Source organism: Gasterosteus aculeatus, chromosome 12 (assembly GCF_964276395.1).
Source record: "Gasterosteus aculeatus chromosome 12, fGasAcu3.hap1.1, whole genome shotgun sequence".
NCBI lineage: Eukaryota > Metazoa > Chordata > Actinopteri > Perciformes > Gasterosteidae > Gasterosteus > Gasterosteus aculeatus.
Window position 1 is genome coordinate 23,082,605 of NC_135700.1, and position 56,597 is coordinate 23,139,201.

Here is a 56,597-nt window from a genome sequence, read left to right on the forward strand (position 1 = left end):
GTCGGCTCACTCCTCGGCGCTCCGCGGGGACAAAGTTCACAGCCCTGCGGCCATTTTCCTCTAATTAACATTCATACTCCGTCAAAAAGCCGCGCTTGTAACTTTGAGCTTTTATTGCATCGGGGGAAGCGTAGTCGGAGAGACACCCGAAGACGAGGCCTCCTTGTGTCATCCTCATCTTCCTCTGGCTCATTTGTGCTACTTTAGAAAGTGATTATTTAATAAATTAATGAGCAGTTGAATAATGAATCGACACGCAGGCTGTGTGGCAAGCCCTTTAATGTCGGTATGACAGCACAGTGGAAAACAGGATTAAAACCGCGTGCGCACACATTTGTGTTGGTTTCTGTGCGATGCCACTCACGCACACACACTCCCTCTCCCATAGACACACACACACACACACACACACTGGCATTATGTCCCCTTATGAGTGTGGAATAGAATCTTCTTGAAGGCCCTCCTGAAGTCTCGGTTGAAGATGGTGTATATGATGGGGTTCAGGCAGCTGTTGCAGTAGCCGATCCAGAAGAAGAGGTTGAAGAGCTTGCCGGGGATGGTGCAGCTGTCTCTGCAGAGCGCGTGGAGGCTGTAAGTGAAGAAGAACGGGAACCAGCAGAGGACGAAACCCCCCATCACCACTGCCAGGACAAACGTGAAGCGCTTCTCCCTCATCTGCGCCACTTTGTTCTTGGACAGGGTCGTCCGCCGGCTGCGGAGCGCCACCGGGGACGGGAGGAGGAGGTGGTGCGAGCAGCTCTCGGACGACGCCCACGAGATAGTGGCGCAGGCGGGTGGGAGGTGGGAGGGAGGCCTCAACCCGTTGGGCGCCCTCTCCCCCTCCCCCGTCGTCCTCAGGCTCCCGCCGGCCCTCCTGGTGAAGCGGAGCCCCGAGGACAGCGAGGCGGACGCTCTCGCCTCGGCCTCGCCGATGCGCTCCTCCAAGTCGATGCCGTCCAGCTCGTCCCTCCGGCTGCTGCTGCTCTCCACGTTGGAGGAGCTGCGTCGGTTGGCGGGCCGCGGGGTCTCCGGCTCGTACAGAGACGCGCCACCGAAGCCGGCCCCTTCCCTTTGGCAGGTTCCGCCGTTGCCCTCGAAGCAGGTCTCGGACTGCGATGGCTGGCGCTCCACCACGTTCTTCGCCACGAACACGGTGGAGGCCCGTTGCTTTGCCACGCGGTAGATCTTGCAGTACACGAGTATCATGATGACGCACGGCGCGAAGAAGGACACAAGGCAGGAGGAAAGGATGTACCACGTCTGGTTGTTGAGGAGACACTCCTGCCTCCGGCCGCCGGCATTCTCCGCCGTCCCCGGGTCCTCCTCCTTCTGCGTCATGAGGAGCGGCGGGGAGGAGATGACGATGGATATGAGCCACACCACGCCGATCATCGACTTGATTCGCTTGGGCGTCCGCTTGCGGTTGTAGCTGACGGCCTTGGTGACGGACCAGTAGCGGTCCAGGCTGATGGCGCACAGGTGGACGATGGAGGACGTGCAGAAGAGGACGTCCAGGGCCAGGTAGAAGGAGCACCAGATCGAGCCGAAGAACCAGTAGCCCATGACCTGCGAGGAGCAGAAACCAAACGTGTTAGATTAAGGCCCCAGTGCAGAGAAGCAGAAGACTCCCATGTGGACGGCGACGTGATGAGTTTGCCCCGTGCTTTCGAATCTGCACCCCTCAAAAAACGATGTGTCCAAAATCATCTTTTTCATAAATAAAAATCCCATCGCGTTCCTGCACATCGTGCTCTGCGGTGTGGAATGTGCAGATATCAGACTTCCTCCGCTGCGCTGCAACATTTGGACGAGGCTGATTTGATTCGCAGTTTATGGTTCTTGAGGCGTCATGAAGAGTTTAACAACATTGAGTGATTAACATAAAATGTATAAACATCATCATTCATCAAAACACACACAGTAACACAAACAAGATTTTTTTTATGAAGATCCGTTCATTTGGAATTTTAAATATTACATTACACGTCATTCAACTGACGCTTTTATCCAAAGCGACTTTTATACCGGTGGCTTGTCACATTTTGCCCGGGCAGCAATTAAGGGTTCGGTGTCTTGCTGAGGGACACTTGGACACGGGACATGGAGCAGCCGGGGCTCAAACCCGCCACCCTCTCCACCCCTGCGCCGCGTCGCCCCACCCAGATGTACGCATTGAGGCCAGACGGTACTGAAGACACTGTTTCTCTCTTTGATTTGCTGTAACGTGGGAATATGGAGGATTTCTCCGTCCGTTTTGGTTGGAGAGTCCATACAAGCAGACTGGAGGAAGTGGCCTTGGCTTGAACCTGTGAAGGATGATGTATTAAACAATTAATGAGGGGAAAGAAACCCACAACATGCTCGCTACCGGCTATGGACCCTTGCAGCGGTCTCCTTGGTGAAAGTCTAGTTGCCCCCCGTCGCCCCCGACCTTCTCCCCGCTCTTTAAACTACGTCACTTGACCCGGCTCAAGACTTTATACATATCAACTGAATATATTTAATAGAAATTGCAATGCTAACATTTTCATGTTAACATTCTCATAGTGGCGTTGCCCCCCTTTCTCCCTTTATTTAATACATTAATTTAGTTTTTATTTTAATTATTTGATTATTATGTAGTTGTAGATATTTCTGTAAATGCATTACTTAAATTAACAATTTATAATAATATATTCTATGAATATAAATATAAATAGATAAAATATTTATCATCCGTCATTTCTTTCTGTGGTTGCTGCAGTTATTACAGTTTCATTGTCTAGAATATTCGTATAATTGATTTGTAACCTTGACATGCTCGTGTGCTTCAGTCCGTCTGTCCACGCACCAGTAAATAGAAGTTGCGTAACTTAAAAACGTTCAGTCCTCGTGTTCCAGGTATTTGTTTGTTCAACAAACTGTTTTGTGAGACAAAAAGTCTGCAGAGGGAGAAAATGTATTAAATGATTACTGGCTATCAATGTCGTCCAGATGCGGCAGGTGGGCCGACAGACGGACACTGACCTGCTCACAGACGAGCCACCAGACGGACGGACAAATGTGATCAATTATTCAGGAAAATAATTAGGATTAATAATTATTAATCATCAACTGATGAACACACTGACAAACGGATAAAGATGTCCGACGGACGAGTCCCAGGCTGGACAACGCAGTGGTAGAGACCTGTCAATCACTGTGTAGCCCCTCCCTGATTTATGGTCTATTTGACTCTAAACTAACCATAATTCACAAAATGAACATCGCGCTGTGTTGAAGAAGACTTGAAACTAGAGACTGAGACCATAAACTCATGTTTGCAATGTTTACTGAGGGAGAAGTAGAGTTATTCTCTAATAGACTTCCACCAGAGGAGTCGACCCCTGCTGGTCACTGCAGAGAATGCAGCTTTAACACACAAGCTTTGGTATCGGTTATTTCTTTAATCCAAAAGCACAATTTTTACTTACTAACAACAAACACTTGCGTCCCTTCTGCATCTTTTTCACTTTTTGTTCATCGTACTGAAGCCCGCTGATATTCATGCACACTAGAGGTTGAATCCTCCTGATTTTGGTGGCGTCCAACTTTGCCTGTGGCACCTCCGGCAGGGTTATGTTTTTTCACTTGACTGATGAATCAGCTCAATATTATATCAAGCCGTCGAATAGTCATGAAATGCAATCTATTGGACTCATCATCAACGTAACGTTCAGAGACAAAGACCACAAGGCTGGTGTTCCAGTGGTCGGGGTCTGGGTGCCTTAGGCCGATAATCCAGATGGTTTTCCTTAACTTTACCAAGAGGCTTTGTTGCCTAATCCAGATGTTTATTTACTTATTTAAAGCTAAACCGTACCTTCATTCGTCAACGTAACGTAAGTCATCCTAACAGCAGACAATTTGGGTCCCTTTGTATCTTTCACGATATGCTGTTGGGCTTCGTTGGAGAGATGGATGGATTTAATTAAATTGTCCAATACTTTTTCTAAAATCGTGTTTTTCTTTGCAATGTTCACGGCAGAATGACCCTCTGTCTCCTGGTTTGGGCCAGCTGAACTCAAAGTTGTGCGCTCAGATATCATTTAAAGACGACAGATTCATGTAAATAATCAGCTGTATGATGGCGTCATCGAACCCAGCGTCTGCTCCCTCACCTCGTTGGCCAGCGAGAAGGGGATGACCAGCGTGGCCACCAGTATGTCCGCCGAAGCCAGAGACACCAGGAAGAGGTTTTGCGGCGGCCTCAGGGCTCGGCTGGTGAAAACCGCCACCACGACCAGCGCGTTCCCCACCACGGTGCCCAGGATGATGACCATGACCACCAGCACGATGAGCACCGACGCCGCCAGCGAGTGAGGAGGCAGAGGAGGAGATCTGGCCGAGGAAGAGGAGGTCTGGTTGACGCTCTCCAGAGAAGAGTTTGGTGGTGAGGTGGCCGGCGTGGTGGCCATTGCGGTGAATACATCCGATAAGTCCATCCTGCTTAAATGTCTGGCGTTATGATGTCCCCATTTTTTGGTGTGGACTCCAGTGCGATCAGTGCAGACGGGTTGTCTTCATGCCGGGCAGTAAGAAAATAACAGAAAGTACAAAAATGAAAAGAGGAACGGGAGAGAGAAAAAGGAAAGCAAAGCCAGGGAAGGAATCTGCCAAAAGAAAAGTCTCTTTGGATGAAGAAAAAAATATATCAAACATCCTTCGCTTCAAAATATCAGATTTTATCCCTCAAATAAACAAAAATGTACACGCAGATTCTGAAAATCCTCTCGACGTCAGAGCCGTGATCAGTATTCCTTCACCGTGGATGTAAATCCACCGCCTGGTGTAACGCGAGCAGGTTCTGCACGATCTAAGTTACTTACTGTAAAAAAAACAACTCGTACCTGTTCAAATGACCTTTTAAGAGCACGTCTGAGCCAAGATGCCGACCTGCTAAAGGAATAAGACCCGCCTCCTTATTCCCAATGACATGCGGGGAATTAACGGAGAGACGCAAAAGAAAAGCATTTACATGCACAAGTTGGCACGAGGACAGAAACCCTATTTGAAACGCACGGTTCCCTCATAGTGCTGCACGCCGACAGGCATCACCGTGCCAGAAAGAAAGGGTGGAAAAGTAGAGAAGAAACCGCCGAAAAGAAAACGACTGAATGGGAAGAAGAGGAGGAGGAGGAAGAGAACAGAAAACAAAAAGAAAAGAAACGAGACGTCCTCACTTTCACCCGCGTCGTTGCCGCGCCGAGTGACACTGCTGCTGATGATGTTCACTGACTCTCTGCTGCTGGAGGACAGAAGAGAGGAGGAGGAGGAGGAGGAGGAGGAGGAGGGAGGGGGAGGAGAGGGAGGGGAGGGGAGGGGGGTTAGAGAGAAGAGATGAAAGGGAAAGAGTAGGAGATGCATGAAGAGGAGAGAGGAATAAATTCTTGATGGAGAAGCAGATGAGGATTTGAGATAGTAAAAAAAAAAAAGGCCAGGAAAATGAGGAAGATGAGGGAGGAAGAGAAGGGGGGAGAGGTGGATGAAGGTATTAGAGAGGAGAGGAAGGCACTGCAGGAAAGAGGAGAGGAGGGAAGGAAGGAAGGATGGAAAAGAAAATGGAGAAAAAAAATGAGAAAGGGACAGAAAAAAAGTGAATTAATGAAATGAGAAATGAAGAAGAGGAGAGAAAAGGGAGAGAAAGAAGCAGGCGTAACTACAGGGGAGATCAGAAAGGGGGGAGGTGAAGATGGAGAAAAAGGGAGAATGAATCATGAGTAGATTGAGAAGGCAGAGTGAGGAGGAGGGAGGAGGAGGAGGATATACGAGGATACAGAGGAGGAGAGGGAACAAGGAAAGAGAGGACGGAAAAGAAAAAGAAGAAAATGTCCTTGGGGATGAAAAAAGGGAGGAAAGTAAGAAAAGAATCAGGACATGATGGGAGAGAAAGGACGGGTGAGGGACAAGAAAAGTACGGAAACTGGACGCAAGAAGAGAGACACACAAGGAAAGAGGAGGATCTGTAAGGAAACCAGTGTAGGGGAGAGGAAAGGAGATGAAATACTGGAGGGGAGGTTGAGAAAGAGAGGAGAGGAAACAATGATGGAGGAGACGGAGTCGAAGGTGCAACCGGTTATGAAGGAGAAGATCAACGCTCAGTCAAACATGAAAAGACAGAGTGGGAAAGAGGAAAGGAAAAAAGGACAAGAGAGAAAAGGAGAAAGGGAGGAGAGAAGGAAACAAAAATAGGGGACGAGAGGAGAGGATTCGATTAGAGAGCCAATGAAAGAGAGCTGCAAGAAGAGACAGAATGGACAGCGGGGACCATCAGTCAATTAACCTGAGATGAGACGGACTCAGAAACATTTATTCTTTCAACATGAAGCTCAGTGATTGTCTTGATTTAGCCGGCTGCCTTTGAGCAGCGGCGTGTCGGCAGACGACCCGGTTGAGCGCCTGCAGCGTGGCGCCGTACGTGGACACACGTGCATACACACACGTGCGCACGCGGTGACGCTCTCACACCTCCGTTAACAGCTCCGGAGGACGGAGTCCTCTTAAAATCACAGGCAACCAAAAGCCCCTGTCACGTGAATTGGGCCTGGGGAGGTAATCTTGGGATGCCGACGCAGCCAACGGTACCATGTGTATGTACATATACACGGCTTTGACCTGTCAATCACAGTAAGTACACTCTGCTTTACAGGCTGTTTGACGCTGAACGGACCGTAATTTCCAGAATTTGAAACTAGATCAAAAATAAATTGAGAATAAATCAAGTGAGAAGCAGTAATTTCCCCCTGGTGGTCACTGCAGGGAGTGCAGGTTTTAAGATAAGATGCTGGTTTAGCTGCAAACATTTGCCAACGGGAAGTCAGTGTGTTTGCATTAAATGCATTAGACGAAAGTAAGATTTTTTCTTAAACCATACTACCAATACATACCAGTTATTCATGGTTCTATTCTCGCACCAAAACTCTACTAATCCCTCAAAATAATAATAAAAAAAGTAATAGAAATAACGTATTCAATATTAATGAAGTAGACATTCTCGGTCTCCCACGAGGCTAAAAAGGAGATGCTGGGTATGAACACCCTCCGATGCATTTATTTGAAAGGATTTAGTTTGGACAAGGAATCCTACCTTTGCTAACTTTAGCTTGTGTGTGGGTGATGCCGGAGGCTGTGCTGCACCCGGCAGCTCTGTGGCGGCACAAACTGCACCGTATCTCTGCCGGGATGCGGCTAGTTGGGGTTAGAATACAAAACCTTCATTTTTGGGTTGATAATATAATTTTTTTGCTTTAAAAGGCTGTGCGGCTCGACGTGAGCTGTGAAGGATTTGGAAGAAAGTGTGTGAGGATTTACACGGGAGGAGAAAAAGGCCTTGCTCAAGGGCCCATGAGTCTCAGGTTTTGTGGGAAGAGAGAAAGACTGATCCACCCGCTCCCTCTCCCCCTAATTCATCTCCCCACTCAGACCCAGAGGGCCGAACAGCCTGCTTGGAAGTCTCTGCGAATAAGCCCCAAAGTAAACTTTCTGCCATTTGTGTTATTTAATTATTTATTTAAACAATATCCAATAGTTATCCAATAAACCGTCCGTCTAATTTTCTAACAACAACGTACCAACAGAGAACCACAGAGACCTTTATCAATAACACTCTGATACATGGAACATTATACAAGTGACTTGTAGCACATTCCTTACTAGTCGTTATGCTAATGTTTTCCTACTTTTCTTTAATGATAACTAGAATGTAAAAAGCTGCGTAACTCAGTCAGTAAATATTTTATTTATATTTGAAATAGTTTTGACCACAAATTATATATTAATTAAAAAATAAATACATAAACATTTATTATTAGGCCGTGATTCGCTACTGGAAAAATGGTGGATTGCTAATTTGCACCCGGCTTTAATGCTACACTGGGGACGGAGAATTAGCCGAAGAGCTGGGTCAAGCTAACATGCTAACTAGCCAAACGTCCGCTCTGGCGATGCATCCGTTCAGTGACATTTTGGGATGCCATTTCCCCAAACGCAGAAGGAACTGATTCTTGTAGGTTAAGACTCAAGTGGGGACCTGCGTGTCTAAAGAGTGAGGCCAAAGCTCCATGTGTTAAAGATGCATTCTCTCCGCTGACCAGCAGGGGGCGACTCCTTTGGTCCCATAGACGTCTATGAGGAAATGACTCTACTTCTCTGCAGTGACCAGCAGGGGGCGACTCCTCTGCTCCCATAGACGTCTATGAGGAAATGACTCTACTTCTCTGTAGTGACCAGCAGGGGGCGACTCCTCTGCTCCCATAGACGTCTATGAGGAAATGACTCTACTTCTCTGTAGTGACCAGCAGGGGGCGACTCCTCTGCTCCCATAGACGTCTATGAGGAAATGACTCTACTTCTCTGTAGTGACCAGCAGGGGGCGACTCCTCTGCTCCCATAGACGTCTATGAGAGAATGACTCTACTTCTCTCTTGATTTATTTCCTCAGTAAACATTGTAAACATGAGTTTATGATCTCAATCTCTTTTGTAAGGCCTTCTCCAACACAGCGTGATGTTCATTTAGTAAATGATGGTCCATTTTGAATCAAACAGTCAATAGAGCACGGGAAAATATTACTTACTTTTTTACAAAAAAAAATGAAAATGTTGACGCCCAAAAACACTGACCTGAAGGCTCCAAAACGGCAAAAAATCTCCACTTATATTCAATGCATGCATACAAAGAGATAAGCTGGAGAAACATTTTCCCTCAAAGGTTTCCCTTCAATCAGCATAGTAAGTGGCTTCACTCAACAGGTGCTCTGGCTGAGACCACCTGCTGAGACCACCCAGCAGCCCTTCAGATTGGATCCATCGCTGGACAACAACCACAGTCTGAGTCGGCACTAAACCTTTATGCAGCATGAACGATAAATTGTCTTCTAATTTAGCTTCTGGTCTCTGCAGTAGTTTGACCCTAAAAGTGAAAAACTGAATAATTTAAGTTATTTCTCCCATCTAACTTTTTTGGTATTCAGTGTAGAAAGGAACAGCACGGTACGACGGTATTATTGTACTAGAATAACCTGATAATATATGCAGAGTGAATTGTGGGAAAGTGTGTTGTGATGAATACAAATAAATGAAAAGAATAAATATGCAAAGGTCGGAGGGAAGTGATGGCAGATGATTCAGATTGAATAAACGGATTAAAAAGAAAGAAATAAGAAAAAACGTTACCATGTAGATAATGGAAAGCAGCCAAGTAAAAATGTGGAGGTATTCCTTTGTTCCAAAGTGAGAAAGCAAGTGGCCACGGTTTCAAGTGAAGAGACCGTGGTGATGCATTACGGCAGGGAGCCCGTGGCCGCGCCGCCAAAACACTTCTGATGGTTCCACAAAGCCCAAAATCGGTTTGACAGCTTGGGGGCATTTATTTAAAATGGAGCTCATAACCCAAAGGGAAGAAAAACACACACATGAAAAATACTTTATTCACTTAGAGGCCTGGAGAGTGAAGCGAGGGGTGACGTCCGAGGATCCTCCATGTCTTAAGCTGCATTTCCTCTGCTGTCCACCAGGGGGCGACTCCTCTGCTCCCATAGACGTCTATGAGAAAATGAATCTACTTCTCTCTTGATTTATTCCCCCAGTGAACATTGTAAACATGAGTTCATGGGTTTATGAGATTATGGTTCGTTAGAGGACAAAGCTGGGGATTCTTTAGGGCGGGGCTACAAGGTGATTGACAGGTCGCTGCCGATACCTGAAGAGGACCAACTGGGAGGCCACTGAATCGCGACTGCTTTTGCGTCTGATAAGAGATGTGAAAGTTGCATTCACAACTCCCGCCGCAACCTTCTAATACCAAACTTTCCAACATGCGCTTTAATATGCGCTTTGAATGAGAGGGGAGACGGAGGAGACGGGACTTGTTCGCTTCTAGGACCCTGAAGCGGGCTAAAAACATTGTAGCCGACCCCTCTCACCCCGACAATAAATATAATAAATGTTTCTCATTCCTGATCGACTGATCACCACTAATGGGAGCAAAGAGATACAAATTGATTTTGTTCTGAACCCAGATGTAGAAGCTAACGATGGAGAGACGAGAAACAATGAGGCGCGTTGTCGTGCAACAAAGGTCCCCTTGAACCGCGGACCGATATCAATATTCTTTAGGGTTTTATATGAAACACTATAAGATAAGAGGATACAACAGGATTTTAAACAGCTGTGATGAATTTATCCACTGGGACATTAAGGGGCGTTGGTGGAGACCAAACCGGAGCTAAAAGGATTCATTTAGATCCATGTGAATGATAACGGTGCTTCATTTACTATGATAATAAACTATAACCTTTAAAAAGCAACAATGGAAATGTCAGTGTTGTGTAACTAATTTAAATTTAAACTAAATATAGCAATAAATGTTTAATTTGTATTACGTTTTTATGTAAACTCTTAACATCAGCATCGGTTGAAACATGGGTCATTTTCATTTTAAAAGCCTTTTTCTTCTTTCAAAAGAAAACCAGGAGCCAAACCCAGCAGTTGAGTTTTCATTAACACGTAATTATGAGCATCGTGATGAGAACAAGCCAACGAACCAGAGCCCCGGGGCCCAAACGCCTCTGAAGTGACCTCACCACCGGCTGCTGACAAACAACGCAGCGATTAAAAGCTCATTCACGTCAAAACTCACCAGGCTGCATCACATCCTTTTCAGAAGAACTTCACAGACACAATTGGGAGCAAATGAAACTTGTTCTGTTTCCTCTGAAGGTGTTTGATTGCTTTTGGGAAAATACTTTGAAAGTGTTGACTGTGCGCAAGGAGCCCTGAGACGAAACAAAAGCAACACCCCTGATGCTCGGGTACAGAAGCAGCTACACCCGGGTTTTATTTTGTTTCTCTGGGTGTGTGTTTTGAACAGGTTGTCCTGTAAGTGGGGGGGGGGCAGGACTCCACTTAGTCCACGTCTCTCACCTCCTTCCACCGCTTACCACCGGCGGCTCATCGCATCTAATGAGCTGTGCTCTGTGGAGGCGATATGCAAAGAATAAAGACACGCAGATGAGGTCGGTCTCCCAGGTTTCTCTTTTTAATGCGACTTTAATGTGACTGTGCGATTGGATGAGGCCGAGAAATATTTTTGATTTCCCGTCGGGCTCTTTTCCCCTTCAGCACAACTTAATGTAGGTCCTTCGCAATAAGCGTCCGGCTACTTTTGGTGCTGACTCTTCTTCTGCCGTCGTAGAAATGCTTCACAATGAAAGGCCACCAAAGTTTTGTTTTAAATCGAGTGATTTTTAATTTGAAGCCGCAAAATCAGACGTTTCCTCATCCAACATCTGTCTCGTAGAAGGCACCAGATGTTATTGAGTTTATCTCAACCGTCTGCGCCACAGAGCAGAGCCCGCCGCCGTCCTCCTGTAGGACCAGCAGCTCTCCAACGGTCGGCTGCCCGTGGACCACAATGCACTGCTCCGTGTCGTCCGATATCACCACCTCCACCAGCCGATGCCCCGCGGCCAAGCCGTCCGCGTGGACGTACACGACGTGGCCGGTGCTGCCCGGGACCTCCTCGTCTCCTCCCGTCTCTGCCCTCGTTTCCTTCCCTCGCCCCCCGCTCCGCCTCACTCGCCCCTCCTCCCGCTCTCCTTCCCCCCGGGGGAGCGGGGTCCTCTTGGGTCGGCCTCTGATCGGCCTGTGGTGGCCGGAGCTGGAAGCCGAAGCCGCCGCCTCCTCCTCCTCCTCCTCCTCCTCCTCCTCCTCCTCCTCTCGGTCGTCTTTCCCCGCCGCCGCCTCGTCCCGAGCGCCGCCCTCGGCCCGGTGCTGAGCTTGGTGCCGCTGCAGACTTTGTCTCACAGTGTACGAGGCGCCGCAGTGGCAGCTGTACGGCTTCTCCACCTGGTGGGACGACTTAACGTGTCTCCGCAGCCTGGTGGCCAACGTGTAGCCTGAGAGAAAAATTAAACAACAAACCATGAAAACGTTATTCTTTTTAAATATCTATGGACCTAAAATGTCATTTTAACTTAAGTGTCTTTAATTAAATGCATTTATGCTTTATTTGTTGGGGTTTTGTCATGTGTTCAACAAACAATGTGAATCAGTCTATTGACATAATCTTCAAAAACAGAAACGTATAGTAAAACTTTTTTTAAAGGATCTGTAATCTCCTAAAACAGCCGGCAACTGTAATTCTAAATAAACCCGAAATAGAGCAGTCAGTGAGGACTATTTGCAGTCGCGGATGAATCCACATTCGGAGTTATTTGTCTGTGACGTGATGAAAGAACGCGTCACCGAGGTTAAGAAATGAGGCGCAGTGATGCGTTCCTAATGACGGTTTCCTTTCCCGGGATCAGACGAGACAGAGTTCACTGCTTTGCGTAATTGACTCTCTCAGTTTTCAAAGGTTCTGTAAGAAAAATGACATGTTTTTAAAGTACACATTTGCTTGAATGTGTTGTTTGGGGTTAAATGATGCAGGCGAAGGCTGCAAATCACATCTGTGATGTAACATCCAAAGTTCCATCGCTTTATCCAGATGGACATCTGGGTGAAATTCTGTGATTTCTGACCCAAAACGCGTTTTGGCGAGATTTTGAAATTGCGCCGCGGCGTGCTAACCTTTCCCACACAGGTGGCAGCGATGGGGTCTTTCTCCCGTGTGCAGCCTCTCGTGGGACTTCAGGGTGTGCACGTCGCTCAGCGACTTCCCGCAGTAGCTGCAGAGGAAGCCTCGGCCCCCGTGCGAGACCATGTGCCGACGGAGGTCCGGCATCTGCGAGAAGCTGCGGTCGCACTCGCTGCAGGGAAACGGCTTCTCCCCGCTGTGAGTCCTCAGATGGGAGTCCAGGTTCCCTGAGAGACGGACAGTCGTGAAAAACATCAGATTAGCTCAGAGCTCAGATTAGCTCAGATTAGCTCAGAGCTCAGTTCAAAGTGTTCGGAGCACTAACGAATGAGAGGAGAACCGACCACTGACGCCCCCCAGAAGTCAGTCTGAGGGGCTCTGACATTACCTTTCTGACTGAAGCTCCTCCCACAGTGCTGACAGACGTGGGGTTTCTCTCCCGTGTGGAGCTTCATGTGGTTCTTCAGAGAGCCCGAGTTAGCCAGCAGCTTCTGACAGACCGTGCACTGCACCTTAGGGGAGAAATAAATCCTTTGAACGGGGTAAATCAAAAGGCGGTCTTTGTTCTTCTCGGGTTCCGGGAGGAAAAAGGAGACCCGCGGCTAATTTGAGGACGTTACGTGAAAGGTTTTGAGGTTTTTGCGCTGAACGGTGCAGAGTCAGAAACACAATTTGTTTAAAATTCTGAAATAGCTGCCAGGAAGGCGAAAAGCAAGCAGCTGCTCCACATCGATAAGGCCGGATTTCAGGAGAAATGCTGCACATTAAAAAGCGAATCGATCAGGCCGCCCACTGTCCATCTTATTAAAACAGCGATGAGCAAGATGTCGTCACACACTCACCTTCAGACTTTTACACTGTAAACCAGCAAAAGTTATTTTTTATTCATTATAACTCGCTGTGCTTTTTTACCTCTTAAAATATTTATGGAACTGATTTTCTGAAAGATTTTTAAATCCAGCTTTATTGCCGTCATTATATTACACCCATATAATATTGCATTAAATACTAAATTATATTGTATCACCATTTCCGTTCTATACTAAATTAATACTATATTTCACATTACAACATATCATATTACATACATATCATAATTTAACATTATATTAATATGTTACAGATTTTAGGGCTTATAAATACACATATTTACTGCTTAGTTTATTCTGTTTTTTGTTCAGTTATTTAAATTAAAGAAGACGTTGCTGGTCTTCGAGGCCTGACGTGTTCAGGTCATCTGGAACAGACCGTACAGACTACTGACCTTTTATGCTCAAAGCTGCAGAAATATCCCAATAATTGAAGCATTGCTCGAACACATCGGGGCTCTGACGCTATTGTGTGTCTGCTTTAATTGTCTTTATTTATACCTAATGTTGAATCTTTACTCCACCCACATCGTGCTGCTTCACACGCTGAGCGGCTCATTGTGCTTCCCGCTGGATTTGAATCTCATTTAAATAATGTTATGCATTGCTTCCTGTCATCGGTCTGATACACACTTTGAACAAAAACTCGTTGAAGCTGCAGCTATTAAACACTCCACTGTCACTCCACTTTGGTCCCTAAAAGCGCTTGTTTTTTTTCTCCACATTTTATACAACTTTCAATTTTTTAATTTTAATTTCTGCAGCTGTAATATTTCTGTACAAAAACTAAAACTCCCCTGCTGGGGATCAATGAAGGTTTCTTTGATCTGATCCTGCCGTAGTTTTCTCCACCCGTAGATCAGAAGGGTAAGAACTCCACTCGTAGAAGGGTGGTGAGGGTCCCCTGAGGAGGTCTGACCCCCCCCCCACAGCCTACCTTCGGAGACTGGGTGTGGGCCTTCCTGCTGCAGTGAGAGAGGCGGTGGATGCGCAGCGAGGGCCGGCGGGCGAACGCTTTGCCGCAGTGCTCGCAGACGTAGGGTTTCTCCCCGCTGTGCAGGACCAGGTGCTCCTTGAGGTCCCGCTTCAGGCCGTAGGACTTCTCGCAGAGGGGGCAGGAGAAGGGCCGCTCGCCGCGGTGACTCATCTGCAAACGAAACGGCGGATGCGCCCTCGTTAAGAGCCTCGTCGCGCCCTTGTTACGCACTCATCGCGACCTCGTTACGAGGCTGAGGCCATTTAGCGTCAAGTCCTTGTTTTGAAGACGATAAAATCATACAGACATCGTCTGATAAAAAAGGCTCGAGAGCAGCGGAGAAAGGAGGAGGAAAAAGGAAATATCATCTGACAATGTCGGGGTAGATGTTGCCAAACAGGCCACAAATGGCAAATATAATAGAGGTAATTTAGAAAAGGTACATTTTTTTCCCCCATTTGTAGAATGTCAGGGAAGCCAAGGACACCATGCAAACAATATGTATTTGTAAATGTCATAAAACTACAACAGAGAGGCCTACATGCAGCTCGTGGTCCCAGCCGGTACCTGGTGGGCTCTGAAGCTCTCGGAGGAGGTGTAGTTCTTCCCACACTCCTGGCAGCTGAAGGGTTTCTCCTCCGTGTGGCTGAACTGGTGCTTCTTCAGGTGGCCCATCTGGTAGAACTTCTTCCCGCAGGTGGAGCACCTGTGCCGCCGCTCTCTGACCTCCGGGTCCCACGAGAGACCCGTCTCCTTGGTGACGCGCACGGCCTTGGGCCCCGCCCCCTCTGCGAGGGACACGGCCGGACGGTGAACGCGCCGCGGTTTGGAGGCGAGGCGCGAGCTGCAGCGGACGGGGGCGCTTCCGTCCGCAGGAGGAAGAGGAGGAGGAGGCGGGACGTGACGTCCTCCGCCCGTCTGTCCGTCACCCGCTGGGACGTCGCGCCGAGTTCTCTTGACCCTCCGGTTCCTCGTGCGGTTGGTTGCATGATTTCTCTTGATAGACTTTGGTCTTCCTTCTTCTTCTTCTTCTTCTTGCTTTTCCTCCTCTTCCTTCAGTCTGTCTTCTGTCTCGCGAATGGAAGGAAGGTCGGCGCCGGAGTGTCTGTTGTGCTCCGCCTCCACGTCTGTTGATTTCAGAGATAATGTTCAGCAGCAGGTTTAAACTCAATATTTAGAACAGGGGTGAGAAACTCACTTTGATCTCAAGTGGGCCAGACCTTTAAAAATGACGGTCCGGTCGACGGCTCGCAAGATACTTTTCAATCCAACTCATCTACCCGACTCACATTAGCAAAATTGTACTGGACAAAAGTCATCCGGCGGGCCGCACCAGACCCCACCGGCGGGCCAAATCCGGCCCGCGTGCCTTGAGTTTGACACCAGTGATTTAGAATGTCATTAATAGAACAATATTACTCTCTCGCACAGTTTTTAAAGATAGTAACTGCTAGTAACTAGTAATTGTATCTGTCAAATACATGAAGTAGAACTTTATTAACTAAATAAAAATGTTCGCTCCACATAATAGTGACATTTAAAGCAATAACATTTCCCTTAAACGCATTTCTTTTCTTTACTACTTATATTTATGCACAGTAATTACATTAAATATTGCATCTTGCCTGGGGGGGGTTTTCTGGTAGAATTTACATTCAAACCAACCAGCTGTTTTTTTGATTAATTCTTTCATTGCTTTTTATTAATGCTCGTTATGGTCCTCGTCGCCTCAATCACGGCTTTCTTTTGCTCCCTTGGAATCTCATTAGTATCTGCGAACTCTCCCCGCATGGATCAATTGTTTCTCCTCTTATTATCTTTCATTTAGCCGTCATTATGGGTTTTGGAAAAGCTTCTGAGGATTATAGGCTGGTTTAAATCGTCAGCGCAGAAGAAGGGCACAAGTTTAATAGGAAAAGCAGCGGGTCTGACGCTGCTGGGTGGGGGGGGGGTGGGTGGTGGGGGGGGACTGTGCATAAAGCTCGTCCTTAATGTCGATCACGGCACATGGATGAGCAACAATGTACTCCAGCTTCACAGTGTATTTTTCTGACTTTATTCGCTTTCATCAGAGCGGTCGACGCTCATCAACGCCCCCGTTGTGTTCACATAAAGGAGATTTCATTTAACAATAAAGTGGTTCCTCAGCTGAACACGGCTGGAGGTTAACGTCCCTCTTGCTCCTCCAGGTGGAGTGAACAGGAAGTGGACTGACGCGGGCAAACATCTGACGGGGTTAGGATAGGATGACCTTACCGGGTGGGTCGGTTGTCGGACTCTCTCCCTCGGCGTCGCCTCCGCTCGGCAGCAGCAGCAGCTCGGTTCCCGGCCGGATGTCCCGGGAAACGTGCAGACACGCCTCCTCGCACTCGGCCGCGCACGCCTCCCCGCAGGCGCACTGCCGCGACACGTTCCACTGGTCTCGCGGTGCCCGGCAGGCAAATCTGGAAATTGACCGAGATGACCGAGCCTGGTTTCATATAGAGGCGGCTTCAGAACCAGTTACGATTCCTCGCAGTAACTTCCATAATGAATACAATCAATCCAAGTGTTGATTTGCAACAAAAACATCTGTACAATTTGGGCTGGAAGGACAAGGAGCTTCGGAGCAGTGAGTCAACTCACGTGATCCAGGCGGCTCTTTGTAGAGAAGAAGATTCTTTACTTGTTGCCGTTTCCATCAGAGCCTGAAGAGCAGAGTTTAAATGTGTCTAATCAGGATAAGAATTCATAAAATACTGATTTTCTACTCATGTAAGACACGAAATCCAGTGTTTCACCCTCTATTATAAAATCAAAAAGTATAAAATGCTTTTAAAGTTCATCGGCAGAACCGCTTGATCTCTATGGATGACATCAGGTGTCATGTGAAAGCTTTCTACTCGTGCAGTGAGGATTCCGCCTCAGAAGGAGCTAAAAGTGAACACAGCTCGGTTGTGCTTTGCATATGTATTGAATTCATTGAGATTAGAACATCAGCGGACAAACTAATTACTTTATACAAAAAGGTAAAGATGAATTTTTACGCAGTTGGTCTCGCAACTTTGAGAGCAACCAGCTGCAACTGAAATGGAAAAGGTTATTGAATAGATGTTTTGTGCGAACCGTTTGTTTCGGTGTCGTGGCGTCGCTGCTGGGGGGTCACAGCGCCGTACCTTTGTGCTTGTTCTTCCTCTTACCTTCTCTGCCTCCCCGGGATGACCGTCCCGGCTGCGGGTCGTCGGGTCTGGGTGACCCCCGGAGGCCCACTCCGTGTCCCCGTCCCTCCCCAGCAGGGATCCGGCCTCCAGCGGGCGGCCGACCCACCACAGCCCCACGCGGCCCCCGCAGAGCCGCGATGGCCCCAGGGCAAATCCTCGGGGGAGCAACGCGCAGAGGAAGGAGGCCAGAGGGGACGGGATGGGGGGAGCGAGAGCGGCCATGACGCTCTGTGGGCGAAACGAGTGTTTGAGGCCAAATGAGGACTGAGCGCCGCGAAATAGGATCCCGAGCACGTTGGCTACAAAGTGCCAGAAGGTCTGACAAACACCTCAAACACTTTTATTCTACATCATGTCATTGATTGCTGAACTTTGATGTAATATTCCTTTTCACATTTGTTCCTATAATTTTGCCTTTTCATTCTGTCAGATATTTGTCTTTTTCCGTAGTCTCTACGCCGTTGAGTCCTTTTACTACCCAGTGTGTATCTACAGAGTTAAATAGTTGGCAATATAAAAGCAATGAAACAGTGTTAATAATTCTCAACAGGTGTAGAAGCATCGAGACGCTGATAAGGACAATCAGGTGCAACAAAAGCCCAGGTTAAGAAAACTTAAATTATTTTGTTTGAATATAAGTATTGTGGCTATTATTGAAATAATTGGATTGAAGTGAAATTCAAAATAAAAATAAATTAAACAATTTACTAATAATGCATCGTGCAAGATTTAGATTAACAGATGAATCATTTAATGTATTACCATTAATAATTCATCATTAAACCTCACTCGAGGTTTGAGTAAATTAGCTACAACATATTAAAATAATAGTCAAATCAAATTGGACACATTATTATTAAGCAGCATGTTGTAGCGGTCCTGTTTTATTAAAACGTGAGTATTTCATGTCTATTAAAAAGGTTCCTAGCTAACGCAGGGCAAAGGCTTTCTGGCCAACTTCGACGAACACAGCCGCGCTAAGTTAGCTCCGTTAGCTGGAACTTCTCGCGTGGCTTTCAACTGACAGCCCACAAATTACAATTTTAAATCAATCACAATAATAACTAGTGCGTTGTAATACTTACCGAAGCTAACGTAACACTGCTGTGCTGATATTAATTGAGCAACTTTTAAGGTGCGTTAAGTTAGCATCGGTAAGCTAACTAGCTTAGCGTTGCGAGAGGCTGTTTTATAATTCAAGCTATTTGCTCATAGCTACAGTGTTACATACTTCCGACGTGCTCGAGTTTTTAATTGATTGTTTGTCATTAAACCACTTCGATTACTTTTGTGTTAACTCAGGGAAAAACATTGTTATCCAGCGAGAAAAGGCTCCAACGGGAGTCCCCGTTTGTTGTGGTCCTACTGGAAACAGAGTTTTGGTCACTTTGGTTCCGCTAACCCTCAAGGACAATAAGAGAGAGATATTACTAAAAGCCACAAATGCAATGACGTTGTTTGAGTTTATAGTCGTAATACCTGATATCAATGTTTATTTATTTATACATGTATTGATGTTGACTATATACAAGTACCTGCAATATTGCTATGTTAACAACACACATATTAAAAAGAAGTAAAAACAACTAATGAGTGACATTTAAATGAAGTTGAATGAAGCGCAAACAAACCAACAATCCACTGCTGCCACAAACCAACGAGGAAGAGGATGTGGACTCTTCTGACCCGACCAGCTTTGTTATTGTGGAGGATTGTGGTCGCTCGTATTTTTGTTTCAGAAAACCTCAAATGAATCCCACAAATAATAAAAAATAATTCTGCATCCTATGAAAACCCGTTTGTTTAAAAATAAATAAAAACATCTGAGTGTGTTTGCACATGTGGTTTATTTTAAACCGCAAATTTCTCTCATAAATCGTAAATAATTTAATATTAAATCATTTTCACTGAGTCTACTCCACCTAGACAGACTGTTTCATATCACTTATTGAGAAGTGAATTTATGTCCTTTTAGTTCTATAAATTGTCGTAGGGGCGTTTTGGAAATAATGTATTTACATTTAAAACTTAAATATAACTAATTATTTTCAGCTATATTGTGTATGCTATATATATATATGCTATACAAATATACGCTTTCGGGTGAACGCACTTAGCATGGGGCCGGAAAAGGACATTCTTAAAATAAACAGAATTTAATAGGATATCTATAGAAATGATTCTGATACCTATTTTAAATTTCTATGGTAACTCGTTTAATTCAATTTACATGCCACTGTATATATTAATTATATCTTTCTATCTTGTTTTTAACTAAACTAAAGTTGAAATAAAACCATAAACCATCGTATGAGGACGCCCTGTGGTCATATCGATGAGCGCAGTACCAGAATTCATCCACCAGGTGGAGACTTACAGGTTTTCCGCATGCAAGGGTGAAATGTGAGGGTAGGCGGTTCAACGCTGGAAGGAAAGCTTTTAATCGTTCTTCCAACATGCAAACAAAGAAAGCCGCCTGAACTCGCCATTGGTTGAGACCCCCAGCTATCGGAGTGACCGTTAGCCATTAGCCATGTCGAGATGCTGCTAACTTTAGTATGCTGACATCGGGGAACAGAGACCAGCCGGCAAAGAACTAACTCTACTCCTCGCTTTATTTATTCCCAGAGGTGTCAAAAGTATTCACATTCATTACTCAATTGAAGTACAGATACTAGGGTTTAAAAAGACTCCTGTAGAAGTTTAAGTACCAACTCAAGCTTTTTACTTAAGTAAAAGTATAAAAGTACTGGTTTCAAAACTACTTAAAGTATAAAATTAATGTAAGAAATTCCATTAAGGACAAACTCTTAACGCGTAACCTCGCTCACACAACACGTCAGTCCGTTATGTGATCAGAAGGCGTCTGCAGATCACATCTCCAAAACCTGTTCATAAAAATGTGTACGAAAATCTTGAACATACAAATTGGTAACAATACACGGGAACTGGCGGTGGTTAACCACGCCCCTTGAGTGAACAACATGGCGGACCATGTCGGATTCTTGAGTGAACGTCTCTCCGCCATGTTGGATTTTTTGAGGGGGTTAGGGTTAGTATTCTATTCTTACAAGTTAACATTCATTTCTCGTTAAAAACGCAATCATAACACGTTTATTTTACATCGTTAGACGTCACAAAGTGTGTTTACGGGGCGCAGCTCCCCGTTCACTTTGAACAGGGTGACGTCATCAGTTGCAGTCCGTATCTATTTCTTATGTATCACTACGAATTTGTATGTTCAAGATTTTCGTATACATTTTTACGTCAAAAACACCAGTTTATAATGATGGGAAACATTGAACTGGCAGCGGTCGGTTATCAAAACATTGGCCAAATAACCATAACGTGTTCAGGCTTTATGAGCGAATACAGAATCCCTTTGTGTTCCTTTCCAAAGCCGCATTAAGACACACGTCACTTTATTTAATACGCTGCTTGCAAGTCGCCGTGTGCCAGACTCCCAATCAAACATTTAAGACAAACCCACGGTCATGAAACTCATCTAATGGAATCTGCGTGAGGAAGAGGAGGAGGAGGAAGAGGAGGAGGAGGAAGAGGAGGAGGAGGAAGAGGAGGAGGGTCCGTGTCGCTAAATACCAACTTTCCACCGACCACTTTTCCCACCCGGTGTCGCTCCGATCGGCCGGCGCATCGCGGAGAAAACCAATCGGGTGTCTGGATGGGTTCTTATCTCAACCTTATCTCGACCTGCTTTGCACTCAGCGTTTTTACCGCTCGGGGACTCCATTACACTGAGCGCTGAGATACGTGCTGGTGTGGTCGACCTCCTGCTTGCAAGCAATAGTTAGAGCCAGATATCTGCGGAGAATTGCTCATGTCATCTTTTTCTCTTCTAAATAAATGTTAACTTTTTGACTTTAATTGATCACCGTGTTGCGATCCTTCTCATCAACCAACTCGGGGGGGATTAGAGATCCCGACAACGGTAAATTACCGTTTTGTTTGTATAAGACAATACGGTATGTTTTTTTAAAAACAGCATTCATTTTGAACCTAATTAAGGTCTTTCTCAGAGATAAACACAGTACAATTGTATGAGTTACGGTATTTTATTACAAAGTTCAAAGACAAATTGCCAGCAACTGTATCTGCCAGAAATCCATTTAAAAAAAATAAGGTATAACGTATTACAAAAGGTTGGCACATATTTCAGTCAACATCAGGAAATATTAAATAAAGCTGATGGTAAATCAACAGGAAGCGGAGCGGTTCGGGACCTTCTGCTTCAGGACTTGTATCCTCAGGGCCCGGTTTTTCAAAATCCGGATCAAGTTGATCCGTATTTAGTAATCCTCTTTCTTGCGATCCGTGATCACGTAATCCAGCTTACTTTTGAGCCAGTTTTTCAAAGCAACATCGGATTGGATCAAACAGGATAGGAAATCACAATGTAGAAGTATAGATATGTAAAGAGCAACCAGTAGAATAGCCAGTGTGGGGTCAATATAAGTTTATTTCTATTTGAAATGAAAACACACACATTTAAAAAAAACTAAAAACAAGAAAACCAGACTCCATCCTCCTCCAGCAGACTGCTCATCCGAGACCAATCCGAGATCCGAGTTTATAACAAGTTTCAAATACAGATGTATTGAATTAAAAAAAAAGACTTAATGTCAAATACTCCACAATAATTTCAGACTTCCTCATCTGATGTGGAGAGACCAGATCCTCATTGCTCTCCGATTTTATGCATGTGGGACTTTCTATCAAAGTGTTGGTGACTATATGGGAGTGGTGAAATCAGCTGTGTGTGATGTGGTGAGAGATGTGCAATTGAGCGTTTAAATGGAGTTCTTAAGAGGCGCTTTGCATGCCTTAATTACCTGAGAGCGGAACCACAGAAAGCATGCAACATAACCCTTGCACAGGCAGATGCTTGCAAACAGATATTCTACATTGAATAAATAGGATATCTTGTAAGATACTGCATGATCCAAATATAGTATTATTTGATACATTTTTAAAGTTTATCAAATTTTGGGCATGAAATCCACCCTTCTGATGGGATCAGTTTAATCCAGATTTTTTGGATCAAAATGATCCAAATCCTACAAAAAAAGACCCAAACTAAAGGTTTGATTCGGATCAAAACCAAGATTTGATTACGTGATCTAATCAGATTATGTAATTAGTTTTTCTTTTGAAAAATCAATTTTCAAGATTTGATCTAATCCGTTATCCAAAATCCTAGTGGATTACTTTTGAAAAACCGGACCCAGGTGTTCACTGCGGATTGGGATGATCCTCTCTGTAGCCCAAAAGAAGAAACAAAGGCGAAGTTAGATTGATGCACTGCTTGCAGAGACACATTCACTGCCTGCTTGTGTTTAACTGAGCTTCAATGACCTAGAAGAAACCAACACTCTGAATATAATTCCACTTTATAGTTAATCAAAATTAATAAGTCAGGTTGAATGTTAAAAGAGGACCCATTTTAGCACAAACTATATACTGGATATTTTTCCCTTTTAACACCATTCTTTGTAAAACCTAGAAATGGTTGTGCGTAAAAATCCCAGTAACTGAGCAGATTGTGAAATACTCAGACCGGCCCGTCTGGCACCAACAACCACGCCACGCTCAAAGTTGCTTAAATCACCTTTCTTTCCCATTCTGACATTCAGTTTGGAGTTCAGGAGATTGTCTTGACCAGGACCACACCCCTAAATGCATTGAAGCAACTGCCATGTGATTGGTTGATTAGATAATTGCATTAATGAGAAATTGAACAGGTGTTCCTAATAATCCTTTAGGTGAGTGTATATTGGGAACAGCCTGTACGACAAACCGCAAAGGACCCTGGGTAATGAAGTGTCCAACTGTCTCCCTGTTTGTTCAGACAACCCTGGACACATCTGGAAAAGGGACTCCCAGCCTCGCACAGGATGATGTACGGGTGATGTACACCTGAAGGATGAAAGTTAAGAGGTTTAGTGATCTTTTCCAAACAGGAAGGTGGGGCTCATGTTAGGTATGTTTGCGTTTCAACATGTTCTTTAACAAAAATCCAATTTGATTTTGTCTTTGATGATTTTGTAATTTCTGATTAGCTGCCAAGTGTTGTATAAATAGGGAGTATAACTGGACGACTGGGACACAGATTTAGAGGTTATTGTATCATGTTGGTGGCCTTGATACCCCTGTTCTAAACGTTGTTTCTCCTCTCTTGTGTGAAAAAACACATTTAAACAGTCACATTTTAGGATATATTAATTAATAATATGACAGTTAGATCGATGTATGAAGCTGTTATGACCTATTTTTGTTTCTGTGTCATTTGTTTTGATAAAAACATTGAAAATATCTTCTTATTCAAAATAAAGATGCCATTAGATTAGATGCTATCTTCAACTCTCCTCCTAACTCTCTACCGTAACAACCTCCACACTGCTCAAGTCTTCTGGACCTCTCTGCTGCATTTGACACAGTAAACCACCAGATCCTTATCTCCTCCGCTCAGGAACTTGGTGTCACAGGCTCCGCTCTCTCCCTTCTCTCGTCCTACCTTGATGGCCGCACCTACCGGGTAACCTGGAGAGGATCTGTGTCAGAACCTTGTCCTCTTACTACTGGAGTACCTTGGGGTTCCGTCTTCGGTCCCCTGCTCTTCTCGCTCTACACCAACTCTGTCTGCGCTGTCATTCGCTCGCATGGCTTCTCCTACCACAGCTATGCTGATGACACCCAACTAATTCTCTCCTTTCCTCTCTTGGACACTCAGGTGGAAGCATCTCTGCCTGTCTGACTGACATCTCTCAGTGGATCCGCTCACCATCTGAAACCCTGACAAGACTGAACTACTTCTCTTTCCGGGAAAGGGTTTCCTACCCAGGACCTGACTGTTAACTTTGGCAACTCCGTGTTAACGCCTACTTTGAGTGGTAGGAACCTCGGCGTGACACTCGACAGCCAACTCTCCCTGACTCCCAACATCACTGCAACAACACGATCCTGTAGATCGTGTCGATCGACTGGTCGTGATCCTGTCGACCAGTCAATCTCAAAGGCAGTACCGGTCGATCGCGTGCCATTGATAAAAAAATAACGTCACGTCACGCATGCGTGGTCTACCACGAGAGATGACCAAAACGAATGCTAATACTAATTAGAGATTCTTGCTAGATGCATTTAATTTCATTCCATAGCAACCCAGGCTGACTCCAGTAAGGTAATGACCAAGAGTGCCAATGAGCGGAATGCTTGTGATGGTTTCCACCTTCTGACAGATGAGAGACTCGCCATGACCTAGTTAGTTGAAAAGTAGCTTGCGAGCCTGAAAAGTGTGGGCACCCCTGGTCTACAACATCAGGAGAATACGTCCTCTTCTCACTCAGAAGGCAGCGCATGTACTGATTCAGGCTCTTGTCATCTCCCGCCTGGACTACTGTAACTCTCTCCTGCAGGTCTCCCTGCTACCACCATTCCACCTCTGCAGCTCATCCAGAATGCAGCAGCTCGATTGGTCTTTAACCTTCCTAAGTTCTCCCACACTACTCCACTCCTCCGCTCTCTTCATTGGCTACCGGTGGCTGCCCGGATCCAGTTCAAAACATTGGTGCTCACGTATCATGCTGTGAATGGATTGGGTCCAGCTTACATTGAGGGCGTGGTCATCTCGACCCGCACTCGCTGCTCTGCATCTGCTAAACTTTTGGATAAAAGCGTCAGCTAAATGACAGACCTTAATCCTTTCCGATTTGGAAAAATTGATTGATCGAAGGAGGTACTGCAGTCTTAAACTTGCACTGACCATTGTCAGTTGGGGAAAAAACAGATTCAGTAGAGGCTGTCTTTAACCTCACACCGACCTGAGGCCAATCAGTGAGCTGCAGAGTTCATGTTCATGTCTTTTGATATATTTCTGTAATGGGCAATAAGGAATCAAAATAAGTGTTTGTATATAAGTGAGAAAAAATAATGAAAGTGGACGCAAGCAACAAATATGCGGGAAAAAATAGGCTTTTATTGATCCATCAAGTGTTTCATAAATTACACGTTCCAGTACTAAAAGAGCCTTTGACATGTAATGATAACCTTTGACATGACAATGACTGGATAGGGTGGCACCTATTGATTAAATCATGCCATCTTACTGAATGGGTCAAACATGTAGAGACTCAAAGAGAGTGATCAACTATTAAAGGGAGCAAAGCCACCTCAATGGGACACAAAATGGCAAAAAAAGAACAAAATCCCCTTAAAAAGACACAGAAGTACCCCAAACTCTTCTCAGATTCAGTATTTCTACCGTTGAAGCTGCAGACAGGTATAGAGGTGTTAACATATGAAGCTGAAACATAAGAAACACCAGCAGTCCACTGGTGGTATAGAGGTGTTAACATATGAAGCTGAAACATAAGAAACACCAGCAGTCCACTGGTGGTATAGAGGCGTTAACATATGGAGCTGAAACAAAAGAAACACCAGCACCCCACTGGTGGCAAAGCTTTACATCGTCGAATGAAGGTCGTACAGAATTTGGAATTCCGCCTGTTGACTTAACTTTCAAACGTGGACAAAGGTTGGTATCTGACCCTTGACCCTCTGGCCTTGTACAAGGCCACTGCACTGATCATGCCAACGGCTGCAAGGAGACATCCGGCGATGAAGACCAGGTTCAGATTCAGCTGGAGCGCTGGAGGAAAGAAGCACAGTTCTTGATTACATCTGGTCCAAAGTGGGGCAGGAACAAATGAAAAAACGCTCTCTCTGCTTTCCCACCTGGGCTTTTGTTGTCCTCCGCTGATCTCCCCAGGCGCAAGGGACCCTGGGAAACAAAGTGCCTTTGACCTTGAGCGATGAGCTCTCTCTTCCTGTGGTGGTGAGCCGCAGGCCAACCGCTCTGCATTGTGGAGTTGACGCATCCCTGAGAGCACCTGGTGTTGGGGCTTCCTGCTTCACACATCAGGACCGTGCAGCTGATGTACACCTGAATGCATCGGGACACGCCGTCATGACATCAGCAGACAGTAAAAAAGCCTCCTCGTCTCCACTGTGCCTCTACGTGACAGACCGAGGCTTCAGTAGAAAACAAGTCAATGAAGAGGAAACATTGTGTATGTAGTAGAGTTAGTGTAGAGATTATTTTTCTCAGGTGACACCTGTCCAACAAGTGTGCATGGGTCATCACTAAGGACATTTTGAATTAGTTCAGAGCAGTGCACTGCTGCGACTTCTACCTGATCGTGCGAGCCGATGAACTTGAAGGCCTCCATGCTGAACTGGAATTGTCTCTGGTGGGAGGTGGAGTGTATTTCAACAGTCTGATCCACGTTACACCTGGTCAGAGCAGGACACAAGAAAAGGACAAGACGCAGAACCTTTGTCAGTCGGCGTCTTTCAGCGGACGCTGCCGTAGGGACAGAAGTGTGTCCTGTTTTAGGCATTCACATGATGAGGAAAAGAAGATAATGCAAAAGAATAAGTGAAGTCGGCATTGACTTTATTTGATGATTTAATTTATTAGTCATTGGTTATTGTCTAAGTATACTCGATTTTAGGTGGGCAGGTACAGGACCAGCATGCACGGGTTGGGCTTAAGGTTTTATACAGCACAGGAGAGATCTTTTGTTTGTTTGTGTCTTTGTTTATAGGGCTATTAAATGATGTGAGGAACAGAAATACCTGCATGGATAATCTACTCTCTTGCCCTGCTGAACCACAAACCTACAGTGCCTACATCAGGGGCCATTTCGCCACTACGGTGAAATCTAGGGTTGCCACCCGTCCCTTAAAATACGGAATCGTCCCGTATTTTCCGAGCTGTCGTCAAGCGTTCCTTATTTTTCTGTACTAAAGGTGGCAACCCCTAGTGAAATCATATAGAGCCTCTAAAGCAAGAGGAGACAATCCTCCACACCAGGGGTGCCCACACTTTTTTGGCCTACAAGCTACTTGTTAGCTCACCAAGTCATGGCGAACTACCCCCCCGGCGAATGAGTAGTAGCGGGAACGGAACAGTAACAGTAAGCAAGGATGCTAATTAGCACTGAGTTTTCCGTTAGCTCCCGCGGTCGACCGCGCATGCGCATTGACCCGACCGGATTTTTTTGTCAATGGCAGGTGATCGACCTATTGGGCAGCCCCGATCTCCACAGTGAAGCACAACATAGAGAGACGTTTCAATTCCATCTATGAAGCCACTCTCACATGACAGAAAACAATCAGTACTGAGTACTCGTGCCCACCCGTTCTCGATGATGGAGTAGGTTTGCTGGTAGTTCTGGTTGTCATATGGCGTAGCTCTGCAGGACTCCACGAACAGCACGGTGTTATTGATGGAGGAGGTGGCCTCGATCTGCATGAAGATCCTGCTCCCAAGAACATACACCAGCGGGTATGTGCTGGGATCGATGGCGGTGAGGTATTGGTTGTTGGGATAGAACTCAAACTGGTAGGTGAACGTGCCAAAGCCCTTGTCCCAAACTTCGACCTTGGGCCTGTGTGCCGTGAAGACCTGCGTCACATTCCCACGTTTGGGGTACTGGCAGTAGAAGTCCACCTCCAGCAGGTGCTTCCTGGTGATCACGTCGGCCACGTTGTCAAACGTGGTGATTGCGTTCTTGAACCTGAGGTTAATGTCGTCTTCCTGCAGAGTGAAAAAGGTAAGTGTCAGTTATCAGAAGATAAAAGGCAACAACAGCAACAACTAGGAGAAGAGCGCAGCTCGCGTCACCTCGATGTCGGTCCCACAATCGTTGAGGGGGATGACGGCAAAGATGTGGGTGTTGTTGGACTTCAGGCGGCAGGCGGTGTTGGTGGCGTCGTTGAGCCTCAGATGGTCCGCATGGTGTCCGGGGAGAGAAGCTTTCTCAAGCTCTATTGTCATTGTGGTCCCGGTGCAGATCACATTGCTTTTAACTAGAGAACGAGATTGTTAAAAATACACATCGTACCTGTGGTTTTCTTCTTGTTCACTAATTCAGTCATGTTCCAGCAAACACAAGGACGAAGAAGACTTTTCATCTAAAATACTTAATAAACATTCCAAAATACATTTAATAAGGAAATACTTCTTAATTTAGTTTGGTCAGTTCACCCACTCACAGCTCTTTATAGAAGTTAAGTACACCATTACAGCTGCAGCTCAACCACATGTTGTGTGACATTAAAGTAGACTCACCGTGCTTCGTCTTGACCTCCACCACAACACACCTCATCTCGGTCTGATAGACTCCCGCCCTGAGGAGCATCAGTGAAGATTTAAGCAGCTATATCCTAATGTCTTAAGTTAAAGTTACTACTGGTGTTTTTGTCTCGTCGTCTCTAATCTCTAAATTTGTTGCTTGAAAAAGACGCCAAACACGGAGAAATGTCACTTACTGTGAGGACGGGGTGGTGTAGTAATGCGGTGTGTTACCATGGGACCTGCAAAAATGTCAGAAGTCAAATCATGGCTCTCCACACACACACACGCACACAGAAAGAAGTTCTCTCCCGAGGAACCCAAAACTCACCCGGCCACTGATTCAACAGCAAAGCAGATGGAGAAGAAATCCCCCAGGTCATCTTGGATCGGCGTCCACCTAATGACAAAGTCTCCATCTGTGTTCCTTTGCGTGGTGATGTTCACTGGGCCACTTATGATTATATCATGTATTCTGTGTGAAAACAACACAGAGGAACCAGAGATGTAGTGACTCTTTCTTGCTGATCGTCTCGAGGCAACAGCGATCTCATTAAATCTCAATTACTTTGAATACGCCGCTACTGCTTTCACTCTGATCTCCACTTCTCTGTTGACCTCTGCCTGGATGTGGGCTCCATTTTCAGGTGTTGGCTCCACAAACCTCGGCAGGTAGACTCCCTCGGCACATGAGGGAACAGGTGGGTCCACTGGAGTTGAAAATAGAAGGTTGATTTAAATGACCAAAAGCAATAAGCTGAAAACCGACACTGCTGCTGTCTGTGGATCAAAACGTCAAAGCCGTCCGAGGAAGGCTGTTAAAAGTTCATGAAATGCGTGCAGGCTGCGGCTGTTTATGTTCATAGAAAGTTGATGTTTTAAAGGAAAACGTTTTTTACACAACAGGCGTTCATTGTCAGGATCAAAAGATTTTACTGAATTTATAAAATGTTGAAAATCTAAAGCAACATTTGTTAGGGACTTTAGGGACTAATCCTGACGTTAAGATTTCTAAAATATTGGCTCATTGATAAAATGTCAAATACAATCAAAATGGACTCACCAAGGAAGGAGAATTGCAAAGGTAGTTTACTGAGTGGAGGAGTGGTGGCATGCTGGTGCGTCCTGGTGGTAAGGTAGGGTGGAATGGTTGTTGGGGGTGCGGTGGTTGTATGATGATGCCACCAGGGGTAGGGTGTTGTTGTTGTTGGTGGGGGGGTTGTTGTTGGTGCTGTGGTTGTATGATGATGCCACCAGGGGTAGGGTGTTGTTGTTGGTGGGGTGGTTGTTCTTGCTGTAGTGGGTGGAGGATTATACCACCATGGGTATGTTATTGGTCGTGCAGTGGGTGTATGATGATACCACCAGGGGTATGGTGTTGTTGTTGATGGGGGGGTTGTTGGGGGTGCAGTGGTTGTATGATGATGCCACCAGGGGTAGGGTGTTGTTGTTGTTGGTGGGGGGGTTGTTGTTGGTGCTGTGGTTGTATGATGATGCCACCAGGGGTATGTTGTTGTTGTTGGTGGGGTGGTTGTTCTTGCTGTAGTGGGTGGAGGATTATACCACCATGGGTATGTTATTGGTCGTGCAGTGGGTGTAAGATGATACCACCAGGGGTATGGTGTTGTTGGTGGGGTGGTTGTTCTTGCTGTAGTGGGTGGAGGATTATACCACCATGGGTATGTTATTGGTCGTGCAGTGGGTGTAAGATGATACCACCAGGGGTATGGTGTTGTTGGTGGGGTGGTTGTTCTTGCTGTAGTGGGTGGAGGATTATACCACCATGGGTATGTTATTGGTCGTGCGGTGGTTTGATAATTATACCACGAATTGTATACTGCAGATGTTGGTGGGAAAACCGATCTCCTACGCCTCACAAGCAGTGGGGCCCTGGAGGATTGGGATCCATCGGAGTAGGTCAGATTGATGGAGCCTACCGGAAAGTCCTCCACCACCAACTCAAATCCATAAACTCTGGAGTCAGCCAGAGACGAGTGGTAATGTAATGTGCAGGTGTCCTGACAATGTGAACAACAAGTTAAGTGAAGCAAAGCATCAATGAACATGTATTAGGAAATATACCTATCAACTAACCTGATCTAAGTGAAAGCCTGAAGGTTGGTCACACAGGGAACACTCTCCAGTGTTGATATTTCCATATCTGCATCGAACTTTGTCTCCATCAGGATCGAAGGACATCAGCTTGTATGTGCGGGGACAGTTCTGGGGAACTCTTGAGTAGACACATTCACATGTGTTAGTAATGTAATGTAATGTAAAGTAATGTAGCACAGTTCAGAACATGTTACATAAAGATAACACATCCCAAAATGTGTAACTATACTATAATTCATAATAAAATACAATCAATTTGATTCATTTACTTTGACTCTTCCCAACAGGAAAATTGTTTAAAATCACATTCCAGGGATCCGTGCAGGTAATAAAAGTAAGTGAACTATCTTGCAAGAGTCATGAAACCAAAGTCACTACTTTTCTGCGATTACACCAGTTTGCAAATGATTCGGATGGAAGAGGACTGGCAGACTACAACCACTATAAGGCAGTGAAGCAGGTCATTTTACACAGATTCTGTTCCACAAACAGATGAAACCTGATGCCACCTGCAGAGGACTTACCGTAGGAAAGGGAGGATAGCAACGGCTGGTGATCTGTTTGGTTCTTTAGTGTCAGATCTGATCCCCAAATCCACCGTAGTCAGTAGATTCCATTGAGCATTATTCCCGGTACGCTTTGGGATCCAACAGCAGCTGGCAGCCCTGATGAATGCATCAATCACAAAACCCATAAAAACTTTAATTACTCATTATAAGCACAACAAATACATTAAAAACATGTTGGGAACTAAAGTAAAAGAACAACTTACGTGAGTTGAAAAGGTTTGTTACTCTGGAGGATTGTCCTGCTGACGGTTTCAGTTTCACACCATTGCCTGTTGAATAGTGGTGCATTGGTGCTGCTTTCAATCTCACCCCTCACACTTCTTTGGACATAACCACAATTGCCTTGGGAACAACTCCAGTAGAGAGAGTAATAGCACCCATCAAAGGTGTCCCTGTAGCGAAGGTCCACCTGAAAGAAGATCCTCCAGTTAAAAATGGTTCTCTACTGAAGCTGAGCACATTCTTATCAAGTACATTTATCTGCATTTTGCAAACACACCAGTTCTTTTACTCTAAATTTGATAATTATGATTTGATCATAAGCAGCATCAAATACAGTGAATGTTATCTTAGTTTTGAAAAATGCATTTTATTTAAAATAATGGAAACAATAATATTGCGATATGTTCTAAGAAGAGTAACGAAAACGTTGATGGAACTATAAACAACAACGACAAGGACGTCTTCAGTGTTATATAAAATAAAATCATTGTTTTCATCAAACTGTTATGCTTTTCTCATCTTTTCTTTGGTTAAGTAATTGTTTTTTAATTCGAGCCACTGGGAATGACTTTGCTATTTTGAGAATTACAGAAAGGCATAAATTGCGTTTCTATAAAAGCAGCTGCTATTCCTAATCAGTCCACTGGGGGTCGCACTCTGAGTAAGACCAGGTCGGTCACCACGTCAGGGGCCCGTACATGTGCGATCGACCGCAGGAGCTAACAGAAAACTTGTGTTGGTTGACTCTCGCTAACTAACGGACAGTTTTATTTCATTCAAAAGAAACATGGCTGACTCCACGCAGTGCAAGTCGTCCGAAAACTTGTCATGGTTCCCTCGCTTCTAAAAGACAGGAATTTAATTTTTTATATCAATTAGTTTTGCGCTCACAGTATACAGCGTTGTTTTGGTTACTGCGATTGCTCGTTATTATACTTCCAGAGCGAAGGGAAGTTCGTATGGAGCCAAATCCAGGTCAAAAGTTTTGTTCATTTGAAAAACAAATGTGAACGTGAAAGTTTTGTAGTTGAACATTAAAAAATACAACAATGTATTCAAAATAAAAACAAGTGCATGAAAAATATTTTCCAGTTTAACATGTTTTTGATTCAGTTTTTATAATTCTTTTGTATAAAATATATTTTTTTCATTCTTCCCTTGTATTTATTTTTTGATATTCACTCGGTTTTATTTTTCGGTTGCAGAATTTGTGTTTTGCTGACAAGCTATTTAACCGGGATGTCCGACTCTGTCCTCAGCCTTAATAAATACAAGTGAAGAATGAAAAAAAATAGTCAAAACTATATTCAACCCCAAAATACTTTTCGTGCACTTATTTTCCACCCCCCTCGTCTATGTCGATGATTTTACTGGTCTGGCCCACTTGAGATTAAAGTGTACACTATGCGGCCCTCTACCTAAAATGAGTATAACACCCCTGTTGTAAATCTTGTGTGAAATCTTTTAGGGTGTTTATCTGACCTGAGTGTGCAGTGATTATAAGAAACAACAGTGAAAATCCGTAATGTAACCTCTCAGCAAAGATGAAAAAATGTATCAGAAAATTACCCATATTCAGTTTTCTTGCATCACGCATTAAAGACTCTTAATTGAAATAAGATGTGAATATAGATCGTGGCCGACCCTCTCACCCCGGACAAAACCTGTTTGTGCCCCTTCCATCTGGCAGGAGGCTGAGGTCCATCAGGACTAAGACCTCCCGCCACACCCACAGTTTCTTCCCGTCGGCAGTCGGGCTCATCAACAGAGCCGGTCCCCCACTGCCTGACTATAACACTCCACCGGTCACTCCCCCTCATACTGCACATGCCACTTTAACTGCAATTAATCACTTTGTTACTTGTTCGTTAGTGCACTTTATGCTTAATATTTTTTGTAACTTTTTTTATATTTTAAATTTTTAACTTTATTCTCTTGTTTTATACTAACCCATAGCCTTTTTCTACTAACCCATTGCATTAGCATTTCATTTTACTTTATTTTATTACTTGTGCACTGCTGTCTTGTTGTCTATTGTCACACTGCCACGCACCAACCGCCAAGACAAATTCCTTTTATGTTTGACATATTTTGGTAATAAATGTTTCCTGATTCCTGATGTAGAAATTGCAATAACTACAAAAAAAATCCCAGCTCACTTCAGGAGCTTTAAAACATAAGAATATCCATTAAGCACCCACGGGATTTCACTGGTAGATATCAATAAAACCAGAGGAGTAAGTAACAATCAGATCTTTTATGTAAAGAGTTTTGATGTAATCAAACATGCTTTACAAAAATATATATAATAACGAAAAACGTTTATACTCATCTCTTACCTTAAATGTTCCATCTGGGTTTTTGCCTTTGTAGTAGTAGGTCGTGGTTCCCCCAAAGAAGTGAGATGCAGACGCCTGAGAGACCAGGAGCAGCTGAAGCAGGAGCACTGAGGTGGAAGCCATGATGCCCTTACCTCACCTGTGTGGAGGTTCTCTGCCACTCACATCCACCTGCAGCATCTTTATATACACAAAGGTCTGCGGCGAGCCGATGACGGTGACCCTTTCAGTTTTGATGGAATGTATGAGATGTGCCGGAATAGGCTGTCGAACTTGTTTGCCACAAAGCCGCTGAAACAGTGCCAAGCTACACAAACATGAAACATGACGAATGGCAGCATGCTGCTCACCGTGCCGGGAATCAAACACATTGTTCTTCTTACCTGTGTGCTATTTATCAGTCTCAGTTGCAGTATAAATTGTCCATAGACAGAACATGTTGGGCATCGTACATATCACTGTGCAGTACATCACTGCACAAATAACCTGCTATCTACTATATTTATATCTTATTTATGCAAAGATGTATTAGTCAGACGGAGCTTGAGATTGAAGTCTTTGACATCAACAGCTTCTCGGTTGAGTGTATGACAATGAAACAACTTGAACTTGAGCACCTTCATTGTTGGACCTGTTTAATGCATGAATGGCAGAGAGCCAAACCAGTTTTCGAGCAAAGCACAAACATTCTTTCCTTTTAGACTGTACATATTTTACCGGAGGCCTCACCTATGTTCTTTACACAAACACAGTTATAATTCCAGAAGTTCCAGAGTCACACCTCCTTTTCACCTGTTTACTTATTTAGATAGAACATGCGTGATGATGTGGGAAGTTCCCTTATTTAAGTTTACTTCTATATGACCAATTCATCTTAAAACAATGAGTGACTTGTGTATCCATGAGCTGGATAAATAAAATGTTGCATCTCCATTTTTCACATGTGTTTAGAACCATACAGGCCGAGGATGTTGGTATAGAAACGATAGTGAAAGTCACTATAAGGGATCTGTGTTTAAATGTGTTCATAAATGTGTTAAATGTTAGTTAGAATTTACTTTAAGATGTTGGTTTAAATACCATCCATCCATCCATCCATCTTCAACCGCTTATCCGGGGTCGGGTCGCGGGGGCAACAGCTCCAGCAGGGGACCCCAAACTTCCCTTTCCCGGGCCACATCTACCAGCTCTGACTGGGGGATCCCAAGGCGTTCCCAGGCCAGTGCAGAGATATAATCTCTCCACCTAGTCCTGGGTCTTCCCCGGGGCCTCTTCCCCGGAAAACCAACCTTCCTCTGGTTTAAATACGTTCATCCTAAATGTTAGTGGCATGTGGTTGATCGGGATCTTGAAGTTTGAATAATAGTTACACATGCAGGATGTGTCTAGAAGTGTTAGTATGACCAATGCTTCACCGTTGGTCTTTCAGGATGGAGCACAAACGTGTGAGAAGATGGATCCTCGGCCTCCTTTGGCAGGTGCTTAACCTCGGGTGTGGGGGGGGGGGGGGGGGGGGCGTTCTCTACAGTGGTAAAGTACCTGGACATAAAGATCGAAAGCAGGATCCATTTCTCTATGTGTCGCTCAAGCGGGGAATGTGGAGGGAAACATTTTCTATATTCCAACATATATTCGGGTTATAATCATCTCTGTGTAATTGTGTAAGTAGGGATTTAGCTATCGCTATATCAAGGTTGATAATACAGGCTGTCAGAACGAGAGGGAAAGCTAGAAGGAGGCTCAAGACAGAATCAAACACTTTTTTTTTCTTCTTACCTGTGTGCTATTTATCAGTCTCAGTTGCAGTATAAATTGTCCATAGACAGAAGATGTTGGGCATCGTACAAATTACTGTGCAGTACATCACTGCACAAATAACCTGCTATCTACTATATTTATATCTTATTTATGCAAAGATGTATCAGTCAGACGGAGCTTGAGATTGAAGTCTTTGACATCAACAGCTTCTCGGTTGAGTGTATGACAATGAAACAACTTGAACTTGAGCACCTTCATTGTTGGACCTGTTTAATGCATGAATGGCAGAGAGCCAAACCAGTTTTCGAGCAAAGCACAAACATTATTTCCTTTTTATTCTTTAGTTCCCTGTTAGACTGTACATATTTTACCGGAGGCCTCGCCTATGTTCTTTACACAAACACAGTTATAATTCCAGAAGTTCCAGAGTTACACCCCCTTTTCACCTGTTTACTTATTTAGATAGAACATGCGTGATGATGTGGGAAGTTCCCTTATTTAAGTTTACTTCTATATGACCAATTCATTTTTTAACACCCTTAAAAAGACCTGCTTGTCTCTTTCTTTTATTTACTGTACTTAATAAATTGTACAATAACTGATTCAAACCTCAAACGTGGCGTTAAGAGTCTTTATCAGTTCATGTTCCTTATGCACACTCATGTGGTGATAAAGAAGAAGAGAAGCAAGTCATTGCTCTAATCCACAAGCAGCTGAGAAAAAACAATAAGGTACTTCATCAGCAAGTTTTTGCATGGAACCAACAATATAGACCAGAATCAACCATATACTGAAAAATCCTGAAAGTAGTTTGTTTAAAAATAAGTCTGCCTGGAATATGTCGTAAAATCAATAAAAAGATTTATTTAAAAATAAGTGCTTTTCTTCTCTGTTTGGTGTCTATAACAAGGACACACAACAACAGTAAAAACAACTTCAGCATATAGCAATATATTTAACAATCCCAGCTACTGCCCCTTGAATACATGATATATCTGTAAGTTGTGTATGTTGTGGCTACTGGCACATCCAATGGCATGAAAACCCCCAATGCATTCAGTATGTTTAACCGAACTGAAAAATAATCTTATTCAATTTGAAATAAAATAGCATTACTTAGCATAGTTACAGTTTAAAGTTACACTCATTTAAAAAATAAAAACCACATATTCTACATATTTTATTCTGCACTAAAGATATATGAGTATCCTCTCCGAACAGTATTTTCCAACGTTTACATCACCTGGGTTGGGCTCAAACCTTCTCTTGGCACTCAGCCGGAATTTTTGAGTAATAATAACACATCAAAGAATGACATTGTAAGTGCTTTCGCTTCTGACAGCACTTGTTAAAAGGTTGTCTTTGCGGGAAACGCCACTCCTTCACCTTCTGTTGTAGTGCATAGGAGGGGAGAGCTACATATATATAATCACAATTAATCCCATTTCAATGTGCAAAATTCAAAAATGAATATAAAGGTTTTATTTAAAAGTACTAATATATGATCAAAAGGCAATAACCTTTGGTTTACAAACATTTTAAACAAACAAGGTGCTTTTTAAGAGTAATATTCCCTTTACACAAGAGCAGTTATAATTAATTGCCACTGAGAGAGCATCAATTTTTTATCTAGTTTCAATATAGAAAAACAAGATACATTATAACAGGCACCTTCCAGGCAGCGTAAGTTAACATGTATTAATCTGTCAACCGGGAAGCAGCATAAACAGTCTCGGTTCAGTAGTTGTGCTATTGGTTATAAATATGTGTTGGTACATTGATGTTATGATAATGCTTATTAACTCTTATAAGAAGAAGTACTTGGAGGGTGCTAGGACCCAGGGGGGATTCAGGTGAGGTGAGTTCTGGCTGCTGAACATCTGGACTTGGTCATGATGGAACTAGCGGCCATGATAAACAAACTGGACTGGTTGTTGAACACACTGCTTGTTTTTATTTATCCTGACAGTTGTTGAATTGTGAATGAATTGTTTAATTAATTAACGTCACTGTCTCCTAACGCGGACAGCGGAAGCTATTATATGCAGGACCCCAACGCTCCTAATTTTAAGCTACTTCTGGTATTCTTTTTGTTGTCGAAATGTAAGTGATATTAATTCATACATCTATGTGTCAAATCTCATGAATATATATAAATATTTACATGTCTACCTACTGCAGGAAAGTTACTTTGATGAGAAAGTAGTAGGACTCACTTGGGCAACGGTTGGGCGATGCTGGAGTGACGATGAAAGAGCTTTTATTGCGCTATTTGGAGGTGTTGAAGCGGGATATCTTATTTTGAAAGGCCAGAATTGGGTTCCCAGATGTGTTGTCAGCATCGATGGTAATTTTGGCGAACCCTAAAAGCTAGCGCATGCTTCTGCGTCCCGCCAATGACGGCTTGTATAAGCGGTCATATTTCCACATTTCTTCTGACAAAAGTTCTTAAATCTGATCCGTTCTCTCGTAAACATTCTTCGTTTTAATAATGGCGGTATCGGGCTATGAAAGCGGAAATGTGAGACTCCGTAAAGGACGTAGTTAGTTAGCGGACCAATCACAGCCTTGTGCGCTGCGGGAGGCTTGCGTCGAAAGCGACGCAAGCCTCCCGCAGCGACAAAAATGTCTCGACACACTCAAGGACGCAACGAGGTGTGAAAAGGCACGCAAGGGACACGCAAGGGCTTGTGTCTGCGTCGCTCTGAAAACGCAGAAGCATAAACTAGGCTTTAACCAACGTTTAACCTCCTCAAAAAACAAATCTTTAAACTGACGATGGACGTCTGTCCGGGTCATGCCTATAGCAGCGCACGGCTAATTTACTGCCATTAGCGTCCTTTTACTGATTCTGGTTATGAATATTTTTACTTTCATAATTAAAACAGTATTTGCCTCGAAAGGTAATGAGTTAACGCCTACTTTAACACCGTTAAACCCCTGAAAACAATACACAATCATTTTCATCAATAGTTTTACCGGATAGTTAGCTAAAAACTGTCCGCGTCAGGAGATAGTGAAGTTAGATAGATGTTAGATGGGGTGTATATCAACCTTATATAAATAAATGTGTTTAATTGGGGGGACTACCTTTTGTGGATGTGGATCATTTTTTCCACATTTATCGTGACTGCGAGCGGCTGCTCGAGAACAAACCGACTGAACTCGACCGCAGGCCGAGGTCCATTCTTTGGTAAGTAACTTCATTTGTTTTATACGATAGTTAAGAATGTAGCGTGCTGTCAAATAAGGCTTACATTCTGTAATAATAAACGTATTATGTGAAATAGCTGACATAATTTGGCTCTGCTATAAATTGGCAGGCTAGCTAGTAAGCTAACACCATTGGATGCTAAACCGTTGTTTTTAGCTATGTTCTAGTAAAAGTATTGATAAAAATGATTGTGTCATATTTTAGAGGATTTCACTGTGTTAAAGTCAAAGTTGCCTACATTACATTACATGTCATTTAGCTGACGCTTTTATCCAAAGCGACTTACAACAAGTACATTCAACCATAAGGATACAAACTCAGAAGAACAAGATACAAGAAAGTGCAATTTCCTCAAATAAGCCAATTTACAATTTGCTGTAGATAGGAACCAGGAAATTGCACTTTCTTGTTTCTTGTTCTTCTGAGTTTGTACCCTATGGTTGAATGCACTTATTGTAAGTCGCTTTGGATATAAGTGTCAGCTAAATGACATGTACTGTAATGTAATGTACAGTATAATTTGCTCCCTCGCTGCCCAGCCAGCAGGCTCCATAGCAGTAGCAGCCATAGAAGGATAATGATAATCGTGGACTGACTTCCTTCATACTACGGCCGATGCACACACTGAAAACTGTTGTCCGTTCTATTCATTGTATTGAAGTTGCATAAAAATAAAGGTGGTTTTCTGTTGTCATAGATCTAGGTCTTCAATGAACGTTGACTTAACTTTTGTGAACTTATCCAGCATTTTACACCACTAATATATGTAATGTCACGGTGTGGTTTTATTTCCTGTCTTATTTTGTAGTTTTCTGCTTCTTGTCTCCCTGGGTAACTTCACTTCCTGCCTTGTCCTGTCATCGTCTGTGATTGTCTGATTGTTTCCACCTGTGTCCAATCACCTGCACCTCCCTAGTGTATTTAAGCAGTGTCTCTCTTGTCACTTGTCGCGTCGTTGTCAATCGTCGTGGATGTCGCTTGGGCCCTGCCTGTATTTTTGCCGCGGTTCCTGTGTGCGGTTTTGCCCCTTTGCTTTTGCCTTTTGACTATTAGTCTTTTGTTTTTTAAAAAGTCTGCTTTTGAGTCCTGCCTCCCTACCCAACCCTGACATTTATCACATCTTTTTAAATGTTTTCATCAGCATTACTAAGCTTCTTATGGTAATGATGATCTGAAGAGGGTTAAGAGAGAGAAATGAGGAAAGGTTGGTCTTCGCTAACCCGGTCACTTTTTCTCCGCCGCTCCCGTTGCCTAGCAACCGGCTGCGCTGGACTAAGTTTGGTATATAATGTTATATCAGTATTCATCATTATTGAGTTGAATGAAGTTTCATTCAATTTGTGGATGATAATTGTGTCGTTCACTTGGCACCTGTTAATAAATGATGTGTTACAGGTCACACACACACATTATCAGGGAAAGATGATTTTCAAATCTTTTCATACCCATCTGGTAAATTTGGTAGTGGTTTGAAGGCGGTCGCTAACAAGGGACTAGTTGAGAACGCCATCACCCCTGGGGGGTATTCCAGAAAGGAGGTTCAACAAACTCTGAGTCTATCCTTGAATTCAGAGTTGACTTACTCAGACGGGAAACTCTGAGTATCCGGTTCCAGAACAGCTGATCTGCGTTAGTTCAATCAACTCGGAGTATGTTCACCTTGAGTTAAGCGTGTGCATGACGATTATGAAAGGCCATCATCAATGGAGCCCCGATAGCACGAGTCACAATGACAACAGTAAATAAAAGAGCAAGCTATTTCAATGCGATGGAGTTGGACGTCCTTCTGCAGGCCTACGGTGAGTGTGAGCATGTATTTCGCCACAGATATAATACAGCTGCAGCAGCGAAGGAGAGAGAGACTGCGTGGGTAAAAATTGCTGCCCGAGACAACGCGTAAGTTTGAATGTACTGTTCCATTGAAATAACATTTAACCGTAAGATCGTGGCAGCCTATAGTTATGAATATAAGTAGGAATGAAATCTGATTTTCATTTTAGGTGCAATCCAACAGGGGAAAAAAGCACCTGGAAGCAGCTAAAAATGAAATATAAAAAAAGTATGACATATATTGCTATGATTGCGCCTCACTTTAATTTTAATTAATTTTCTTTAATTGACTTCGGCTATTAAACAAAGTAAATATTAATTCAGTGGCTACTTGAAATAGTAAATTTAACCCCTAATAAAATGTTTTTACACGTCTTTTCACTTAATATCCCACTTAGGAGACACTTAGACACATTTTTGGAAATGTAGACAATTGGCAAACACAATGTACTGGAGTGATAGTTGCTGGAAATGGGCCTCACACCTATGTAGATATTTCATTCAAAACCAGATGTTTCCACCTAGAATAGTCATTTACCACATTAACAATGTATAGAGTGTATTTCTGATTCATTTAATGTTATCTTCATTGAAAAAAGGACATTTCTAAGTGACCCCAAACTTTTGAACGGTAGTGTGTGTGTGTTGGGTGGGTGGATATATATTAATTAAAAAGTGTGTATGTATGTATGTATGTATGTATGTATGTGTGTGTGTGTGTGTGTATATATATATATATATATATATATATATATATATATATATATATATATATATATATATATATATATATATATATATAATTAGCCTACTTTTTAATTAATATATATCCACCCATCCAACAGTTGTAGATGGTGTCATCTGCACAGTTGTGAACCCTGCAGATACTCAGACCTTGCCTCAGATGGTAGTTAAAAGTATTCAGTAACAGTATCTTTTCCTGCATCACAGGAGGAGGAGGATGATGAGGAGGAAACTGTCTGCTGCCACAGGGAGCGATCCGGAGGGGCCTACTGAAGTGTGTCTTAATATTATCTACTGGCAGTGCTCTGCCCATTCACATTCTAGAGGGGAATTTGGAGTTTGATATGTAGACTGAAGTGATGAGCATAGATAATGGCTAACTAGCACATTCTTGTCCTTGAACAGAACATGGTTGGGCATCACCAACCCACAGCACAGCTTGAAACAGTGAGATATTCGGTCAATACCTGTTAAATCTGTATGTGGAACTGTAGGAATTAAATGTCGTCCATATGTTTCCTAGTTACCAGTAAAGCTGTAGCGTTCTAACAGAAATTCCTCTGGAAATTGTAAAACGTCTAATCTGGGTCGGAAGACTCTCTCGCGACGTAAAGCATTTCGAATCACAACGGCTTCGATGTCAATTGGATTTGTTAGAAAAGGGCAATCCATGTCTACCATCTTTCTTCATGTGGGAGGAGACGGTAGAAACTCGGGGGTTCTTATAGTAAACCTGCCAGCGAGAAGGTTATGTTCACAGAGTCTGTTACCATGGTGATTGACTCAGAGTTTAAGTTACCTCTCTATCTGGAACGGATAACTCTGAGTTTCCCTGATCTCAGGGTTAACTTACTCTGGGTTTTCACATAACCCGCTTTCTGGAATACCCCCCTGGTTGTGTACAAAAATCCAGTGGAAGATTCTCATTGGTTTTTATTGGCGATGCTAACCTCAAGAAATAAAGCACCCCTGCAGCTCTCTTTTGCAATTTTTCAAGTTAGAAAACCTGCTTATTTTGATAAGTGTAAATGTTTTTGCACTCCTCCAGTTTTGTGCCACAGGTGCTGAACGACATAACGCCCAAGATGTGAGTGGCGTTGGCGGTGAGCGAGCAGGACGTGTCCCTCAGCTTCAGGTAGTTCGCGACGATTCCGGGCATGGAGGCTTTCTCCAGAGCGACCATCTTGTTGGGCGAGCAGGTGACGCTGGCCTGGCCTGTAAATCAAGTATACATGGTGTCAGAGTGAAACTGATACTGAGCGTACCGATACCGATGTTTTGTTTAAACAGAGACAACCGATAGTCAACAAACCTTGAACGACAGCCGCACCGCATATCTGTTTGTCTGAATGCCAAAGCAGAGAAAATGTTTCAGAGCCAAAGAAGGGAAAAATATAACAATCGGTGATAGTGGTATTTACGATGAAGTTACTGATGTTAACATCTTGTCATTTATATTTAAAAGATTAAACATTTTGGGATCATGAGAGAATATTTAAAGCGAGTGTTGGGTACAGAAACCAGCAACACAAGATCTTTTATTCCTCGCCGGCCTTTCCCCCGATTTATTCAAAGAAACCAAAGATGTCCGCTTCGCCAACGAGAAACCAAGCAATGAGAAGGAAATACTTTGGCCATGAGTGGCTGTGGAGGAACTCACGTTTCATTCGTCTCTGCCGTGAAGCAGACTGGGACGGATCTGTACAGGTCGCTGAGCTCCGGAGTCCAGCTCAGAGTCACTTCAGCTTCTCCGTTCTGATCGTCTTTGAACACTTTGTTCATGTTCCGGGGGCCGCTGACCTGGAAGTCGTGGATGCTGCAGGAGAACAATGATCTGGTGAAATCTTCTTCTGGGCAACTATAAATGTGATGATCTTGCTTAAAGGTCCATATTAAAGGCCAAATAACTAAAAAGACATAAAGTGAATAAACAGACACAAACATAACACAACTACCAAAGACCAAAACAACTACAAAGACACGATATGCAACTACAAAGAGACACTTCTTCTTTAATAAAAAACATCTATGCAAACAAATTATTTACTACTTGGATTTGGGCACATTTGAGTTTCACTTTTTGTTTTTCCTCTCTATAACGAAAGAGCCATTGAAGATATTTGTGACTTATTTTAGTTTTTATCACGATAACATCTTGTATCATTCCATTTGTGTTCACGGGAAACAACATCTCTCAATAGCGCACTTTAGAAACGGATCATCGGATCTTGAACTTGTAGAACAAAGGGGAGAAAAGGCAGAAGTGAGAGAGCTAAAACGTTTGAGAATATTCATAAGAGAAAGTCATCACGTCCTCCTAAAGCTGTGTACCATCATGCACCAGGATGAGTTATAACAACGACAAAAGCTGGTTTACAGCGGAACTCAGAAAACTACTTCTGCAAGGATCAGGCATTTAGGAGTGGGGACAAAGACGTGTACAAAGAGTCAAAATACAGGTTTAGCAAGGCGGTGACAAATGTCAAACAAATAGTACTCTGAGAAACTGCGAGCACAGTTCTCAGAAAGTGACTCAGTTTTGGTTTTGAGAGGCCTCAAACACCCCACAAACTACAAGCCAAAACCCCCCATTCCATGAATGACCTTCGCCTGGCAGACAAGCTGAATGAGTTCTACTGCAGAGTCAATGTCCTGACTCTCCCACAGCTCTACCAACCTATTTTTAATTTAAATTCTTGCACTATGTTCTTGCACTATGTTGTCTTATCTGTCCATTGTCAAACTGTCTGCTGCTATGATTTTTGTTTTATTTTGAAAAAGGTTCAGAAGAGAGGTTTCATCATCTTCGTTATGTTCTAACTCGCAGGTGTCCAACTCAAGGCCTAACCCGTGGCAAACTATTATTTCGGCGAACTGCCCGAGGGGGGGCAGATCGCCATGAGTTGGAGTGAAAAGTAACTTGCGAGCCGAAAAAGTGTGCTGACCCCCGCGTTACTCCAGGCAGCAGCGGCAGTGCTTGGAAACAACGGTGTCCCGCGACTCGGACACTCCGTTGGTGGCACGGATCTCTGCCTGACTGACTGACATCTCTCAGTGGATGTCCGCTCACCATCTGAAAAATCAACCCTGACAAAACTGAACTACTTCTCTTTCCGGGAAAAGGTTCTCCTACCCAGGACCTGACTGTTAACTTTGGCAACTGTGTTAACGCCCACTTTAACTGCTAGGAACCTCGGCATGACACTTGACAGTCAACTCTCCCTAACTCCCAACATCACTGACAACACGATCCTGTAGATACACGCTCTACAACATCAGGAGAACACGTCCTCTTCTCACTCAGAAGGCAGCGCAGGTACTAATTCAGGCTCTTGTCATCTCCCTCCTGGACTACTGTAACTCTCTCCTGCAGGTCTCCTGCTACCACCATTCCACCTCTGCACCTCATCCAGAATGCAGCAGCTCCACTGGTCTTTAACCTTCCTAAGTTCTCCCACACTACTCCACTCCTCTGCTCTCTTCATTGGCTACCGGTGGCTGCCCGCATCCAGTTCAAAACATTGGTGCTCACGAACCATGCTGTGAATAGATGGGGTCCAGCTTACATCCAGGACATGGTCAAACCCGACATCCCGACCCGCACTCTCCGCTCTGCATCTGCAAAACTGCTCGTCCCTCCCTCACTGAGAGCAAAACACTCGACTCTTTGCTGTCCTGCTCCTAAATGGTGGAACGACCTCTCTGAAGACACCAGGACCGCAGAGAGCCTTCAAATCTTCCGCCGCAAACTAAAGACACACCTCTTCAGACTCTACCTCAAATAAAAGACTAACAAATTGTAGCACTTAAATTGTACTTCTAACGCCACTCATCTATAGCAAATTGTAAATTGTCTTATTTGAGGAAATTGCACTTTCTTGTTTCTTGAACGGCTGGGGCTCTCCAAGGAGCAACTCCCAGAGGTCATGGAAGCAACCACCCTCGACGGCAGACTACTTGCACGTTTGACCATGAGGACGGAACCATTTAAAATGCTGTTATAGGCCAATCACTCAGAGGTCATCTTCTTCTACATCCTGTCCTCACCACGCATGCCCCTGATTCTTGGTCACCTCTGGCTGAGGAAACACAACCCCACCTTTGACTGGGTGACAGGCAAGGTAAGTTGCTAGTAGTTGGAGTGCTCATTGTCATGCTAACTGCCTTAAATCTGCCTGTTCCCAGTCTATTCTCAGCCAGGTTGTTCAGTTCGCTCCCCCGGATTTGTCTCTGGAGGTTTATCACAGCGTGGGTGAGGTGTTCAGTAAGCAACAAGGCCTTGTATTGATTACCGAGGTTTGAATAACATAACAATCAAGAACAAATACCCTCTGCCGTTGTTGAACTCTGCCTTTGACTCCCTGCAGGGCGCCTCTGTGTTCACGAAGCTTGATCTACACAACGCCTACCATCTCAACTGTATCAGGTTGTTCTTACATGGCGCCGCGTGAACAACGCGAGGCTCAGCGTCTTTCCAGAATTTGCAAAATAGTAGTTTTCTGCCTATTTATTTCGAGTCTGTTCACTCAGAACAGTCTTGCGATTATCTCATATAGCCGTCAGCGACTTTTGGATATCGAATCATGCGATTTCGACCACTTTATCGACGGTCTCTGGCTCATTCCAGAGATCTCCAAGACAGCGGTAGCTACGAACCCGGCTACGCCGACCGGAAGTGCTCACAGGCGGCGTCGAGACCGTAAACAAAGGCGCGGGAAGCGAGGAGGGCTACGAGCTAGGCTAAAGCTAACTCCTCACCGGCTTTCTCTACCCAGCATTTTCCTCGGCAATGTTCGGTCTCTAGCGAACAAAATGGATGAACTGCGGCTGCGGATCACCACTCATAAAAGGATTATAGACTGCAACGTCATGATTTTCACGTAAACATGGCTCAACAGCGGCGTTCCCGATAGCGCCATCGAGCTAACGGGGAGCTACATCCTCCGGGCAGATAGAACAACAGAGGACTCCGGTAAGACCAGAGGCGGTGGACTATGCATCTATATCAGTGGTTCTTAACCTGGGTTCGATCGAACCCCAGGGGTTCGGTGAGTCAGTCTCAGGGGTTCGGCGGAGGTCCAGACACACACCGACTCATATGATTCGTGATTACACGCCCCGCTTGGGCATCATTGGCTGCAGGTGATCACGCAACATCGCTTGGCCTATCTGTGCTGCAGGGAATTTGGCGCGCTCATTAGTCAGATTGTGACTGTCGTGATGGTACGTCGTGTGATTCCTTTGTTAATATTTTAATCCCTTCATACTATGTCGAGCAAAAAAAGAAAGTGGTCGGACGAATATGTACAATATGGATTCACATGTATAACGGAACGTGATGGGAGTCAGCGTCCTAACTGCATGATTTGCAATGCCAAGTTGAGCAATTCTAGTCTAGCACTGGCAAAACTAAGAGAACACTTCCTTGAGCTGCATGGAGATGGACAATACAAGAACACAACGCTCGCTGAATTCAAGGTAAGAAGAGAGCCAGATTCGATGAAAAGGCTACTCTGCCTGTTCTCGGCTTTGTACCCATCAACAAACCGATCCTCACAGCATCATACAAAGTTGCTTACCTGATCGCAAAGCAGGGCAAACCACACACCATTGGTGAAACACTCATAAAACCAGCTGTGTTGAAGATGGCAAATATCATGCTGGGAAAAGCGGCTGAAGTTCAGTTATCCCAAATTCCTCTTTCAAATATCACCATTAGCGACAGAATAGAGGACATGAGCAAAGACATCTTGGCTCAAGTAGTTGCAGATCTGATTTCAAGCCCGGCAAAATTCAGCCTTCAACTGGACGAGACCACAGACGTTTCCAATCTAAGCAAGCTTGCTGTATTTGTGCGCTATGTGAAAGACAACGTGATAAAGGAAGATTTTTTATTTTGTAAGCCTCTTACGACAACAACTAAGGCAGCCGATGTGAAGAAACTTGTGGATGACTTCTTCAAAGACAACAATCTTTCATGGGATATGGTTTCTGCAGTTTGTTCGGACGGAGCCCCAGTCACGCTGGGAAGAAAGTCTGGTTTTGGTGCGCTAGTGAAAGCCGATGCACCACACATCATTGTTACTCATTGTATTCTGCACAGGCATGCGTTGGCAACAAAAACCTTGCCTCCAAAACTGGCAGAAGTATTAAAAATTGTTTTAATGGTTTTGTTCTTTGAACACTGATGTTGATGCACGGTTCATTTTGTGCACCAATAAAATATATACCCATGTTTTGAATTGTATTTTTCCAATTAAGAAGGGTTCGGTGAATGCGCATATGAAACTGGTGGGGGTCAGTAACTCCAACAAGGTTAAGAACCACCTTGGCGCTGTCATTCGCTCGCATGGCTTCTCTTACCACAGCTATGCCGATGACACCCAACTAATTCTCTCCTTCCCTCACTCGGACACCCAGGTGGCGGCTCGGATCTCTGCCTGTCTAACTGACATCTCCCAGTGGATGTCCGCCCACCATCTGAAAATCAACCCCGACAAGACTGAACTACTTCTCTTTCCCGGAAAAGATTCGCTTACCCAGGACCTGACAGTCAACTTTGGGAACTCCGTACTAACGCCCACTTTGACCGCTAAGAACCTCGGCGTCACACTCGACAGCCAACTCTCCCTGACTCCCTACATCACCGCGACAACGCGATCCTGTAGATACACGCACTACAACATCAGGAGAATACGTCCCCTTCTCACTCAGAAGGCAGCGCAGGTACTGATTCAGGCTCTTGTCATCTCTCGCCTGGACTACTGCAACTCCCTCCTGGCTGGTCTCCCTGCCACCGCCATACAACCTCTGCAGCTCATTCAGAATGCAGCAGCTAGACTGGTCTTCAACCTTCCTAAGTTCTCCCACACTACTCCACTCCTCCGCTCTCTTCACTGGCTACCGGTGGCCGCCCGCATCCAGTTCAAAACATTGGTCCTCACGTACCATGCTGTGAATGGATCGGGTCCAGCTTACATCCAGGACATGGTCAAACCCTACATCCCAACCCGCACTCTCCGCTCTGCATCTGCAAAACTACTCGTCCCTCCCTCACTGAGAGCAAAACACTCGACTAGATCTCGACTCTTCGCTGTCCTTGCGCCGAAATGGTGGAACGAGCTCTCTGAAGACACCAGGACCGCAGAGAGCCTTCACATCTTCCGCCGCAAACTAAAGACACACCTCTTCAGACTCTACCTCGACTAAAGACTAACAAATTGTAGCACTTAAATTGTACTTGTAACGTCACTGATCTATAGCAAATTGTAAATTGGCTTATTTGAGGAAATTGCACTTTCTTGTTTCTTGTTCTCCTGAGTTTGTACCCTATGGTTGAATGCACTTATTGTACGTCGCTTTGGATAAAAGCGTCCGCTAAATGACATGTAATGTAATGTAAATGTAATGTAACCACTGATCTATATAAACAATGCTTGTTATGCGGACACTGCTATCATCGAGAGTCACTGCTCTGCTAACCTTGAGTATCTCATGGTTAGGTGTAGACTGTTCTATCTGCCCAGGGAGTTTACGTCTACTGTTGTGACTGCAGCTCATATCCCCCCGGATGCTAATGCTAAACTGGCAATGAAAGAACTGCATACTGCCATTAGTAAGCAACAGACTTTACATCCGGATGCAGCCTTCATTGTTGCGGGTGACTTTAACCACTCCAACCTGAAGACTGTACTCCCCAAATCCCACCAACATGTCTCCTACCCCACGAGAGGAAACAAGACATGTCATTTATATTTAAAAGATTAAACATTTTGGGATCATGAGAGAATATTTAAAGCGAGTGTTGGGTACAGAAACCAGCAACACAAGATCTTTTATTCCTCGCCGGCCTTTCCCCCGATTTATTCAAAGAAACCAAAGATGTCCGCTTCGCCAACGAGAAACCAAGCAATGAGAAGGAAATACTTTGCCCATGAGTGGCTGTGGAGGAACTCACGTTTCATTCGTCTCTGCCGTGAAGCAGACTGGGACGGATTTGTACAGGTCGCTGAGCTCCGGAGTCCAGCTCAGAGTCACTTCAGCTTCTCCGTTCTGATCGTATTTGAACACTTTGTTCATGTTCCGGGGGCCGCTGACCTGGAAGTCGTGGATGCTGCAGGAGAACAATGATCTGGTGAAATCTTATTCAGGGCAACTAGAACAGTGATGATCTTGCTTAAAGGTCCATATTAAAGGCCAAATAACTAAAAAGACATAAAGTGAATAAACAAACACAAACATAACACAACTACCAAAGACCAAAACAACTACAAAGAAACGATATGCAACTACAAAGAGACACTAAATAACTACAAAGAGACACAAAACTGGATGAAAAAGAGTGCTAACTCTAAAAGTACCTGGTATGGTGAGCCTGTGCTCGGGCAGAAAGCTGGAACATCTGACCCACGGTGGCAAAGAGAACATCTCTGTGAGAAGGAGTCCGGGACAAGAACACGGGGAGCCCGTGGCCGGCTTCACAGGAGGCAATGGGAGGAAGAACTGGAACCCAGAGACACTAGTTGTTACCCGGGCAGGAGGCACTTTTCAGACATTTACGACTAGCTTGTGGTAGTCAAATTACTGACTCGGGTCAATGGTGACGTTGCACGGTACATTTCCTGCACATCTGTGAGGCGATCTTTAATAAAAAACATCTATGCAAACAAAATATTTACTTCTTGGATTTGGGCACATTTGAGTTTCACTTTTTGTTTTTCCTCTCCATGATAACGAAAGAGCCATTGAAGATATTTGTGACTTATTGTAGTTTTTATCACGATAACATCTTGTATCATTCCATTTGTGTTCACGGGAAACAACATCTCTCAATACCGCACTTTAGAAACGGATCATCGGATCTTGAACTTGTAGAACAAAGGGGAGAAAAGGCAGAAGTGACAGAGCTAAAACGTTTGAGAATATTCATAAGAGAAAGTCATCACGCCCTACTAAAGCTGTGTACCATCATGCACCAGGATGAGTTATAACAACGACAAAAGCTGGTTTACAGCGGAACTCAGAAAACTACTTCTGCAAGGATCAGGCATTTAGGAGTGGGGACAAGGACGTGTACAAAGAGTCAAAAAACAGGTTTAGCAAGGCGGTGACAAATGTCAAACAAATGGTACTCCACTCCTCTGCTCTCTTCATTGGCTACCGGTGGCTGCCCGCATCCAGTTCAAAACATTGGTGCTCACGAACAATGCTGTGAATGGATCGGGTCCAGCTTACATCCAAGACATGGTCAAACCCGACATCCCGACCCGCACTCTCCGCTCTGCATCTGCAAAACTGCTCGTCCCTCCCTCACTGAGAGCAAAACACTCGACTCTTTGCTGTCCTGCTCCTAAATGGTGGAACGACCTCTCTGAAGACACCAGGACCGCAGAGAGCCTTCAAATCTTCCGCCGCAAACTAAAGACACACCTCTTCAGACTCTACCTCAAATAAAAGACTAACAAATTGTAGCACTTAAATTGTACTTCTAACGCCACTCATCTATAGCAAATTGTAAATTGTCTTATTTGAGGAAATTGCACTTTCTTGTTTCTTGAACGGCTGGGGCTATCCAAGGAGCAACTCCCAGAGGTCATGGAAGCAACCACCCTCGACGGCAGACTACTTGCACGTTTGACCATGAGGACGGAACCATTTAAAATGCTGTTATAGGCCAATCACTCAGAGGTCATCTTCTTCTACATCCTGCCTATGTTTTCTGCCTATTTGTTTCGAGTCTGTTCACTCAGAACAGTCTTGCGATTATCTCATATAGCCGTCAGCGACTTTTGGATATCGAATCCTGCGATTTCGACCACTTTATCGGCGGTCTCTGGCTCATTCCAGAGATCTCCAAGACAGCGGTAGCTACGAACCCGGCTACGCCGACCGGAAGTGCTCACAGGCGGCGTCGAGACCGTAAACAAAGCATTTTCCTCGGCAATGTTCGGTCTCTGGCGAACAAAATGGATGAACTGCGGCTGCGGATCACCACTCATAAAAGGATTATAGACTGCAACGTCATGATTTTCACGTAAACATGGCTCAACAGCGGCGTTCCCGATAGCGCCATCGAGCTAACGGGGCGCTACATCCTCCGGGCAGATAGAACAACAGAGGACTCCGGTAAGACCAGAGGCGGTGGACTATGCATCTATATCAGTGGTTCTCAACCTGGGTTCGATCGAACCCCAGGGGTTCGGTGAGTCAGTTTTAGGGGTTCGGCGGAGGTCCAGACACACACCCGACTCATATGATTCGTGATTACACGCCCCGCTTGGGCATCATTGGCTGCAGGTGATCACGCAATATCGCTTGGCCTATCTGTGCTGCAGGGAATTTGGCGCGCTCATTAGTCAGATTGTGACTGTCGTGATGGTACGTCGTGTGATTCCTTTGTTAATATTTGAATCCCTTCATACTAACTATGTCGAGCAAAAAAAGAAAGTGGTCGGACGAATATGTACAATATGGATTCACATGTATAACGGAACGTGATGGGAGTCAGCGTCCTAACTGCATGATTTGCAATGCCAAGTTGAGCAATTCTAGTCTAGCACCGGCAAAACTAAGAGAACACTTCCTTAAGCTGCATGGAGATGGACAATACAAGAACACAACGCTCGCTGAATTCAAGGTGAAGAGAGCCAGATTCGATGAAAAGGCTACTCTGCCTGTTCTCGGCTTTGTACCCATCAACAAACCGATCCTCACAGCATCATACAAAGTTGCTTACCTGATCGCAAGGCAGGGCAAACCACACACCATTGGTGAAACACTCATAAAACCAGCTGTGTTGAAGATGGCGAATATCATGCTGGGAAAAGCGGCTGAAGTTCAGTTATCCCAAATTCCTCTTTCAAATGACACCATTAGCGACAGAATAGAGGACATGAGCAAAGACATCTTGGCTCAAGTAGTTGCAGATCTGATTTCAAGCCCGGCAAAATTCAGCCTTCAACTGGACGAGACCACAGACGTTTCCAATCTAAGCAAGCTTGCTGTATTTGTGCGCTATGTGAAAGACAACGTGATAAAGGAAGAGTTTTTATTTTGTAAGCCTTTTACGACAACAACTAAGGCAGCCGATGTGAAGAAACTTGTGGATGACTTCTTCAAAGACAACAATCTTTCATGGGATATGGTTTCTGCAGTTTGTTGGGACGGAGCCCCAGTCATACTGGGAAGAAAGTCTGGTTTTGGTGCGCTAGTGAAAGCCAATGCACCACACATCATTGTTACTCATTGTATTCTGCACAGGCATGCGTTGGCAACAAAAACCTTGCCTCCAAAACTGGCAGAAGTATTAAAAATTGTTTTAATGGTTTTGTTCTTTGAACACTGATGTTGATGCACGGTTCATTTTGTGCACCAATAAAATATATACCTATGTTTTGAATTGTATTTTTCCAATTAAGAAGGGTTCGGTGAATGCGCATATGAAACTGGTGGGGGTCAGTAACTCCAACAAGGTTAAGAACCACCTTGGCGCTGTCATTCGCTCGCATGGCTTCTCTTACCACAGCTATGCCGATGACACCCAACTAATTCTCTCCTTCCCTCACTCGGACACCCAGGTGGCGGCTCGGATCTCTGCCTGTCTAACTGACATCTCCCAGTGGATGTCCGCCCACCATCTGAAAATCAACCCCGACAAGACTGAACTACTTCTCTTTCCCGGAAAAGATTCGCTTACCCAGGACCTGACAGTCAACTTTGGGAACTCCGTACTAACGCCCACTTTGACCGCTAATAACCTCGGCGTCACACTCGACAGCCAACTCTCCCTGACTCCCTACATCACCGCGACAACGCGATCCTGTAGATACACGCACTACAACATCAGGAGAATACGTCCCCTTCTCACTCAGAAGGCAGCGCAGGTACTGATTCAGGCTCTTGTCATCTCTCGCCTGGACTACTGCAACTCCCTCCTGGCTGGTCTCCCTGCCACCGCCATACAACCTCTGCAGCTCATTCAGAATGCAGCAGCTAGACTGGTCTTCAACCTTCCTAAGTTCTCCCACACTACTCCACTCCTCCGCTCTCTTCACTGGCTACCGGTGGCCGCCCGCATCCAGTTCAAAACATTGGTCCTCACGTACCATGCTGTGAATGGATCGGGTCCAGCTTACATCCAGGACATGGTCAAACCCTACATCCCAACCCGCACTCTCCGCTCTGCATCTGCAAAACTACTCGTCCCTCCCTCACTGAGAGCAAAACACTCGACTAGATCTCGACTCTTCGCTGTCCTTGCGCCGAAATGGTGGAACGAGCTCTCTGAAGACACCAGGACCGCAGAGAGCCTTCACATCTTCCGCCGCAAACTAAAGACACACCTCTTCAGACTCTACCTCGACTAAAGACTAACAAATTGTAGCACTTAAATTGTACTTGTAACGTCACTGATCTATAGCAAATTGTAAATTGGCTTCTTTGAGGAAATTGCACTTTCTTGTTTCTTGTTCTCCTGAGTTTGTACCCTATGGTTGAATGCACTTATTGTACGTCGCTTTGGATAAAAGCGTCCGCTAAATGACATGTAATGTAATGTAAATGTAATGTAACCACTGATCTATATAAACAATGCTTGTTATGCGGACACTGCTATCATCGAGAGTCACTGCTCTGCTAACCTTGAGTATCTCATGGTTAGGTGTAGACTGTTCTATCTGCCCAGGGAGTTTACGTTTACTGTTGTGACTGCAGCTCATATCCCCCCGGATGCTAATGCTAAACTGGCAATGAAAGAACTGCATACTGCCATTAGTAAGCAACAGACTTTACATCCGGATGCAGCCTTCATTGTTGCGGGTGACTTTAACCACTCCAACCTGAAGACTGTACTCCCCAAATCCCACCAACATGTCTCCTACCCCACGAGAGGAAACAAGACTTTGGACAAGGTCTATAGCAACATGGCTGATTCCTACATGGCAGCCCCCCTCCCCCACCTAGGACAGTCTGACCACCTCTCTTTGTTTCTTCTCCCTAAATACACACCACTCATCAAACGTGTGAAACCCACAGTGAGGACAGTTAAAGTGTGGCCAGAGGGAGCAGACTCTGCACTACAGCTTCGGTTCGAACACACAGACTGGAGTGTGTTTGCCACTTAGTCCACACTGGACTCCCACACTTACATTGATTCCTATGCCTCTTTCGTTCTGGACTTCATCAACACCAACATCGACAGAATCACCACCTTCCCCAACCACAAGCCATGGATGAACAAAGAGGTCCGCCTACTGCTGAAGGCACGAGACACCGCTTTCAGATCAGGTGATGCTCAAGCCTACAGTTCATCCAGGGCTGACCTGAAGAGGGCATCAAGCAGGCCAAGCACTGCCACAAGCTAAGGATTGAGGAGCACTTCAAGAACAACTCCGACCCCCGTCGCATGTGGCAAGGCATCCAGGCCATAACAGACTACAAACCCACCAACACCACCCCCCAAAACAATGATGCCTCCTTCCCTGACGAGCTTAACAGCTTTTATGCACGCTTCGACAGGGACAACCAGGAGGCTGCCATCAAGGCTGCGCTCACTTCAGACCACCAGCCCCTCACACTCTCCTCCACCGACGTGTATGCTGCACTGAGCAGGATTAATGCACATAAGGCTGCTGGCCCTGATGGCGTCCCCGGACGCGTGCTCAGGGCCTGTGCTGGGCAACTAGCTGAGGTCTTGACTGACATATTCAACCTGTCACTAGCCCAAGCTACTGTCCCCACGTGCTTTAAAACCACCTCTATCGTGCCAGTGCCAAAGCACTCCACCGCAGTGAGCCTAAATGACTTCCGCCCAGTTGCACCCACTCCAACCATCATGAAGTGCTTCGAGAGGCTGGTCCTGGCTCACCTCAAAACCTGCTTACCACCCACACTGGACCCCTTCCAATTCGCCTACCGCAAGAACAGGAGTACGGAGGATACCATCTCCACGGCATTACACCCCGCCCTTTCTTACCTGGACAATAACAACAGCTATGTGAGGATGCTGTTCATAGACTTCAGTTCAGCTTTCAACACTGTCATCCCCTCCAAACTAATCACGAAACTCAGTCACCTGGGTATCAACACTTCCCTCTGTAACTGGATATTGGACTTCCTATCCAACAGACCCCAGTCTTTTATGGTAGAAAACCACACCTCCTCAACCCTCATCCTGAACACCGGCGTGCCACAGGGCTGTGTGCTAAGTCCTCTCCTCTACTCCCTCTTCACCTACGACTGCACACCTGTACATGGTTCTAATACCATTGTCAAGTTTGCAGACGACAAGAGATGTCTGCGGAGGGCACGCAGCATCGAAAAGGACAGCTCTCACCCCAGCCACAGACTGTTTGCCCTCCTCCCCTCTGGGAGGCGCTACAGGGTGCTCCGTTCCCAGACCAGCAGGTTCAGGAACAGCTTCATCCCTGCGGCTGTCACTCTACTGAACTCTGCCCCCCATCCCCACACACATCTCCCTCAGTGACTGTACTTCCCCCTCCACCCTGGCTTGACTGCCACACCCTCCTCCAGCCACTGAACATTTGCACTGTTATTGTATATCCATTTCTTACTGTTCATATTGCATAACTATTTCTTACTGTACATATCTATTTATTCACTTATTACACTTTACATATGCACATACGCTGCACTTTTTGCTACTTTGCACTTCTGGTTGGATGTTAAACTGCATTTCGTTGCCTCAGTACTTGTACCCTGTGCAATGACAATAAAGTTGAATCTAATCTAATCTAATAAGAGAGGGGGACGAATGGCTGACCGGGTTCAACACACCCATGGGCCACTTCGAGTATCTGGTCATGCCATTCGGCCTCACCAACGCGCCCGCAGTATTCCAGAGTATGGTAAATGATGTGCTTAGTGACATAGCCCATGACACAGGCGCTCAGGGTTTTGTCGCTGCCTGTCCAGTTTGTGCACAGAAGGAACCAATTGACGCAGTGCCGTTCCACTGCACCCCTCTATGCTGAGGGGGACAAGGTCTGGCTTCTC

The 56,597-nt window shown here is 44.8% G+C and overlaps 3 protein-coding genes across 7 annotated transcripts; all 3 read right to left on the minus strand.

Moving 5' to 3' along the window:
• Nucleotides 1-262: 262 nt before the first annotated feature.
• On the minus strand, nt 263-5,251 carry LOC120812681 (alpha-2Db adrenergic receptor). The gene is made up of 2 exons (XM_040168842.2): nt 4,140-5,251; nt 263-1,566 (listed from the first exon to the last, which is right to left on the minus strand). The coding sequence occupies exons 1-2, from the start codon at nt 4,461-4,463 to the stop codon at nt 418-420; spliced, it is 1,473 nt and encodes a 490-aa protein (XP_040024776.2). The 5' UTR covers nt 4,464-5,251; the 3' UTR covers nt 263-417.
• A 5,786-nt stretch (nt 5,252-11,037) lies between these two features.
• Nucleotides 11,038-19,016, minus strand: znf408 (zinc finger protein 408). Of its 4 annotated transcripts, none has more exons than XM_040167861.2 (9): nt 18,728-19,016; nt 17,622-17,870; nt 17,068-17,129; nt 16,699-16,886; nt 15,010-15,569; nt 14,404-14,613; nt 12,986-13,109; nt 12,591-12,824; nt 11,038-11,914 (listed from the first exon to the last, which is right to left on the minus strand). In XM_040167861.2, exons 2-9 carry the CDS (start codon nt 17,862-17,864, stop codon nt 11,295-11,297), a joined length of 2,241 nt encoding a protein of 746 aa, XP_040023795.2. In that variant the 5' UTR covers nt 17,865-17,870; nt 18,728-19,016; the 3' UTR covers nt 11,038-11,294. The 4 variants fall into 4 exon arrangements, with proteins under 4 accessions (XP_040023795.2, XP_040023805.2, XP_040023785.2 ...); XM_040167871.2 differs by having other exon boundaries at nt 18,874-19,002; XM_040167851.2 differs by lacking the exon at nt 18,728-19,016 and adding an exon at nt 18,405-18,508.
• A 6,596-nt stretch (nt 19,017-25,612) lies between these two features.
• On the minus strand, nt 25,613-34,646 carry LOC120809869 (uncharacterized). 2 transcript variants are annotated; one of them, XM_078085863.1, is made up of 14 exons: nt 34,040-34,646; nt 31,682-31,887; nt 31,434-31,574; nt 30,889-31,027; nt 29,858-30,812; nt 29,363-29,504; nt 29,126-29,269; nt 28,992-29,036; nt 28,792-28,850; nt 28,345-28,529; nt 27,857-28,257; nt 26,849-26,948; nt 26,391-26,598; nt 25,613-26,304 (listed from the first exon to the last, which is right to left on the minus strand). In XM_078085863.1, exons 1-14 carry the CDS (start codon nt 34,160-34,162, stop codon nt 26,168-26,170), a joined length of 2,985 nt encoding a protein of 994 aa, XP_077941989.1. In that variant the 5' UTR covers nt 34,163-34,646; the 3' UTR covers nt 25,613-26,167. The 2 variants fall into 2 exon arrangements, with proteins under 2 accessions (XP_077941989.1, XP_077941990.1); XM_078085864.1 differs by lacking the exon at nt 28,992-29,036.
• Nucleotides 34,647-56,597: the final 21,951 nt, after the last annotated feature.

Coding starts and splice junctions, on each gene's coding strand:
- LOC120812681 (XM_040168842.2), bottom strand. CDS start 4,463: ATGGACTTATCGGATGTATTCACCGCAATGGCCACCACGCCGGCCACC. Junction 1,567..4,139: donor CCTTCTCGCTGGCCAACGAG/GTGAGGGAGCAG, acceptor TGCTCCTCGCAG/GTCATGGGCTACTGGTTCTT.
- znf408 (XM_040167851.2), bottom strand. Junction 13,110..14,403: donor CCCACACCCAGTCTCCGAAG/GTAGGCTGTGGG, acceptor TTCTCCCCTAAG/GTGCAGTGCACGGTCTGTCA. Junction 11,915..12,590: donor CTGCCACCTGTGTGGGAAAG/GTTAGCACGCCG, acceptor TTTTTCTCTCAG/GCTACACGTTGGCCACCAGG.
- LOC120809869 (XM_078085863.1), bottom strand. CDS start 34,162: ATGGCTTCCACCTCAGTGCTCCTGCTTCAGCTGCTCCTGGTCTCTCAG. Junction 31,888..34,039: donor ACCCAGATGGAACATTTAAG/GTAAGAGATGAG, acceptor ATCTTCTTTCAG/GTGGACCTTCGCTACAGGGA. Junction 28,851..28,991: donor TACACCACCCCGTCCTCACA/GTAAGTGACATT, acceptor GATGCTCCTCAG/GGCGGGAGTCTATCAGACCG.